The following is a 72089-nucleotide window of genomic DNA, read 5'->3' on the forward strand; positions in this document are numbered from 1 at the left end:
AGATGTTGTCGGTGGAACAATCTTCGTTTGTTCCTGCACCGACATGGTTCTTTGCAACGTCGGGGTTCCAGAATCCGTTCCTACATACTGAGTGAATGGTAAGAATGTTAGCTGTTCGAAGAGGTGTATGAGGAGAAGTACTAGAAAAACCCCAATGTATCATGATAAGTGTCACAATATGGTTGGTAAAGGAGCTGCCTTTTTCCTGGCACGTGCGATCGTATTCCAAAGAAATTTAATAATGCAAAAATCATTGCAGTTACTCTGCAAGACCCAAAGTAAATGGAGGAGGGGTTTGGTTATTTCGGAAGTCTTAGACGTGCCTAGGACATTATGAGCTACCCATTGGATCACAGATAATTGGTTCTTTTGTAAAGATCGCTGATAAACAATACGGTTTTTCCGGTTGTATTCGCCGTGAAGGATAGTTGCAAACATCAGATGCCGGATATTATCGAAAGGTGAATCCTGAAGGTGTACTCCTTGGTTTGTAATAGGAATTTGAAGTACCTCAAAGATGATTTTCATAGTCAATTCATGTTCGCATCCGTTAGCACGGACAAAGAATTGTCCGTTTTGGAAATAACCGCTTTTGTAAAATAACAAGACCAATTCTCTTGAATAAAATGCTTGCTTATGGTGTAAAAGAGGGTACCATCCTCGACGTAATATTTCAGTGTCAAAAAAATGATGAAAAAGACCATTTTGGAAATTTTCCATAAAATTTTGCTCAGGCACGAAACTTCGAGTGAGGGCCATTAAAGATGGAGTGGTGAAAAAAAGATTATTTTGGAAAAAGGGAAGTTAAATTTTTGAGGTGTCTATCCTTGTTATAAATAGGCACCCATCCGAAAATGTAAAAAATACGTTTCAAGGTGTCACAAGGTAGTTAGACCACGTGTATCTTCTAAGATATGTACAAAAGTGGATGCAGTGTGGATGAGAAGAATGGGGCATGTGACAAGGAGTGCCCCCTTTTTTTTTTTTTTTAAACGTAAGTAAAAGGACAAGGAAATTGTAGATATACGATTACAATAAGATGTAAGAACGTACAACGGTATGGAAACACAACATAATGATACGATGACTTAAATACAAACCTAAATATTAGATAGAACTATATGCCACATTAACAATATGACTATAATAAAACAACCGAGCATGAAGACTTGAGTAGCATATTCAATCTGCTGCTGCTCAAACTTTTCTAGTGCATCCATGAATTTTGAGCTTGGAGTGATCTAAAAACGTTTTTTAGAATAAGAAGTGTAGAGAGAAGAATATGAAATGAGTGAATATGGAGGAAGAGTTGAACTTATTTATAGAAAGAAAATTGCCGTTTTCTGACCGTTTTTTAGATGTGGTTCATGACCGTTTTCTGACCATTTTTTAGATGTGGTTCATGACCGTTTTCTGACCGTTTTTGATGCGTTTTCATTATCGGTTTCTGAACGTTTTATAAAACGTTAGTTTACGTTAAAATTTGTTGTTTAAGTATGACATTTAAAATATATATTTATATATATGTATATAATTTATTATTACCAATATATGTTCCTATCTATATACTATAATATTAGATATAGCTAATATATCAAGATAGAAATATTTATGAACCATCTACTATTAAGTTGGAAAATGCAAACACGTAAATAAAGTATCTGATATAAATATTATACAAGACCGGAAAAAAAAAATAAAAAAAATCTAGCTACTGATGATCCTCAGGTGCTGTAGCAGAATCCTCGGGGGCTGCAGAAGAAGAACCAGGAGTCCTGCGACGTCGTGCAGTACGAGCTCCCGTGGAGGCTAACTACTCCTAGATATCACCAAGAGTATCCATCACCTGAGCCTGAAATTGATGCTGGCTCGCCATGAACATTCGCTGGAACTAGTTCTGGCGAGTAATCATATTGTCCTGAAATGCAGTCATGGAAGCTCTCATTTCCTGTTGGAATTAAGCCCATCTTTGTCATGTCATCAACTCGTGGCGAGTGGTCATATCTGTCCTTAACTCGCCCAAGGTACGTCTCATCGATACCTGGCGAGTGTACATGTCTCTCAGACCACTGTTCACAGCACGTAAGGCCTCTATGGGTTGGGTGATCTTACTCATGGCAGTCTCATCAAAGTAGGGTGGGTGAGAGGATCCTACGCTAGCGTGCTCGGCAGCCCTAGGTGTTGTGGGTTCCCAAGGGTCCTGTATGCATTTCTTGAAGACAAGCATATTCTCATATTGTGGTATAGGGAGTAGTGGGGTGGCGGACAGAAAACCCAGATTAATCATAACTTGCGTTACTAGAACGGCAAGAGGGGCTGACCTAAGAGTAGCATGTGTGATAATATCAAAAAGAAAGGTAACGATGCAGAAGTTACCCTTCCGCTTCTGGAGGATCCAGAGAAGGTGGAGGAAGGTCTTGTTGATGTCCGAAGGCTTCGAGGTGCCAATGACGTTCGATCCCAAATGCCCATTGAGTCCGCAGCCGGTGGTTCCGTCGCGGCCGATACGCGTATTTCCCGTCGATGTTGTACTCTCCCTCGATTAGCGTGTCGAGCATTAGGTCGTAAGTCCGTGGGTACACGGACTGCTGCTGAGTCAGTACGTGGTCGACCAGAGGAATGCCCGTGATCGCGGATAGCAACACAGGTGTGACTTCGTGGCACACACCCTCGACGGTGACCCAAAAATGGTCGCCATTAAAGCTCCCATTGTCGTAGAATTTCATCACAAAATCCTTGGAATAAAGCCCTCCATTGGCATATAACAAACTCTCCCATCCTCTAGAGTGAATTTCGTGATCAAAGAATGGAGCAAACATCCCGTTTTCAAACAAATTTCCAAAAAATATTTCAACACAAATCCGCCTGTTTCCGGCCATTACTGGTCTTAGAGAGAGGATGGCTATTGATTACTGATGAGGGGAAGAAATGGGATGTTCTGGCAGAAGGAAAACTTGGTCAGAGATGTGAGGGCCTCACGCGAGACCTGGTTTTAGTGTGGGCCTATCTCGTGCGAGACTAATTCAAGAGGGGGCAAGATCCATTTTTTTAAGAAGAAGAATGGTGTGTTTGTGACGCGTGTTTTCCGGTTTTTTGTGTTTAAATGGACCGAGAAATCAGTATTTTGGTTGGGCCAAAATTTTTCCCGAAGCCCAAATCAAGCCTAAAGCCTGATTTAAACCTAAAAAATCTAAATGCTTACCCACGACTCGTTTGGACTCCGAATTGGACGAATAAGATACCGAAACGATTGGCACGAAAAATGCTATCTAATTGTATGAGTCATTCTTGAAGGTCACAAGTTTTTTTTTTTTTTTTTTTTTTTTTTAAGAAGGAGAGTGTTTTATTTATAAACAAAGGTTTTATTTATATACAAAGGAGATATATGTGAAAACACCGGATGTCGGGAGAGTCACCATCTTAAATCATAGACAAATCATGTCATGTCGGCTCTGGAGGCGAACCCAATCCAGCCCGGACCGTGGCTTCACCTCTATGTATTATGGGGTTAGAGGCGGGGCGGTATCATCTGGACCGTCTTGCGCTTCGGTCTAATAAAATTTCCCTTATTACATACGGCTATCCTCAAACTGCCCCAAGGGAACTCAAAGTAACCAATTCTAGGGTTGGTCTGGTGGAATCCATTGCCCGTTTATGTTCCAAGTATGTGACATCCGAGGTTGGACATGAATCCCATGTGCAAAACTTAATGCAAAGGGAAAAGACAACAATATAAACATATCTACAAGGTGAGTCTTTTAACATCAGATCCTCAAGACGAGTCGAGTCTTTTAACGTCAGATTCTCAAGACGAATCCCAACTTTTAACATGGGAGAAAATCGGTGGCGGCGCGAAGATTATCTTATCTTGCACGGTGGTGTCGGACAAAAGTATACCTTAAAGCGGCTAGTATCGGATAGGAAGTCGGGGCCTAGACGAAAGGTGTTTGGCAATGCATACACCAGCCTATCCTTCGCGCACGTCGTTTACGAGCAAAAGAACTACGACCATTCCCTATTCGTGATGAGTGAGACTTACACCAAATGATTAGCTGAAGTTGGTGAGGTAGAGAGTAGAAAAGGGAAGAGAAGGAAGGAGGTGAAATTTTAGGTACCCATCGTTTACCAAAAAACACGTTTGCTCGTGTGTTGCGAAAGACATTTATACTCGGTTCTGAAAAAGAGTTTTAGTGGACTAAGGTTCGGCGATTGCAACCACACACTTCAAAAGAACTTTAGAGATCATAAGATAGAAGATGGCCCGGCTACCAAAATGGCGTACCCTCTATAGAAACAAGATTGAGCACGCCAAACGAAATATCTAGTCGGTATATTTGGATTACGAAGAAGAGTCCGCTCAACATCCGGTGGCGTAATTAGTGGTAATGTTTTAGGCGTTGTCCATTGACTTGAAATTCACTTTTATCTTTTGGATTAAGCAAAGAAATTGCCCCATAATGTTTCACAAATTTACCAATGAAAGGACCGGACCATCGTGTTTTCAATTTACCGGGAAAGATGTGTAATCGAAGTTGTCTGATAAAACTTTTTGGCCAATTTTGAAATCCTTAAGCAAAATGTGCTTGCCGTGCACTCTTTTCATATTAGCTTTGTAGGATTTGAGATTATAAGCATCACTCGAATCTCCTCCAACTCATTTAATTGCGGTTTTAAACTTCCGCTTCGATGATATTGTAATTAAGGCTTTTGATGGCCCAAAGGGCCACGATGCTCAAGTTCAACCGGGCGGATGACAAGGTTTTCCAAAAACAATGCGGTAAGGAGACATCCCTATATGTGTCTTAAATGCTTTCGGTATGCCCACAAGGCATCCGATAAAGCGGAGAGACCGATCCTTTCTTGATGGGTTGACAGTTTTCTCGAATAGACTTTATCTCTCTCGTTGGAGACTTCCACTTGGCCACTCGTTTGTGGGTGGTATGGAGTAACAACCTTGTGAGTAACTCTATATTTCTTCATTAAAAACCAAAAATTTTGTTACAAAAATGTGTACCCCAATCATCGATGATAGCTTTGGGAACACCAAAACGAGAGAAAATGTTTTCTTTACAAATTTCCGCGACAGTCTTATGGTCATTTGAGCGACATCGCGAGTGCCTCAATCCATTTGGACACATAGTCTACAAATACTAAAATGTATAGAAAACCTTGAGAAATAGGGAAGGGTCCCATAAAATCAATGCCCCAAACATCAAAAAATTTCCACAATCAAGATAGGATTTAGGGGCATCATATTTCGTTTGGTAATTCAACCTAGGTGTCGACAACGAATGCAATGCAAGCTATGCAATGTTAAGTGTGCATCGGGAAAAAGGGTAGGCCAGTAAAACCACACTATAACACCTTGGCGCAGTTTTCTTTCCACTGAAATGACCTCCATAAGATTGTTCATGGCAAAAGGATAATACGTCGGTGTGTTCCCGGTCGAAATGCAAATGACCGAATGAGTTGGTCGAACAATACTTAAAGAGGTAGGGTTCATCCTTAAATAATATTTTACTGATGGATAAGAACTTTTTATGATCGGGGCGTGACCAAAAGGAGGGACTTCCTCAAGAACTAGGTAGTTAACGATATCCGCTTACCATGGAAATGAGAAAATAGAGTACAAGTATTCGTTTTGGAAGGAATCACCCGATAGCTTCCGGAATCACTATCAATGTCGCCAACCAAACTTGATAAATGGTCGGCTACAACATTTTCGGTTCCTTTCTTGTCTTTGATTTCGGGGTGAATTCTTGTAAGAGAAGGATCCAGGAACAATCGTTGTTTTAAGTCCTTTTCGCGAGTAAAAGTACCGAATTGCGGCATGGTCAGTATATACAATGGTCGATGTTCCAACTAGGTAGGGGCGAAACTTATCCAAAGCATAGACAACAGCTAGGAACTCTTTCTCCGTTGTGGTATAATTACGTTGAGCATCGTTAAGAGTTTTACTAGCATAGTAAATGACAATGGGTTTGTCGTCACGTCGTTGGACTAGCACGGCACCAATAGCAAAGTCGCTAGCGTCACACATCAGTTCGAATGGTTGAGACCAATCAGGGGGTTGAATGATAGGAACGGTAGTCAGAGTGGTTTTTTGAGTATCAAAAGCTTGTTTGCAATTGAAATTGAAGTCGAATCTTGCATCCTTAAAGCGAGAGATTGGTTAAAGGTCGAGCAACTTTAGAAAAATCTGAATGAATCTCTGTAAAACCCAGTGGCCTAAAAGGCACGGATATCCGCATTAACCGCGTGGAAAGGTAGCGAAGAAATTTTAACAATTTTAGCTTTATCAACCTCTATCCCGTCTTTTGAAACAATATGACCTAGAACAAGTCCTTTGGTAACCATGAAATGACACTTCTCCCAATTGAGTACCAGATTTTTCTCTTCGCAACGCCAATTAATACTTTAGAAAGGTTGGATAAGCGATCGTCAAAGGAATTTCCGTAAATGGAAAAGTCGTCCATGAAGATTTCCATATAACGCGTTCCACCATATCACTAAAAATGTGAAGCATCCGGTTGGAAAGTGTCCGGGGCATTACAAAGGCCAAAAGGCATTAGATGCGTATGCAAAGGTTCCAAAGGGACACGTGAAAGTTGTCTTTTCTTGATCGGCGGGATCGATGACAATTTGGAAGTATCCGGAATAGCCATCCAGAAAACAGTAGTAAGCATGACCGGCTAAATGTTCTAGCATCTAGTCAATGAATGGGAGAGGGAAGTGATCTTTACGAGTTCTGGCATTAAGTTTGCGATAGTCAATGCAAATTCTCCATTTCAAAGGAATGCGAGTGGAGATGCACTCACCATTTTCATTTTGCACAACTTGAATGCCGGACTTTTTGGGAACAACGTGGACAGGACTAACCCAGTCACTATCAGAGATAGGGTATATGATACCCGCATCAAGTAAACGTAAAACTTCTTCTCTCACTACTTCCTTCATGGCGGGATTAAGGCGGCGTTGTGGTTCTCGCGATATCTTTGTGCCGTCATCAAGATGTATGCGATGCGTGCATATGCTAGGGTCTATTCCCTTGATATCATCTAAGGACCATCCGATAGCGGAGCGGTGTTCACGAATGGCATGAATCAAACGTGCCTCTTCGTCGGTAGTCAAGTGAGCAGAAATTATTATAGGGTGACTACCATTGAGATCGAGATGCACGTATTTCAACTCAGAGGGTAGAGGTTTTAAATCCGGAGTTGGAGGATTGGGGATCAAGGATTCGTGAGGGATCATCTCTTCAATGGAAAAGAGCGAATCGGTTCTTTCTCGAATCGGTTTTGCAACGGCATTAGGGTCAATAGTAGTGAATGCGACTCTAATAATGCATGGACATCCTTTATGTAATGAGTCATCGTCAAACTCGGATTATCAAAAGAAAGAAATTGGTGTATCTCGTGCGGGGAAAAGAGTTTGTGAAATAATCATGTTCCGGACTATCAACCAGCTAATCTTGCCCTCCATTATAGGATCGGAAAACTGTTTCATTAATTTGAACACGCGTTGAGTTCGAATAAAAGGTTTTACGAAGAGACAATGTCATTGAACCGTCCCGACAATTTATGAGGAGCGCGTTAGCGATTGCAAGAAAAGGGCGTCCCAAGATGATAGGAATGGAGTCACGAGGCCACCTCGGTATCTAAAATGACAAAATCCACCGGGTAGTAAAAATTGGACCTTTACTATAACGTTCTCTACTGTGCCTTTTGGGTACTTGATGAAGCGATCCACGAGTTGCAGAGTCATATTGGTAGGTTTTAATTCATGAAGACCTAACTGCTTAAATAAGTAGTAGGGAAGTAGGTTAACACTAGCACCTAGGTCTAAAAGTCGCAGATGGCGGCATACTTGTACTTGTGGGCGTGCATGGTACAGGTTAATTCGACACCGGTCCTTGTACTTTACCACACCATTAGTAGTGGTAATCGAGGGAAACTGCTCAATGAGGAACGCTTGTTGAGGTACATTCGTACGTCGTTTGGTGGTGCACATGTCCTTCAAAAATTTGGCATGCTTGGGCAAATGCTTTAGCGCATCTAGGAAAGGTAAGTTTATGGTCAAATTTTTGAAGGTTTCACGGATCTCATCAAAATGTTCATCATGTTTGTTCTTTACCAAACGGGCAGGGAACGGAGCTTTTGGGCGGAATCGCGTATAAGGATCAGTGGTATCCTTTCCTAGGGACGTAGGTGTAGATTTTGAAGGTACAACTTCGTTCGTTATAGGTTGCGAGGTAGGAGTTGGAAGGACGTCAGTCGTGACTTCCGTCGATTCCTCGTCTGGCATACGTATATTATTGTCGATGGTTCAGCCAGAATGAAGAGTGGTAATGACATTTACCTCACCCTGGCTTGGATTACTAGGTCCTGGTGCATTGTTGAGTTCAAAGGCAGTGTTTGTAGGCTTAGGGTTTGGAACTGCTTGGCCAGGGAACACGCCCTTTTGACTTTTATCCTGAGCTAACAGCTGAAGAGACTGTTGGATAGAAGCTAGGATTTGATTCTGTTGATTCATGTATGTCAGGAAAGTTTCAGCCGTTTTATCGGCTGTGGATTGTACCAAAGGAGTAGCAGGAACTAGTTCACGGTTATTATTCACGGGTTGATTTTGGTAGCCATATCCTTGATTAGCGGGAACAAGGTTGCGGTTGTTTTGGTACCCTATATTTGCGTTGTTGGGAAAATTACTTTGCCCTTGCTGGAATTGTGGAGGATTTCCTTGACGATAGGAATTGTAGTTCAATGGTCGTGCAGAATGTTGTTGCCACCGAGGAGCTTGTTGTTGGGCGGGGGTGCCCAAGCTAAATTCGGATGTTGTCGCCAAGGTGCATTAGGGATGTTGAAAGCACAAGCCTCTTCGAAGGTTAGGGGAGGACACTCGTATACCAAAGGACAATAAGAATCGGCGTGCTCAGGACTTAAGCAAAGAGGGCATGGGGAAGCGTTGGCAGCCATGACCTGTTTGGGTTTTTGTTCATTTATTTGTACCGAAAGAGCATCGACCTTTTTGTTTAAGGACTCGATTAGAGTTTTAAATTCCAGATCGGGTTTGACTTCGATCATAGACGTAACTTTGGTAGGAGTGTCTTTAGAAGATCTAGAAGAATTAGTGTTTCCCCAATGGGTGCTTCGTGAAGCCTGTTTCTCAAGAAAAGTGTATGCTTCAGTAGCGCCCTTGTCCATAAAACAACCGCCGTTCATGATATCTAATGTTTCCTTTTGATGGTCAGAGAGATCATTAAAGAATGAACGGACTAATACAACGGTGTCGAGTTGATGATGGGGACATTCGAGAAGTAGATTAGTAAATTTGCTCCACGCTTCTGAAAAGGATTCCTGGGGGTGCTGGCAAAAGAATTGAATCTTTTGAAGCATTTCTGTAGTTTTCTTCTGAGTATAAAACTTTATCATGAATGCTTGAACAAGTTTGGCCCATGTGTCAATGGATTGCCGCGCTTGTCCGGCGAGCCAAACTGAAGTTTTATCAGCTAAGGTGAAGGGAAACAACCTAAGCAAGACTTGTTCGTTGGTAACAGTCGGATGGCGGAAAGTGGTGACTACTTGTTGCATCCGACGAAGATGATTAATACGGTTTTTCATGGTCTAACCCATGGTAAATAGGTAACAAACCGAAAATGTTTGGCGGAATCTGAAAATCACCTACAATCGCGATCGAGTTTAATGCGAGAAGCGTCCTTCCCCAGTAAAGGCAAGATAGAAATCCGAAAGGGGTTTTCTCGATTGTGAGATTTTCCTCACCATAATTAAAGGAGATAATGGCAACGGAGATGTTTGACGAGGTTGATTTACTGGAGGAGGACTATGTCTAGGAGATAACATAAACAGTTGTTTCTTGTATTTTCGACGATGATAAGTAAGTTCTAATTCCTTATGTTTACCGGACCGTAGTCTCATACAAATATAAATTTTAATTTAAGGCTCATAAGGAACGAACAATGACTGGAGGTTTTAGAATTTAGGAAGGAAGGAGTTGAAGCACGTCTTCCTGAGTTGTTGCTAACTCGAGCAGGGAAGCTAGGATAACGTGTGAATATTCCAACAGCCAGGTCACCTGAGAGAATTAAGGGAGGTTGTTCGTGCTAGCACGTTCCTTAATTAGGCAACCTCAATTTTTTCAAGTTTCCTAGGCACTGATGGAATAGGATGGTGATTTATGATGGTGTATTATGCGGGGTGTTATTAAGATGATTTAGATGAAATTTTTAATTACTATGATTTTTATTTTTTTTTTTTTTTTTTTTTTTATATTTTTTATTTGTTTACGTAATTAATGTATTATGGAGACGTCATTACGAAATATGCAATTAAAACGATAGATGCCAAAATAGAAACTAACTAACATATACTAGTTTACACAGAAAGTCTACCCATGCAAATCTATATTACCTATACGTGCAACTATATGTAAGTTATACGTGAGCTAGGGGAATGTCGAGAACGAACTCATGCAATTGAATACCGTGTACATGAATTGATGTAACATACACATACAAAAATATTCTAAGTAGATGGTTTGACGCTACGCATATATCAAAATATATTTAAATCATATTGTGTTAACGTGAATATGTAATGACGAACCACCTTTACATGCAAGGAGTCCTCATGCCAACATACAAATATCACGAGGTAAAAAACAGGTTATAGCAAATAATATCCTCGACAAAGTTTGAGGAGTTTAAGAGTTTGAAACACGCGTCCCCGCGATTCCTCGTATAGCGATCGACTAACTCCCCGAAGCTACGCTTACTAGAAAAACAGACCGAGAGAGCCCAAAAGAGTACTGAAAAGGAAAGTGGCATGTACCTGAAAACTGGAGTGTTGATACTCCAGGTTAGTCTCGCGTGCTACTAATTCAGTCTCGTCCGAGACTCTTTTGTCTGTTCAGTACTTCAAATTCCTACGGAGTACTTAGACTGTGCTAATGAAAATAAACAAAACTTGGTTCACAGATATTTGTTAGTAGAAAAAGTTAAGGTAAACTGTTCCGTAACTCGTTAGTATTGTAACAGAAATGAAAATTAAAAAGATGAGGAGGTAGGGGAGGGGGTTTTTATGGATGTATTCCAGTTATTACGTTAAGTCCAGAGTCCTTCGGCGTGCAGCGGCGCCATTTGATAAAACACAAACATTTATACACGTTTTGGTTTTCAGTTACTTATTTTCTAAAGTCCGAGGTCCACAGTCCAAAGTCCGAAGTCCAAAGTCCAACGTCCATATAGTCGTACGTTTTAGTCAAGTTACCTTACTCACGTGGGTTTGGTAGGATAGGTCGAGTAAGGGATCATCCAAACCTTAGGACTCGGATAGGTTCACAACTGGAATTACAACTTTTAGTGAGTAGGATTTTTAGGTTTCTTTTTAGTTGGTTTTAATTAAATTAACAGTAATGCAAATAATGTAAATTACTACGGCGATTATATGTAGGTAAATAAAAATAGAGAAACAGGGAGAAAGTTAGTCATACTCATGCGAGAATCGTTTTTCAACAGTTTATATTACCACATCACTACATCTCTAATTCGTCTCGTTTTCAGAGACGACGTCGAGTATTGATCCCTAGTGGATGCCCACATCTCTAGGTCGCATTTCACTAACATAAGGAGTTTCAATAATATCTCATCTCTGGTATATTATTTCAGCTCCTGGCTCGATTTCACATCACCGGGCCGAATTAGAGATTTGTCGACACCGAGAGAATCGCTAGCGAAGCGTCTGGAGCATCAGCTGTCCAACTTTGTACAGTCTCAGTCATTTTGGGACCGGATATCAAATCTAAGCTTAACTCCTAAGTAGTGACTCTAGAATATTAAAGAGTCAATCCGGATTTTTACACGAGCAGCATAACCCTCCCCCTGAGAGGGGGGGGGGGATTAGCTCATGGTCATAGAAGGAATAATAAAACTTGCCGTATACATTAAGTAAATAAATGCAGGACAGGAATTAAACAAGAAAAGAAATGACTGTTATTAAGGGTAAAATAACTTACAGTATTTAAGCTGCTCGAATGGAAATGACAGAATGTAAGTACTGAAGAAATAAACTAACTAGGCGGAAGCTAAAACATTAATATGCTGAAGGGGTAATAATGAAGGCGACTCCCTCATATATATAGGCTGGAGACTGAAGGCTATCCGTGAATGTTTTAATTTAGATTTGGCTTTATGCTAATTGAATGGTTCGAAACAAAGTTTTGTTTTAACCGCTTTTTATTTTTGTCTTTTTGCTTTTTAAGTTTCGGCCTTTGTAGCTCATTTCAATTCAAACCACCGGTTTGAATTGGTGCGATGTCTTCTCTCTTGCCGTGGTACCAAATTGAAACCATCCTTTGCCACCTGCCTATCTTGACTCGTCATGCCTTCTAGGCCCGCAGAGGGGCCCACTTAGTCCGATTGGGCTGCGCCCGATTTTGGCGTTTTACAACTTTTGTCCTTCTTGCGAGTTAAATTAGCCTCGTCGCTATGGCGAACTTCACTAGCCAACGTCGGCATCTAGATTTATCCGATTTGAGCTTCGGAAGTGTTACGCTTCTTTATATGTGGACGGATTACGCTTTTGGTTTTGTTCTTTTTTGGAAACTTCGCTCTAGTCGGGGCTCTGTTGGGCTTCACGGGATTGAGTGGAAAACTTCAAATATTCCCCAGATTCGTGCTTGGCGACTTCACTAGCCAACGTCGGCATCTAGATTTATCCGATTTGAGCCCGAAGTTTGTCGCTTTATATGTGGACCCGCTTACGACCGGTTTTTTCTTTTGGAAACTTCGGCTTTAGTCAGGCTTTGTTGGGCTTCACGGGGGTCGAGTGGGAAACTTCAAATATTCCCGTATTCCCGTACTTCGATTCATGTTTTATCACTATATTTATTTTAATTGCGGAAACCTGCAAAAGTACGAAAATATAATTATTACATGATTATTAAATACATAATCGACCAAAATGCTATGTCTCTCGGGGTTTAATATTATAGTTTTGGGTGCTTATCAGTATGGGTTTTGCATCCTTAAATTTTTGTTAAATGAGATTAAGGCAGTTGGTAAATTGCCCGCAGCCTTCCCTACATTGATTATGAAGGTTATGTTGTATTGGGGATGTGTTCCGAAAATTGGTAGGGTTAAGTTGAAGTTGCATGAAAATGCACGTATTTATCGGGAGTGTATTCAAAGGGATTGGCATTTGCCTGAGGTTAGGGGTGCTGAGATGGTATCGAATGAGGAAGATGTGGAAGACACTCATGTTTTGATGCAGACGCTTTGGAAAGGGCTACTACGGATATAGCCCGTGTCTCATTACTTCATCGTGGCCTGCAAACTCTCCATAACGAGTATGAGACGATTAGTACAGGCCAACGTTCTCTGAGTGACCTCTGTGAGGCTATTTAGACTAGGCAAGGTACTATTGTCCGTAGCCACGCAAACTTCCAGGCTAACATGGAGACTCTCGTCCAGAGTAATAATGCGCATTGGGAAGCCATGGATGTCTTTATGGAGCAATAACGCACATTTCAAGTAGAAGTTCTATGACGCCTGCCACCTCATGAGGGTTCTTCTTCTGTAGACTCTAGAAGGCATGAGCGTCGTAGACGTAGGACGGATGGTTCTGGCCCATCCTCATCTCGTGGCTAGTTCGTTGGTTGTAATATGTTTAGGAAATTTCCCTATTTTTAGTAGAATTTGATTCCCAGTTGTTTAGTTAAGTAGTTAATATTGGATTATTTATTTGGTTGTTATTTGAATTTCAAGTTAGTTTAAATTTTGTCCGAGCATGCTATCTATTTTTCATGAATCCCACCTTCTCGACTTGTTTAGGGGTGGTATTATTTGTTTAGCATTGTATTTTATCCTATCCACCTGTATTTGGAATCTAATATTGCAAGGTTTGGAGAATATGGTTTGTGTGAGCATGTTGCTAATATGGTGTAGCTAGAATTAGCTACTCTTGGTTTGTGCAACCTCAAGGATTAGAAATTTGGATGATTGCTATTTTTAATTCCAGCTTAAAAGCTATAGGTTTGATTTTGGAGCCTGTTTCTATTTTGGCTTTAGAAGCCTTTCCTTAATCCATCTTTTTCCATATCAATTAGGGAACCTTAAGGACCTTAGATTAAGAAACTTGGGTTATATAAATACATGGGATGCTCTAAACTTCACACAGCACCTCTCAAATTCATCTCTCACTTCATACCAACAAATAACACTTGGAGCGTGCACGCCCTCTCTGTTGCCTTATAACAGAGCGCGCCCACGCCCACGCCCAAGGACTTTGAACGCAGAGTTAGAGTTGAGCGCGCACGTGCCCTTCCATAGGCGATTCTGAGCGCGCCTGCGCCCTTACCTCAACAAGACCTCCAATTTTTAAATTTTCTAGGGTTTTCCGCACTCACTTCAAGGAGTTTAGTAGTGTATTTGGTTGCTTGCTATAAAATCTCCTCAAATCATACCAGAGCAGTCCTTTGAAGAATTGCTCGAGAGCGACACCTATGGATACTGGTTCCGCAACTTGATTGTGCAGGCAGGATGGCAACTTCTAATGATAAGTGTTGATGAAACTTATTATCCTGCACTTACTGCTTATTTCTATGATCATTGTAAGTTCTTTTATCGACCGGATGGGGAACAAGTGTTCTCTGTCACCATTGATGATGTAACAATGGACTTAACCAGGTTTTTGTTGGCCTTTGCTATTGGACTATCTATGCCTGCTAAAATCCAAAACTCATGGGGCTATATGGCTGATAATATATATATCTACAACTATGAGTATTTGCATGAGACCTATGGGGCGGGGATTTTTCGTGTAAAGGACCAAGGACAAGATAATGTAGCCCTTGGTAGCCTGTCCCTTAACGTAGGCACTATCATGTTCTTTATCATGTTGAATATCTTAGGGGAATGGCGGTTTTCTTCTGCAAATAACTCTGCTGGTGACATTTTCTTTGCTTTAGCTTAGGGATGTATGCTATATGACATTCCCCAGACCTTAGTGTCCAGTTTAGCACGAGCCCATAGTAAGCATAAGTACCTTCTTATGCCTGTCTTGGTTTGCCACATCATGGTATGTTTCTTTCCTGATTTCGCATTCCGCTACACGAATTGGGTTGGGGTTGACATTGTGCAACCCACAAATTGCATTGTGCGTTCTTTTCGTGCTATGACTTGGCCGGGGTGGAGGCTACAACCTCATTGAGTTGCCCCTTACACCCCATCAGACCGAGTAATGCTTAACAATATGGCGTGAGGCATGGCAAATTATTATGGCTTGGCAGGATGCAAAGGAACCTCACTTCTTTATAGAAGAGGAGGACAACACTTAAATGCTGGATATGAGATAAGTTTTACTTTTTGTTAGTGTCTGCTTATGTCCCAAGCAATTTAATTTTTGTTATCCCCATAATGGGTAGAACTCATATAGAGTTCCGTCTGTTTTTATTTATCTATATTAGTATGTTCTAAATTTGTTTTGCAGGTGTTCTAAAATTTTCACGCATTTCCATGGTATTTTCTATCCTTTTTATTTTTGTACTTTGAGGACAAAGCATGTTTTTGTTTGGGGGTGGCATAGAAACACGCACGAATTTAAGTTAATATATTGCACTTGTTTTCTAATAAAAATAATAATAATAAATATATATATATATATATATATATATATATATATATATATATATATATATATATATATATGCACTTGTTTTCTAATAAAAAATAATAATAATAAATATTTATACTAATAATTTAAGTTAATATATATACTAATAAAAATAATAATAATAAATATTTATACTAATAACTTAAAAATAATTTAAGTTAATATATATATATATATATATATATATATATATATATATATATATATATATATATATGCACTTGTTTTCTAATAAAAATAATAATAATAAATATTTATACTATGCACTTAGGAATATTGGTATTGTTTTTTCTTTTGTGATGATAGTAGTCTAGAAGTTTCACATTAGTTCTTAAATTAGAATAGTTTTTAGAAATTTAGGTTAATATGTAGGTAACAGTCATTGCATCTTTCCATAAAGATATTGCATAAGCATCTATGTTTGTATTGGCAGTAAGTTTCTGAAATCTAGGCTAGAGTACTTATTCTACAAATCCTGTGAGAATATAGCCTAAAAGCCTTATGAGTGAAATATTTGAGTAATGACACAAGGGAGAAGTAAATTCCGAATAGAGAAATCACACGTCCACTTGCTTGATCACTATACTATATCCTAAGCGAGAATTTATGCCCTTTTTGGGTCGATATAGCCAGAAATTCAAACCTATATGAAAATTATTTTCCGCTAGTCGCCCCTCTGAGCTTTTCTTTAGCCTTTTTCATTAACCACAAATCCTTTACCCTTTTACAAAAACAAAATATAAATAAATCAGCCTACCCATTTTTGAATGAGTCTGAGAATAGAGATGAAATAAATAAAAGAACAGAGAAAGAGCTGTGGAAAATCAAGAATTTGTTAGTTGCTTTAAATAAGAAAAGAAAACAAAGTTTCCATCCAAAGAAAAGAAAAATAAATAAATAAATAAAATAAAAAAATTATAACTCCAAAAAATAGAATTAAATGAGTCAAAAGCCAAAAGAAAAAAAAAAGGTTAATGATGGAAACAAAGTATAGAAGCAAAGTAAGAACAAGGTTTTCTCTAGTTACATATTTTGAAGATCCTACTATCTCAGACTTGTCCTTTTGAATATCAATTTCCTTCATTCTTAAATCATCACCTAATCCCTGCAACACCTAATAAAGACCTCTAGCTCAATTAGGAATAAGTTAGTGTGATAGTAAGTGGCAGATATGTTTGATCGACTTCGGCTTTCTTATACGTCATTGAGACTGTAAGGTAAAGTGTGCCCACTGCACACTGGAGTGAGCGAAACTTGAGTGTAAAAATTAGAGTGTTTTTGTCTTGACATATTTATGAGGACCTACTTAAGGACGCTATTCCAAAGTTTCAGAAACGGACCTGTTATTGCATTTCATAGCATAGTTCATTATATATATGTTTATCCGTAGATGATTGATTATTATGCACGTATTAGCTTAGATTTCGAATTGATTATTCTATATTCATTGCTAATGAGATGTATAGATATCTGAGAATAAATAAGGAAACAGTAATTTTATTTCTTAGTCATTGTAGTATATATGAAGTTTGTGAGTACCTTCTCTGGAAAACTCTCATGAGGCTATAACTCGTCAACTAGGAAATTCCTAGTGGTTTAAGGCCTTATTGCATATCGTCAATGCAATCACACTCGGTGAAATGAGATTAGTTAGAACTCTATTTTTGGTCACTTATTTTAATTTCTCATATTTGCTTGAGGACAAGCAAAATGTTGTTTGGGTGTGGTTTTATAAGAGCCCAAAACTGTAGTTTTAACCCCTTAATAATATTACATTTAGACTAATTATGTTTATAATAAATAAGAGTTAGTACTGGTTTACGTGCTTTTGTGTATTTCAGGTATTGGAGTAAAATATGTGAAGAAATATGTCACTTTTGCAAGAGAAAGGAGCAAAGGTTGGTTGCTAAGAAGTTCTATAATTAAAGCCCAATTTTTAAGAGAAAAAACATTTTTAAATCCCAGTCAAAGCTGAAAAGTCAAAGTCAACGCGGGCAGAAATAGAGCATAAAAATCAACAAAACTTCCGCGGCCGTATCTTTGGACTCAGACCTCGGAATTGGGCCTACTATATATCAAAACGACCGGCTAGGAAAGAGATTTCTAATGCTTTAGGCCTTGATCTAATCAGAAGAGTAAAAGTGGATGAAAAGGCTATTGCAGTAATTTCCAGCAGAGATTTAGTGGATGAAAAGGCTGTTGCAGTAAAAGTGGATGAAAAGGCTGTTAAGTAATTAGGTTTTGGGTTTGATTTAGTGGCCCAAAACATAGCTCCAAAGCCCATGCATGAAATTGTAAACCTAGCCCTCTCCTATATAAAGAGGACTAAGCAAAACTCTAACCCTCTCTCATATAACTTAGAAAATAACCCATTAGATAATAAATTAGTTTTTTTCTTTAGTTTTAAAACCCTAGTTATTGTTTTATTAGCTTAGCCACCATTAATTCAAGTCAAGTTATCTTTAATAAAGTAGTTCTTCATTATGTCTTATTCTTATTCTTTTAATTATGATAGTCTAATGAATCTTAGCTAAACATCTATTAGAAGGGTTTGATTAAAGCCCTGATGAAGACTTGATGTGTTAGTATAGAATAGTTGTAGTAAGATATTCCACTCTAGAAGGCAGTTAATTCACCATGAGAATGGGTTTCAATTGCCTCACATGCTAATTATTAGTTGGTAGAGATGCCATGAATAATTAGGGATAAAAAGACCTAACCTTTATGTGAAAACATAAAGATTAGGGTTGCAACCAAATCTACACTAGCATATTAAGAATTAATCAAGGTGGAATCAAATCCCCCTAATCTTTTCTTCTCATTCACATCTTCTCATTAAATTCCCATAGTATAATTTCGCATATCTTAATTAGTTATTTTCACCATACTAGTATAATGAAACCATTGCTCTCATTGATATTGTAGAATTGTTTAAATTAGGGAAATTGTTATGTTTAAGCAACTAGGAGTGGAACAAATTCTGACTAGTAGAACATTGATAACAACAAGTGGTAATCCATGTTTTACTTCTGCCGAGTTTAATTAGTTAGGTAGGAGTAAAAGCATGTTTTTATAATTATCAGTAGAGAGAAAGAGAGAGAATGGGGGTTACGCGCCACAAAGAAGGGCAATTATTATTTTTTAACTGTAACTTGAGGAGTGTTGTAGCTAAGTAAGGCACGTGATGTTTGCCACATCAGGTTGTTCAAGAGAGCTTGTTCAAAAGAGTTTGTTCATATAGAATTTTCATATTTTCTTCGCTCATCAAGCTTTGCATATGTGACCATTTTCGAATCATATTTGTAAAGCTTTTCACCATGTCTTTACTATAAAGATTATTATGCTCTTTTAACTCTGGTTGGTGATCAGATCGTTTGAACAGCAGATGATGGTTTTGGATTTGACTTTTTTTAGAGTGGGATAAAGAGGAGTGGGGAGACGATCGAAGGATGGTGATGGATGGGACTTCATGTTTGCAGCAAAAGGATTATTGCTTTTGGAACGATTTTGGTTGACATGATACTGAATATCCATTGATACTGCAAAGAGTATTTTTTGCTATCTGATGAAAATACTAAAGACGAAACTATGAAGAGAAAATGATTTTGTGAAAAAAGGGAGATTGATGTGGAACATTTTTATTTAGGGTTTTATTTTGCTGACGGGATTATGAGCTCTTCTTGCTCTTTGTCGTGTTCCTTTTTCTTGGATTTTGAGCTAACACAATACCCATCAATGTATGTTGAAGTTTCATTTTCATTTTTACACACACACACACACACACACACACACACACACACACACACACACATATATATATATATATATATATATATATATATATATATATATATATATTTCTTTATTTTTTGTTGTTGTTGTTGTTGTTTTTTTTTTCCCAAATTTAAATGGGCTTTAAATAAATAAACATGTCCATGTTTTAACAATTTTAGTGTTGTTTATTCTATTTTTGCACACTAAATTAACTTTTTTTTTTTTTTTACAGGATTCTATTTTATTGCTTCTACCCAATTATAAATTACTTGGTTTCAGTAAGTCCTCCTTGCATTGCAAATGGATTGATAGATTGGGGAACGTTTGTAGAGGGAATGGTGAATGGGCAATGAAGGTTTGTAGGCAGCACACAAGAAACACCAATTATTCCTAATCAATGACCCCATATCATCAAAATTTACACATCAATTATTCAAATCAACAGTCAAATATCAAATGTGAAAACCAACCACTCTTCCCATCATTGCAACAAGGTCGTAGATCTTTATCTTATTAGCTATATGCAACACCTGAACTTTTGGAAAGAGAGTGAACAACAACATTTTTCGTAATGATGTTGTATGTTTTTTTTCCCTAAGTAGTTGATATTGAGATTCCACAAAACAATTATTCACCATTTATAATTAAAACAATTTGGTGAAAGTACTACTTTCAAAGATAAAGATAGGACATCTAAATGTATAATAATATTTATAGGTTTTATAATATTTCAACAGGGACTAATTTTTCATAGTGTACTTGTTGGATTAAAACTTTTCCCCAAATCTTTGTAGTTCTTCACTGCATTGTTTTTTTTTGTTTTTGATTTTTTTTTTAGATGTAGTTGATTTTATGAGTTTTCTTTAATATATATATAGGGACTGGCTACCTTGACAGCTCCAATTGATAGCTAATCTTGACAACCCACCACATACACTAGATTATAGTCCATCTAACATCCAGATCTTGATCTCATTTAACAAAGGAATTAGGGAGGGTAACTTAGTCATTTGACTTTCTATTCTAAACAAAACTCACGAACAAACCACCCAACTCCTCTTCCCCTTCCACCCAACAAAACCGATCTCTCCTAACAAATCCCAGCTCTTCTCCTTCCACCCAACAAATCCCATCTCTCCCAACAAATCCCAACTGAGAGCTTGATGAACTCTCTCTCCATCTATATAAAATCTTTGACCGCTCTCCTCACCTAAAGAAAACAATTCAAGTTTGAAGCATTTTACCTTTTTGGTGAGTTATTTCTATTTTATTTTAGTGTATCAAATGTTAGGAAGAAACCCACCCACCCACCTTTCACGTTTTTCATTTTTTTCTAGTGTTTGTGTGTGGTTAGTTTAATAGGCGCACGCCCACATTTAATTACGGTCTAATTTTTTTAAGAGTTAAAATTGGAAATTTAATATGGGAGTCGCTTGATATTTATTTCATTATGGTTCTGCATTTATTCCGTTTGATATTTTCCTTGCTTTTTGAATTTTCTAGAAATGGAAGGGAATGTTGGCGCTGTTGACGGGTCTTCTTCTCGTTGTACTGATTCCCAAAGTAAAGATGTCTAGATATTAGTTGCTCTGCACTTAGGTATGAAGTTTAATAGTGTTGATGAAGCAAAGACTTACTATAGAGAGTTTGGTAAAAAAGAGGGATTTGAGATTCGTGTTCGAACTACCTATAAAAAACAAACTGGTGTGGAAGTGCCTTCTAGTTGTCTATTGGTTTGCTCACGTGAGGGGGTGGTCCATAACAAGAAAGAAGAAAGTGAAGGTGTTGCTTTGAGAAATACTTCGACTGTTAGGTGTGGTTGCCAAACTAGAATGCGAGTTACAAAAAGAAAACTTTAAAATATATATGATGTGAGCTTCGCAGCAAACAACTATAGCCATAGTTTCGTCTCTCCATCAAAGAGGCAATATATGAAAGGTAACAAAAATATGCCTGAAGCTGCGAAGTGTTTGACAGAGGTTTTTCATGACAACGGTATACCTGTAGGGAAAGTGGCAGACATTTTCCATAGGGATGCGATTGGGTTTAGGAGAAAGCATTGTTGGAACCACCATTATGGTTTGACGAGAAAAATGCCTAAAGACAATGATGCTACTGCCGTACTTCACTATTTTAGGCAAAAGAGTGTTGAAAATCCTCAGTTCTACTATGTCATTCAATTAGATACAAAAGGGGTTGCAGTAAATTTCTTTTGGGTTGATGGAAGGTCCCGTGTCCAATATGAGTACTTTGGGGATGTCGTATCTTTTGATACAACATATAGAACTAATGTTTATAGTATGCCTTTTGCCCCTTTTATTGGAGTCAACCACCACATGCAGTTTATTTAGTTTGGTTGTGCCCTGCTACTTGATGAGACAGAAGAGACATTTGTGTGGTTATTTCAGACATGGCTTGCAGCTATGGGTGGTCGTCCACCAACTTCAATGCTTACTGACCAAGATTTAGCAATGACTGTAGCAATTAGAAGAGTTTTTCCTGCTACTCGACATCGATTTTGTCTTTGGCACATTATGCAAAAAATTTCAGAAAAGTTATCCTTTGTCTACCATAAGCTCGATACATTGTGTTCAGAGCTTACATATATTATTTGGAAGTCATATAGGATTGCTGATTTTGAAAGAAGGTGGTATGCACTACTATTGAAATATGACTTGACTGAAAATACTTGGTTGACAGAAATATATAAAAACCGTACGTCTTGGGTTTCGGCTTATCACAATGACATATTTTTTTTGCTGGTATGCATACGACTGGGCAAAGTGAATCAATGAATTCTCATTATGATCAATTCGTTAGTTCGATGACTACACTTATGAAATTTGTCCATGGTAACGAGAGGTCTTTGGAATTGATAGCCAGGAATGAAAGGGAATCTGATTACCGCACCGAACATACTTTTCGCATTGTGGCTAAGGATGCTTTCCTCCTCAAGCATGCAGGTAAAGTTTATACCATTAGTGCTTTCAATAAATTCAAGAAACATTTAGAAAAGGCTAAGATGAAATATAGAATTGTTGGAGAAGAGATAGACATACATGGAACTGGAATTTATACGGTGAAGACAAGGGACATCAAGCAAACTTCGAGTTGGAAAGTGACTTTTAATAGAGGAACCTTGGAGGGTGACTTTGAATGTAAGAATTTTCAGTTTGAAGGATTATTTGTGCTCACATTTTAAAGCTTTTTCAGCATTATGACTTCAAAGAGATTCCAGATCATTTTATTTTGAAATGGTGGACGCAAAAGGCAAACACATATAGAGCGGTGTTTGATGGTGGACTAGTGGTCGGTCATGAAGACCATGATCCTTTAAGAGTTGCCCATTGTCTCAAGGTTTCTACTCAATTAGCTTATGATGCATCAATTAGTGTTGAAACATATGCATATTTTATTCAGAAGATGAGTGAAATGTCTATTGGAGTTTTGGAGCTCAAGGAAATTATCAGCAAAACAGATACAATGAATAATGAAGCACCTCCAGTTGAAGAGTCTATAGTTGATACCTCATAGGTAATTTATTTAGTTTGTTGTTTATCTTTGCAATGATAAAAATCTTATTTGATTTTAACTCTTAAATCTTCATTTTAGCTCTTGGTTTTAAATCCCAACATTTCTCAAACGAAGGGGAAGAAGAAGAAGAAGAAAGCAGAGAGAATGAAAGGCCCCAGGGAGGAAGCCTTAGAGAATTCAGGAAGAATGTGTAAAAGTTGTAATAAGATTGCTAAGCACGACTCCAAAAATTGTCCAGAAAAATTAAAAAATAAGAGTGTGGAATGACATATATGATTGTCGAGTGTGGAAGGACCGTTGGGTTCTTACATTCTTGTTTGTTTGGGTTTTTATTTTTATTTTTTTGAATTGTCTGAATTTTAAATTGACTATCCAGTTTTTTGGGAGCTTACAGTGTGGAAGGACCGTCATTTTAAACATGCCTCCACGAACACGAGGAGGATCAAGGACCCAAACCCAAAAAAGAAAATGTAATGAAGTGCCACCAATTTCCATTGTTGACGAACCCGATGAAGAAATCACAAAATTAACAACTAAGTGGACTATGAACATTGAATGTTCATCTCTTGTTGGACTATGAACATTCACTGTTCATACTCCTAATGGACTATGAACAATGAATGTTCATACTCTTGCTAGACTATGAACATTCAGTGTTCATAGTTGATGCAGTACAGTTTGCCAATGCATATGTCAATGAACTGGAAAAGCGGACAACAAAGTCGGAAAGACATGGACGTGACCATATTTGATTGGAAACGTCAAAATAAGCATAACCCACTGCTTTGCCATGGGCACCACCCTCTCGGGCCCTAAATCCATCGTTTAGGCCTTCAAAATCACTTTTTTGCTGTTTTAGAAAAATTTTGTTTTTGCTATATCTTTTTATAGGAGAGTCCGTTTTCGATTTGGTCAGTTAGGATAGTTCTATTTTGATTAGTAGTTTCTTAATATGTGGTTATCCCAAAACTTTCCATTTTTGAAAATTTTCGAGTTTTGTGGTAATTAGGGTATTTCACCTATATAAAGGCTGGTAGTCTGTATTAGAGTTTTCAGTTTTGGTTTTGAGTTAATCATATTATGAGTTACCACAATTGGACTATGGACAGTGATATTAAGAGTTAATCATTTTGAGTTAATCATATTATGAGCTATAAACATTCTTTGTTCATAGTTCGGTAGTTATGAACACTGATTGTTCATAGTCTATATTGTACGTACTATGAACAATCCAATTGTTGTATGAACAAAGAACATTCATAGCTCATGACTATGAACATTGATTGTTCATAGTACGTACAATATGGACTATGAACACTCACTGTTCATAGTCCAATTGTGATATGAACAAAAAATGTTCATAGCTCATGACTATGGTATGAACAAAGAAGGGTTAATTTCCCCCTTGTTTTGCAGTGAGAGGAGTGATTTTTCCCGATAATAATATCATCTTTATTTTTGTTTTGGTCAACAGTTGAGATTAGATCATCTAATTTATTTTAGATCGACGGTCGAGATTAGATCTAACCATTTTGGTAGTCTTCCACACGTGCACAGCTTATACATTGTCGTATATAAACTTTCTCTGTTATATAGTATTGTGCACAACTTATACAGTGAGGTATTAACATTGATTGTTCATACCCCAAATAGGTATGAACAATGAATGTTCATATGAACAATGAGTGTTCATAGCTCATATTGGGGTATGAACAGTGATTGTTCATACCCCAAATAAGAGAGGGTACAATGGTCATTTGACTTTCTATTCACAAAACAAAATTTAGATCCACCAAAAAACCACGACCCCATTCTTCTTCCTCTTAACAAAAGCCATCTCTGCACAAAACTTCATAGTTGGGTATTGATTTGTGTATAATTCTTCAATTTGGAGATGGGTTTAATTTACCTTGGAGTTATCCTCATAAATATGAAGTGGGTGATCCGGTTATCTGTTGAAGTGAATTCTTTGACTTCCATTGAATCATTGATAAAGAAATACCTTATATAGTTATGACAACCTTTTTTTATGTAAACCATTGGAAGGAATTAAGAATATTGTTGAGTTGAGAATCTTGGTGAGCTTTGGATGGGTGATTAGATTGAGAAATCACTTTATATATTCAAAATATACACGGATGTGACAGAGCTTTTTCAAATTACTGGTTCGTATAAAAAATCAACCGAATCCTTCTTAGAATAAACTGTCCATATTATACAACTTTTGTCTAGAAAAGGTCTGGTGGTCTCAAGTATGTTCGCACAAGTGAGCTCCTCAAATGTACGAGATTCTAAAAACAATAAAACCTTAAACTATCCAAATTTATTTCTTGGCGGATAAGATGGGCATCACATGTTTTCATCTTTTGCTTCTATTGTTGAGCATTGATGTTTTTGTATCTCTTTGATTCTATTGTTGAGCAGGAGGTAATCAATTTTCAAATGAGTTCTTCAAACTTGATTGAGTTGGGTTTCAAGGATTCAACTTTAATTATATTTTCCTTTTGATTCTTAAGATTTGATTGTGGGTTTCTCTAAAAACTTGGTGGTGGGTGTCCCTGTAGTGAGGAGAGGGAAATAGGATGAGGAAGAAGAAAGAGGCGTCAGTTTTTACCCAATTTTCTAATCTAATTTGTGAAAGAAAAATAAAATGACTATTGTACCCTCTCATATTTGCTTTGTGAAATTAGCACAAGATCTGGACGTTGGATCAAGTATAATCGAATGGACGTGATGAGCTGTTAAGATGGGTTGTCATTTTAAGCTGTCAAGGTAGCTAGCCATATATATACAGTAATTCTCTAAAAAGTAGTACTTAAGTTAACTTAAAATAAGTACGTACGTAAAATTTCACTTACAAAATGAATTCAAATCTAATTTTTTGTGGTTATGAAGCACTCACCATAATGATTATCTTTCCAAAATTTCAGCTCATTTGGAAACCTCTAACATAGATAAAAATTGTTGTTAACTTTAAAAAGAAATCTAATGGTCCAGAAATGTTGAATTTTTGTAATTATTTTTTGCCAATGTTAGAGGTTTCTAAATAAGCTGAAATTTTGTAGAGATGATCTTAATATTGAGTATATCATATTCACAAAAAAATAGGTTTAAATTCATTTTGTAGGTAAAGTTTTACTTACATACTTATTTTAAAGTTAACTTAAGTATCTACTTTTAAGAAAATGACTGTATGTATATATATATACATACATTTCTTTACAATATTCAAAAATAAAAATATTATAAAGAAATATATACAAATGTACAACACAAATAGTTATATATATATTATGGGCTTTGAGGGTGCGACTACAAACACATGACCCATCACAACCAAAGTTTACAAAGTTGCTCATGATTGGTTGTGGTTGGTGAGGTGTCAACAAAAAGAGAAGAACAACTCATGAGAAATTAAACCCAAATCCCTCTCGAGATATTTCTCTCTCACTTCGATATCTTCTCCAATAAGAAGCTAGCCATATGTGACATGTTATACTAACACAGAAAATTGACACATTATATTTATCCGACACAGTGACATGGCAGATGATACATGTCTTGTATCATCGTGCTACACATCAGGTATCATCGTGATACATATCATGTATAATTGTGTAAGAGGATGATATATGTCATATATCATTAGCTATATCACTGTGTCGGATGAATGTGTCAATTTCCTGTGTCTCAGTGTAGAATTATTGATATGTGACAACATAGATCTAAGTCATTAGAATCAATTGGCTGTACTTACAGAAAAAAAAATATATATATAACCATCACATCGGAATTTCCTAAGCTAACCATCACATTGGAATCATGAGATGGTTTTCAAGAATCTCAGGCAAAATCTTGGCTCTGGTAACAATCTCGAGGACTCACTGGGCTCTAAAAACAGGCCCAAACTTGCTTCTGAGTCGGACTCACCTTATTAACTAATTAACTATGCATCTTGGTGTACGAAAATCTCATGCTAACATACTGACTTATCCACTGGAACGTTGAAACCAGCTTCCGTGTACAGTGAGCTTGTTCACCAAGAATGGATATATGTTCCATTCAATCCACTTCTACATATCTAAGGTAAAACATTCTATGTGAGTATAACTTTTCTAGTTTCTGAAATATTGTGCAAGTGTAGTAGTGCTCATTTTAGTTTACTTGCTTATTACGTACTGTTGCTTTTTCTATGAACCAGTTGTGTGAACAGGCATCCATGTGGAAGCCAGGTTTGGTTTGGGAATAAGAATAAAATTAGTGTTTCACTTGTAAAGAGTAGAGTATCGAGGAGGAGGCTAGTGGTTCTAGAGTTCTTGGGATTCAATTCTATGTTATTGCATGTTGGTGTTGCTCTTGGTGCTCCCAAACCTATGATTGAGACGAAGGAGCCTCAAATTATTCGGTACGAGTATTATTCTTTGTGATTTTATTAGCTGTTTGAATTGGAACTCTGAATTGGATTAAGGGTATGTATGTATATGTATAATGCTTGCTCATTCTGATAACCTTGTATGGATAATGTTGTTTTTGAATTTGAAGCACTCAGGACTTTGAAGCTGCCTAGCGGGGTGCGAATTGAAGGTGAAAAAACTTAATATTCATTTATTTTCCTGTTTCTTAGAAATTGTTGTGGAAAAGATTTTGTGTGGCAAGGGGTTAAGAATAATTGGAAAACATGCAATACAGTTTTCAAATTTTGTCATTGTGCTTTTGTGCATATAGGATGCAAGCATAGCCACATAGCCGTCGTTTCCACCATTGTACTAGGGCTCTATTAGAGAAAGATAGAAAAGCCACTCAGACCACTTGATGCATCTCACAGTACAGTTTCACGCATCAGAGGGCAAAACTATGATACAGTTGCTATCTATATCTTAAGAGAGGCAGTACTTCCTTTTGGTGGTTGAGTACAAAAACTTGATTTTATTACCTTCTTCAATATTTTTAGTGAGAGACAGTAATTTCTTTAATATTTTTCCTCTTTAGATTTCTCAAATGCCCTTGACCCTTTCTTTACTTTGTACTTGCTGGTCCTTCTCAATACTTAATTGTACTAAACAGAATCAGCATTATGCAATTCTGTTTCAAGATACATTTCATTGCTTCAGTAGGAAACTTGGCCTAATTGCTAGTGAAAGACCTTGGGTGGTATGTGCAGCTGTGTATGTCCTTTGAACAACTCTAATATTACACTTTATTGCTTTCGAATCAGAAATTGTTCAGGGGGAAGGACCAGAAGCTCAAGAAGGAAATTTTGTTGAAGTTAATTATGTTTGTCGACGTTATAATGGATATTTTGTTCATAGGTACTGTACTTTCGACTTACTTTTACTTTTGGTAGTGTAAAGAGCTGTGTCAACTTCAGATTATCATACATATTGATTGCATATAAACATGGTGTAGAGGCTTAGACTAAATTAAATGCTAATGGTATTACTTGAATGTAGCACTGTGGATCAATTCAGTGGAGAAAGCACACCAGTGGTACTTCCTTTGTTTGACAAGCAGGTGAGTCTTTTGTTCATAATAATTGTTTTCAACTATCTGCGTTTGCAGACTTCATAAGAAGTTATTCTTTTCCAACTATATATAAGAACTAGATGAAAAATAACTTAATATGAACATGAATTGCTCAGGAGCTTAGTTTTTTTTTTTGCGGTCATTAAAGCCTCCAATAACCTGAGTTAGAATGCCAATTACAAACTTAATTTTTGAAGGCATATATATCTTTAAATCTTTTTCATGACTCCTTTTTAGTTAGTTTGATCAAGCGGTACTGCACTAATAGTGTTAAATGGTGCTCCTTAATTCTAACAGATCATACAAGGCCTGAAGGAAGTATTGATTGGCATGAGGGTTGGAGGTAAGCCCTATTAATACGGCACCCATAACTTTTCTGGCAGATTATATAAAATGCTTGCAAAACTGAGTTTACCTTCTTCAGTGGAGTGTATTTCCAAACTAATTACCCATTGCAATTTTTGCCCACCTTTCTGATGTATCACATTATCTTGAAACTTTAGAGTAATGTGCAATCAATTTTACGGCCATAGACTCCCCATAGTCTATGATTCCTTCTTCAATGTCATACTGGATAAGGTCCACGTATGATCCTTGATATCTTTAATTTTCTCCTATTTCTTGATTTCTAGCTTCCTTATACTTTTTATTTATCATGGAGGAAACATCTGATGCGACATTCGAGTATATAATGACTGAAAAACAAAATATGGGAATAACAGAATCTACGACAATCAATTTATCCAATTTATCTGAATAATCTGTAATCTATAAAAAACAGTATAACATAACATTTAAAGTTTCTGAGCAAAATTTTCAGTGAAAATACTTAGATACGGAAACTTTTCTTATCCCACTACTCTGTCTGATGTTTACCTCTGATTTGAAACTATTTTGGTGGAGAAGTATTTACAAAATTAAAGCTTTCAAAACAAAAGCTATTCTGTAAGAGGGTGTTTTATTTTGCAGATAGGCTATTCTTCTTCTTCTTCTTCTTCAGATAGGCTACTGAATTACCTCATCTTTGGTGTTCTATTTTGCAGGAAAGCGGAGAGCATTGATACCTCCTTCGGTTGGATATGTCAGTGAAAATTTGCAACCTATTCCGGAAGAGGTTATGCTCCTTCCTTGTTCTTTTAATACTATCTTTGTTGTTATTGTGCATCACTGTATATATAGTGTACAAATAACCTTGTTTCTTATAAGATTCTTTTCTATGGGTGGTTTATTACAGTTTGGCCCTCGTCGAAGCCTTATGTCTCATGTAAACGAGTCATTGATATTTGAGGTACAACTCCTGAAGGTATCATGCGCGTGCATATCCTCCGCTCTGGCAGTGATGGCTTCCAAGGTTGGCCTGTGTGTGTTCTGGATTTAAGAAAGAAACTGAGAAGAATTGTTAGATGAACAAGAGTTTTAGGCAATTATTTTCTTGTTGAAATTGTAACTTCGCTTCCAATGTATGAAGTTTCACTTTTCAATCCTATTCTCCACTACGATGAAAGAAGCATAATTAGACTTTGTACATGAATCATGATGCAATAAAACTTGCATTACTTCATAAACGTCTGTCAACAAATGACAATTCATGCTTTCGTACTACGAGCTTCATGACAGGGTTAAGTGGATATACAATTTGAGTAGTATGCAATACGCCCGCGATAAAAAAAATGTTTTTGATCACTTGTGCACAAGTAAATCTGATTAATGATTTATGTACAGTATAATGTGATAGAAATCATAGAAGCATAAACCTGCCTTGGAATTTGAATCAGTGAATACATCAAATGAAGATAAACTCTGGTTTGTACCAATCATAAGAATTTAAATTAATATATCCAACCACAGGCAGGTGAACTCAAAAAGGGGGGCCTGAATAATTTTTACAATCCATTATTTTTGTGACAGCACCTCCACCATTATCACCACAAGCGATTATTCGTGCCAGTCCCGCCAGTGTCTGCACCACCACCATTATCATCAGAAGTGCCAGAACTACTTGTGCTAGCACCATTTGTGAAGGCACCCCCATCACCTTCAGAGCCGCCACAAGCAATCGTACTAGCTCCATTGGTAAAGCCACCACCACCATGACCTCCGCGACTATCACCACTCTTGCCAACCCCCTTCTTGTCTGCACTAGCCGGTTTCTCTCTTAAACGGATATTAATAGCAAAACACAGAGTTTCAAAGCGATTTCTAAACGACCAAATCTCTATCGTTTTTTCACCGTTTACCAATTCTAGTTTGTTTTCTTGAACAAAAGCATACCACCTTTTGATCAGGACATACCTACGAATGTCCTCCCAATATCTACAATTCTGTTTCCATACTCTACCCCTAGGATCCAAAACGTGCACTTCGAATGCTTCATTTTTTTCTGTTTCCTCTTTTCTCATAATTTCAACAACTTCATTTGGCATGTATAGACGGTTCTGTTGCTTAAGTGTATCACTCAGAGTAATATCTTTCGTGTTTACCCACTCAAGATCTTTTCCTTGCATCTTAGCAATAAAATACCTCATACGTTCTGGAATCTCTGGCTCTGCTGCTCTTTCCTTCTTACTCACTCTTTTCTTTTTTTCTCCTTTCTTCGCTTTATCCGTCATTGTCTTTCTTGCTTTGGCTGCCTTCTTCTGTTTCTTGTTGTTCAAGTAATTGGGTTCCACCCTTTCTTGATAATAGTATTCATCTAGCTTTCTTTTAGCTTTATCAATCTTCTTCTCCACTTCAGGTAGCAGTATTCCACCACCTTCCGCTAGTGGTGAGTCTATATCCTCTTGTGGTGGCATTAATGGTTCATTATCTTCTCCCTCTTTTCCCCTCTTAACACGCTCCAGATAACTTTCTATTGCCTTCTTCGCAAGATCTCTCAACGAATTAAAAAGTACTTCTCGTCTCATATTGAAAGCACAAGTAATTAATGGAAACATGGTATCGACGTTCTTTATTTATAAACATGCATGAAGCGTGGTTTACATTTTGGAATTCTAATTCGAGTGTATTACTATTTCCTAATTCTGTTTTGGAGCGCTGTTCTACTTCAATTACAATTACGAGTTACTAAAACAGTGAAACATGTAACAGTCTCAGAGCATGTGGTCAGACCACAGGCCCACACACAAAATTTGGTCCCGCACTTCAATTTCGTCTCTACCATACGTCTATACCGACTTATCCATAGTTTTAGTCTGCTTCCTTTCTAACTATTCTGCACTTCTGCCACTCATCAGTAAGAATGGAAGTATGTTCCGTCCAATGCACAAATAAATTCAAATTCACGTCCAAATATATAAGGTAAGACATTACGTACACCTCCCTATCCTGCCACATTCGTGAAAATGTAGTATATATGCATGTCCGTTCAGATAAAGTTACTAACGTACTGTAGCTTATGTATGAAACTAGTTGTATGAACAAGCAACCATATGGAAACCAGGTTTGGTTCAAAAAGAAGATGACCAGCAATTTGGATTCATTGAGAATGAGTAGAGTGTCGAGGAGGATAGTTATAAAGTTCATGGGATTAAGTTCTGTTTTATTGCGTGTTGGAGTTTCTCTTGGTGCTCCTAGTCCCATGGTTGAGAAGAAGGAGCCTCCAGTTCTTCGGTATGAAAATTCTAGTAGTTTTTGTGCTTTTATTAGCTGTTGGCCGGGATATGGAACTCTGAATTAGATTAAGAAAAAACATTGTATGTATGTTTATAATGCTTGCTCATTTTGTTAAGCTTGTATGAACAATGTCGTTTTGGAATTTGAAGCACTCAGGACTTTGAAGCTGCCCAGCGGAGTGCTAATTGAAGGTGAAATGTGCATCTTTTTCGTAATATTATTGTCGAAAAGATTTTTTCTGCAAGGGGTTAAAGATAACTGCAAAACCACAATACAGTTTCAATTTGCTTTCATTGTGCATATAGAATGGCAGGCATCCATACCAACTACTGGTGCTCCTTTAGAGAAAAAAAAAAAAACTTTTACACACACACCCTAATATAATTAATGTACAAAGACCCCTTGATACACCTCGACCATCAGAGAAGGGGAAAATTCCGATATAGTTAGTTGCTGCATCTATCTCAAGAGAGAAACTGCAATTTCTTTCTTAGTGGTCAGAGTATCTGGATTTTTTTTCCTCTTTAGATTTTTTCAAACTCCCTTGCCCCTTCTTACTTTGTACTTGTTGAGTTGGTGGTCTATGTCAATATGGAATTGCATGAAACAAAATCAGCTATAACGCAACTCCAATTCTACGTACATTGTGTTGCTTCAGAAAAGCTCGCTGTAAATGCTAGTGATGGACCTTGGATGTGTAGTATGGACAACCAGGGCGTCCCAGAGTTTTCAATGGCCATGTGCAAACGGCGAAATGTGGCCTTCTTCCAGTCTTCCATCAACACAAATTAGATCATCGAAATATTTCCCTTATCACATTTTTGGCTGCAAAATCATCAATGAAACTTTCAAAGTTAATTTTATTTAAAAATTCATTTTCAATAGATATTAACGCTAGCCCATTTAGACTTTCTTGTAACATAGTCAATCTAAAGTATGATTTCAATAATTTTAATTTAAAAAAACTTCTTTCTGCATACGCGACAGTAATGGAAACAATCAACAAAATTCTATAAGTTATGAATGCATTAGGAAAACAATCATGTCGTTTCAAGAAATCAAGTTAGGTGAATAATATTATACTAGATTACTTTGGAATTAAATTGAGTTATTGAAATAATATTTAAGAAAAGAAAAAATTGATTTTAATCTCTAACTTACTTGAAAAATAATCAAAATTTAGGTGAATAAGTAATTGATATTGATCGAAGTGAAAATTAATACGGATCCACAATTGTAAAGAAAGAAATTATTGAGAATGAAAGGATACTAGATGGTTATAAGGTGAATGAGGGGTTTTTTTTTTTTACTAATTATTTTTGTATTTGAGTAATTGAGGACAACTCAAGCAATTAATTGGAGTGATTTTCTAAAAGAAAACGTTATTAATTAGAAAGAGAGAGATCTAGTCATTGAGAAGATCTCCTCATCTATTATATCTATTGTTATTTTCTTTTTTTTATTAACATAATTAATGAGGAAAGAGAATATGAGAGAATCGACTGTTTACTGTGAAATTTTTGGTTTTTTGGGTTTTTCATCGGTTTGGACTTTTGATTTGCGAAATAAGCTTTTTCCACTAAAACTATTTTTTTGGGCCTTATATATTGGGGGCCCTGTGCGGTCGCCCACATGGCACCTGCTCAGGGCCGGGCCTGTGGACAACTCTAAGATTACACTTCATTACTTTTCATGTCAGAAATTGTTCAAGGAGAAGGACCAGAAGCTCAAGATGGAGGTCTGGTGGAAGTTAATTATGTTTGCAGACGTTCTAATGGATATTTTATTCATAGGTACAGTACTCTTGATTTATTTTGTCAATCTTTAGTTTAGAAGGAGCTATCTCAAATTCATATATCACGAGATTTTGATTGCATTAAGAAACAAGGTATAGAGGCTTATACTATACTATATGCTTATGTTTATACTTAAATGTAGCACCGTGGATCAATTCAGCGGTGAAAGCACACCAGTGAAACTTCCCCTGGCTGACAACCAGGTGTGTCTTTTGTCCATAATTATTTCTTCTGAACTTTGATATGATTTTCCTCAGAATTGATAAGAGAGTTACTCTTTTTCAGTTCTATATGAAAACTAGCCATGCAGCCCAACCTGTGGTCGGGCCTGCTATTCTTAAACCCATTATGTGTAGGCTTGTTAATTTTTAGGCTTTTAATTTTGGTTGATGTGCTTAAGCCCATTTGTATAATATATATATAGTTCCTAGCGTTAGATTTTGCCAAAACAGTAACATTATAAAGTTACAAATATAATTAATTGAAGATTATAAGTTCAATTTTTTTTCAAATTAATCGCAAACGTGTTAACATAACAATGGAAAAAAACGAATGTTATTGAAGAACAATTTTAAGAGTAAGAAAGTTCTCACATGTTATTTAACAATGTTAGCAAACCATTGTATTATTGAAGATTATAAGTTCAATTTCTTTCAAATTAATCGCAAACGTGTTAACATAACAATGGAAAAAAACGAATGTTATTGAAGAACAATTTTAAGAGTAAGAAAGTTCTCACATGTTATTTAACAATGTTAGCAAACCATTGTATTCAAAGTTTCTCAGTAAACATAAATTACATGAGTTATAACTTTTAAGACTTGGACATCACTAAGAACTTAACATGGTCTTATATCGATCAATGGTCTTTTATTTTCCTATTATTTATTCATAGCTAGCCAAAGAACCTCACCTAATGATTGTGTTATGCAATCCCAACCATGAAACAAAATATAAGGTAAGGGCCGTGATGCTTGCAACTTGGTGAAAGATGAGATATTTGTTGTTGAAGAGTAGTTGCAAACTTCTAACTTGCCTTGAAAAGAACATAATAAAGTTAAAAGAAGACTAAAAAGCTTGAAGAAGTAAAGAGAAGATGATCATTGAAAACACAAAAATGAACTGCCATTGCCATTGAACATATCAGTAGATAAGTAGATACACAAAAATATCAATAGACACAAAAATACGACAAAATTCCGTACGTTCAACTTTATATATCTCTTTCACATTTCACATAGAGAGCAATACATTTACATAACTAAATGATCTCATTAGTAGTCCTAAACTCTCACATACTCCAAAAACTCGTTCAAGTGTACATTTTTTTTTTTTCTTTTTCATACAAAAAAACTATCTGCATAGTCTAATCACTCTCTATAGTATACCACATAATATAATTGTTTTCTACGGTGATCTTTCATTGTTTGGTACTTGTACGACCATAAATAATTGCAATTAGTTGTGCACCATAAACATATCTGTTGTGCACCTTGAAAGTGGCCATGTGATTAACCACTGATCTTTGCATCCCTAGAGTTTGTTCTACTATTCGTCCTGCAATGCCAAAAGAAGGTCAATATACCACACCAATTCAAAAGTCTATACAAAAAATCTAAGCTATGTGCTAATATATAACAAACATGCATATTGTGTACATGTCGGTTTTGTATCTATCTGTGCCAAATTATGTTGTTACCAATATGTCTAGCCTAAACCTTGAATGGAATATCTAATATATTGCCAAATGCAAATAAATATATTTAGTGGTAGTTCTAACTGTATATATAATATAGATCACAACCATAATATTTGTTAAGCAAGGTACGTTGGACTCACTTTGCTTGTCGTTGGCTCGTAATGGTCTTGTTTCAAATGACCGTACAACTTTTCTAGAGCCTCCAAGCGAGTGCCTTTGGTTCTTCAATTTTTTAAGTTTCTATAGCTGCTGAAATTATTGATGAAAACAATATTATAAATTTTAAATGCAAGAGTAAACAAATTATCACATTTGTCACCGTTATATATACTGACCGACATCCCGAGCATAGGTAACAAAGTGCCTGATCAAAACTAATAGAACCATTCTATGAGACAGCTTCTCAAACAGTTAAACTCACAATTAAAACTATATGATCACATAAAGAACATAGCCATTAATACGACTAAAGAATAAGAAAAAAAAAATCAAACTTTCATAGAAAGCAAAAATCTATATTATTAATTATTAGGAGGGACAACCAAAAGCTACCGCAATGTCTAAGAGCTCCAGAAATTGCTAAGCATTCAACTGTTCATTACTGACTTGCAAACATCTTATATAATAAATTTAAGTCAGATAATATAATACTATTTTGATGAGAAATAGAAGTTATTTTAGCGGAAATTAGACCTATATTTCCACCAATGTGACACACCACAAAGTTAGCTTTCTCTTTAGGTGTGGGAAAGTTAATCAGTATGGAACGAAAAAGTAATCACTAACTACTTTAGAACCATGAACCATGAAACACATAATAAAACAATTGCATAGAATCAAAGGAAATAAATATTATAGATAAACTAAATTAAACCCGATAACTAAAAGAACTACCATGTGAATTGCATTTTTCTGAGAAATTAAAAACACAAATGAAAAATCAATAAAGGGCCAGAATCCAATATCAGACAAAGACGCAGAAAGAAAACATAGTTGAACTATGCGTGCAATCTATCAAGTTGAACTTTATAGTAAAAATATAAAACATAGTATGTACAACATATCGATGATTCATTGAACTCATATAAATGCGCCGACAACAAATTGATGATGGTATGCATCAATGAAGAAAAAATAAGCTATTTTGTAATGAAGATAAATAAGACTAATATACTCATCTCTCAACAAACCTCAAGAAGCTTCATGTGTACCCTAGAAATCTCTACACGCTCCATTCATTATTATTATTGAATTCTCCTAGAATACAAAAGCAGAACATGCATGCTCATAGTGAGCCATGTCAGCAAATTTTTTAAAATAGTCTCTACTTGAAAAATAATTATTTGTCTTCTTACCAAAATAACCCTAAATTTGGTGTCCTCTCTAATTTAGTATAAGTTAAAATTGTCTTTTTCATGTGTGTTGGAAAAAAATAAAATAAAACTACGTCAGTTATTTCAATTCTACGACATGGCCTATTTTAGTAATTATGAAATAAAATAAGAACCCAACCATCATCGCCTTCTTCTTATTGACAGAAACAAAACCCTGTTCGTGAAAGACCCCACTTCAATCTACTTAACAAAACAACGGTATTAAATCCTACGTCTTTTTTTTTCCCATCGCTATGGCTTGATAGGCAACGACTACTTATTGAGTAGTGTAGCATAAATAGACAAAATAAAAATGACAATACATTGTCATTCCATACACAGACTACTGATATGCCCACGATGGACGGTAAAGCATGTCTCAGTTTTACAACAGTCGTGAAAAATCACAAAATTTGAAGCACTAAGAGAAGTTTCTCCCAAGAACCGTCGGAATATCTCAATATCCTATCAAGCTTCACACATGAATTTTCTTTCCAGGCTGAATCTCATCGTCATATTCCCCATCATCATCATGGCTCTCCCCCTTCTTCCTTGCAAGAATCTTGTTAATCTTGTGTAGCTCATTGGTGAGTTTTTTATGCTTGTTTTGTTTACGTGCCTTACGACCATCCTGCATCTTCACACCAAATTGGAATGCCGCCTTTGGCATTGCTTCCTTATGTTCATTGTATGTAGCCCATTCCTCTTCAGTCTCAAAATCCCACCTATGAAGACGACCCTTTGCCTCAAAAAAGAATCCAATAGCCTTATAAGTATCTATATATATCTCCAAATTTGGTTTGAAGTTATCCCCTAATGATTTCTCAAATTAGAATCACATATTACATTGCACGTGATCATCTTGTTTCTCGGTCGAAAAAAAATCTTTCATGTACCAGCCTTGCATTTAATGTGTGTGTATATATATATTACATTTCATAATGGTGTAATGTCATTCATTGTTCATTGTTCACAAACTTCAGAATTGAAGAAATTACTATCTATTAATTCAAAAAGTATCAAGCATGTTCTTACAAATAAGAAAACGACTTACTCTGCCACCCATATCCATTTTTGACAAGTCATCCTCATCGTCACTATCCACGACTTCACCGTTATATTCCGGGTATCTAGGATAGCATTCGGAGTAGCTCTCAGATATAAAACCAGGATCCTTCTCCCGGGCATCCTTTTCCCTAAGTTGCTGAAGCCTTTCATCATCACGTTTGAAAACCGACCCAAACCCCCTCGATCCTTTTTTGCGTGGATCTTGTGGGAAGTTAGTGCCAGCTTGCACATCATAAGCTTGCAAATTTTGTTGGAGATATTGTTCAGGATTGGCAAACTGCCCGGCATTAGGGTAGTCAAAGCTGGAATTGGATGATGGATCGGTGGTGTTTATTAACTTAGTTTTGTGATTGTTTTTTGGGTTTTGTATTTCTAATGGTGAATAGGAAAATCATGAGTGTGTTTACTTTTTCAATTTAAACACAATTGAAAAGACCAAAAAGTTCTTTTATAAATTACTATTCACACCAATAATAAGGTTAACTTGGTAATCAACCAACTAATTATTTGTTAAGTGAGGACTTTTTTGAAAATTTTGCTGATGTGGCTCAGTATGAGCATCCTGAGAGAATGGATATTAATGTATGTAGGATTGGATGGAAAAAAAAATGTACATGATCTTGAAAGGTTAATGAATCACATACTATTATTAGTGATAATTATAATCAAGGACTCCATTTACCTGAGCCAAAATGCAAAGTTCAAGCTCAAGTCTGGAAGTCATATATTTCTGTTTTTCAAGACTCCCCGTTATTTGGTTTGATCAAGCGATACTTCATTAATAAATGTGTATGGTGCTTCTAGCAGATCATACAGGGCCTGAAGGAAGTATTGATTGGTATGAAGGTTGGAGGTAAGCCCTATAAATGCAGGACTCATAAGTTTCCTAGTACATCTAAATTATATATGATGTTTGCAAAACTAATTAGTTTACCTTCTTGGGTGGAGTATATTTCCAAACTGATTACCAATTGCAGTTGTTGCCCACCATTCTGATGTAATACATGAATTTTACAGTCATAGGATGATTGAAAAGTGAGTGAAACTGCTTGCTAGTAGTATGAATAGGAGACATTGTTACAATTCAAACAAGGAGATAATTCCCTATGATTCCTTGTTCAGTGTCATACTGGGAAAACTCACACTTGATTCATGGTATCTTTGATTTTCTTCTATTTATCGATTTCTCCCTTTATTCAACATGGATAGAAGATACAAGTAAATGTGACTAAACAACAAAAAAAATTGGGAATGACTGCACCGACAACTATCTAATTATCCAACTTTCTGTATTGTCTATTACAGTATTACCTATAAATTAAACGATCAACATATCGTAACTTGTTATAGTTTCTGAACAGAAGTTTCAATGAAGATACTTTGATACGCAAACTTTGCTCTTTCTGACATTTACCTTTTGATTTGAAACTACTTTCGTGGCAAAGTATTCACATATTTAAAGTAACAGCACGTACAGAAGCTGTATTCGAAGAAAATGTGTATTTTCCACATCTACAATCTCTTGTAGACCGATTAGTTCTTCTTCAAGTAGGCTACTTAATTACCTCATCTCTAGTTTTTTGTTTTGCAGGGAAGCGAAGAGCACTTATACCTCCATCGGTAGGATATGTGAGTGAAAGTTTGCAACCTATTCCTGAGGAGGTTATGATCTTTCCATGTGCTTTAACTTAACTTTGATATTTTTCTGGTAGTTAGTTAGTATCCCTTTATGTTCTACACAAAAATCTTATTTCCTGTAAGATTCTTGTCTGTTGGTGGTTGATTGCAGTTTGGCCATCGTCGGAGAATTCTATCTCATCAAAACGAGTCATTGATATTTGAGGTACAAGTCCTGAAGGTATCATCATGAGCATGTTATTTGCTTTGGCTGTAATTATTACCTTGCAAGGTTGGACAGTGTGCTTCTGGATTCGAGAAAGAAATTGAGAAGACTGTTGTTAACAGAACAAGATCTTTACACAATTATCTCCTTGTTGGAATTGTAACAATGTCTCCTATTTATACTAACGGCAAGCAGTTTCACTTTTCAATCATCTTCTGATGTAGATTTTACTGGCTGAAGTTTTAGTTTAATTGAATCTACACTTTAATTGAAACACAATTAAAAGACGGCCTAAAAATCACTTTTTTATTGAATCTCTCAATCACAAATCACATACATAACTACAAACCCGTTATTTAAAGTAAACCTAGAAAGCACAACTTCATGCTCTACATCATCTTCTCTACAACTTTTGTAAGAGACATAATAAGACTTTAAGTTGTAAGAGACATAATAAGACTTTGTGGACGGTTCGTGACAGTAAAAGGCGTTGCATTATTTCATATAATTAAGCATCTCAGCCCGAATTACGCACTGCATAGAGTAACTAGCTTAGTGTGACCAAAGTCACACAGTTAGACCAGACAAAAACACGTGAGTTTGAGCCAAAAGCCTTAAATATGAGCATAAGGGTGAAGCTTTTCCCGAGAGTATAGAGATGTATACTTCCAGCCTTGTCAATACTTAACACTAGTCACTGCGTACTACTTGTAATAGGAAATGTGTAGATGAAGGACCTAATCAGATCCTATATGTCATCCTATTGATGCTGTAATAAGGTCAATTAATTGGTTAATTATCAAAAAAAAATATTAAGGTCAATTGTTCTTGAGAAAAAAAGACGATTAGATGATATGGGAACACAATGGGGTCTAAAAAAATTTTGATTGGGCTATTTTAGTGGCACTGGATCAACGTATATTTAGAGATCCTGATCCGAGTCAAATACAGATTGAAAGATAACCAAATTGTTCTAACCTATTGAAGCATTGCTTGGTCCTGATGACCCAAGAGGCCAAGAATAGGAATTTTCAAGAGAAAGTTCTCCCAAGAACTAGGAAAAATAACATAAATTTTCAGGAGAAGAATAGGACTCAACAAAATTATAATAGAAATAATGTACTTTTTTAGAACTATTTCAGTTGACACTTGATACGTTTTATTAACTAATTTAGACTTTTGAACAACATATATAGACTTCAGACTTTGAACAATACAGTGCATTTCTAGCGAAAAAACAGAACAACATAGTGCATGATAAGTAAGAGAGTCTGGCTCCAAAATCGAAGGAGCTAATTAAGTGTATTCATTCTAATTAGCCACTCTTCACTTGTCCGACAAGCTTATATAAACCTGTTATATGATATGCCCCCCTCGTCCAACACCATTCTTCTTCACGTACATAATCGATCATGGCAATGGCTATTACCTTCTCCAAATCTCATACATGCTTCTTCAACCTCACCGTCTTAATTATATTCCTATCATTCCAAATTTGTGCAGCCTGAATTATTAAAGACGGGGCATATTCCTACAAGAAGTCTGAGAAAGTGATACACCATGTTGCTTCAAGTTTTTTTTGGGAATGTCATACATCACCCTCTGGCAGGGGCAGACCCAGCATTTCAACTCTCTCCGAGCTAAACAATGATAACCAGAGTCTCAAAAAAAATAAAATAATAGATACATTCCAAAGAAACAAATGAAACACCAGAATTCACAAGTAGCCAAATATATATACTAATTCATCAAAATATCTAATCAAGTTCGACTACAAATCTATTTAAAAAGCAAAACTACTTAAACAGTATTTTGCGTGTCTTGCGGGCATCAAAATCATCTATTACCAAATCCAGATCAATATCATTAGCAAAATCTCTTTCAATGTAGATGACCATTGAATCTGCAAGAAACTCATCCTCCATCTTGTTTTGAAGCTGTGTTTTGATAAGTTTCATGGCTGAGAATGCCTTTTCTGTAGTTGATGTAGATATGGAAAGAGTAAGTACAAGACGAACCAATCTATCAATCAAGTGGTAGGACTTCGAGTTTCTAGTTTCAACTAATCTTTTACACAGCTCAGACATCGTGGACATATTATGGAAAACCGAATTACGACAAACATCAATCTCATAGTTCTGCAGCTGAGTTCTCAATATAAGTAACTCTTGATCACTGAAATCTCGAAAGTAAAATCTCTCAGCAAGACGACAAATATCATCAATCCTAAATGATCTGAAAGCATCTTTAGGAGTCAAAGCAAAGCTAAGAGTAAAAAGCTCTATTATTTCCTTGGTGAATCTACTTTTCAACTCCATTAACTGAAAATCTATGACACTGTTATATATATCAACGTGATACCAATGCTCAAACGTTATGCAATCATGTTGCTGACAAGAACGACACGTGCCCATCGTATAATGTGCATCCATATCAGGCATATCAATATTATTCTTCTTGCAAAACAAGTCAACTTCACAAAAAAAAGTGCTCCAACCATCGTCTCTCAGGTTTTGAAGGAGTACTTTTGTGGTAGAGACTAGATGCATAGCGTTAATAATGTATTGAGATTGATCTTGCAGAGCTTTGCAAAGTATGTCAGTGATTCCCATAGTCTTATGTAGCAAATGTAACATGAAAACAAACTCAAACGATCTAAGTGCAATAAGAGCACCCTTAGCTTCCCCCAGTTAGAATTAGTTGATCTGTTTTTTGTGTTGTTCTCAAGAACACGAGAAAATGCACTAAATGAAACTATCAAACTCTTTACAGATCGAAAATGGGAGCTCCAACGAGTAGACCCAGCTCTCTGCAATGTCGTAATCTGATTCCCCCCCTTCTTGTCTCTAGTTCACCATAATCAATCAATTTTTAAATTTCTTCGACTTGAACAACTAGTAACTCAGCTTGGCGCTTAGGAGAAGCCTTAAAATAATTGACAATTGTGCCCAACTTTGAAAAAAACAACCCAATATCTGATACATCTCTAGCAGTTGCAACCAATATTAATTGTAAACGATGAGCGAAACAATGCACGTAATATGCACTAGAGCACTCCATAAGAAATAAAGCTTGCAATCCATTCCAAGCACCCCGCATTTTGCTAGCACCATCATACCCTTAACCCCTCATTGTAGGAACCGTTATGGTTTCATGTAATGATTTACTACAAACCGCGAAAATCCATGCGCAGCGAAATAAAGGGTGTTCATGATTTTGTTTAGAAACCATACCTTTGATCAGCTGTGATAACTTTGAGAATCCAAGCTCTACGAATCAGCAACCTCTTGATCTTCTGTTGTATTCCTATCTTTGGAATGGACGTTGTGTGGGCAACGATCTACCAATCCTTTCTTTCTCTCTTTCCTTGCCTCTCTTTTTCAATCAATGAATGATCAATTTCGGCCAAGAGAAAATGGTTTCTTTATATAGGATACAACAGGGACCATGAGGAGAAATTAGGGTTAGGTCACCTGACGGGTTTGGGCTTCCCATGCTCGCCCATAACACACGGCCCAAGTCCGTCAACAAATGACTTATTCCACTAAAGGCCATTGTTGCACTACCGCCCTAATCCCAAATTACGTGTATTACGTTTATGGGCTCCATATTATATGCTCCTTGATCTCCCCGTGTTTAAGATATCTAATGCCCGTTGATTAAGTCAAGTTACTAACAACTACATTAATCAACTTCTTATGTCCTTGAGTAGTACCACTCAACCTCATTGTCATGTCGGATCAAATCCACCTACAGGGTTTACATGACAATCCTTGTGAGCTCCTCAAGGGGACATCATCAACCCGACTGCTTGCGGGTCACGAATTCCTTCTATAATTAACAGCACACCTTACATACAATGTAATTACCTAATCCATCGAGTTTGTTGATTCACAAATGAATCTCACTCATTGATGATTTAAAGCAATGTACAATGCACGTAAGTGCCCGTTATTATATCCGGATTAAGAGGACAAACATCCATAATAACAGAGGTGTTTGTTATCTTATATAGTCAGTATAAAGATAAACAACCTCACTTGGCCCTGTTCAATACACACAAAGTGTATTAGTGTAATCATGTAGTCAAGATAGACTAATACCAGATTATATTACAACCGTACCAATGGTTTGTCCAAATCCATTTAGGTTGTGAGCGTTTACTTATACTTTAAAAGGTACTGATGATATGATCTTCTGTGTGTCACCACACACCATATCATCTACAACATAAAGTATTAGACGCATGCATATACCTAATAACATATATAATATGCATAACATTTGTCCATATGATTCTCATTCAAAATATAAAGAATTAGAGTTATTACAAAAATAATGCTTTTAGTATATAACCCTATCACTCATATCATCAACAAATAGATTGTTCCGAACAAGAATATCACATATTTCATTCTTGAGGGTTTGTGAACAAGTGTCATCAACGTAGACAACGTCTAAAAACCGTTCACGTACAAAACCATCATAGTCGACAAATCTTAATACAAGAGCCATTTGTTCTTTATTTGAAACATCTTGTGATTCATCAACAAGAATACAAAACTTAGCATCTCCAACTTTCTTGCGAATCTTACCCCTCAGATGATCACTAATAATATTCAAAAGCTCTTTTTAAATATTCGGAGAAGTATATATGGCTTTTTCTGAAGTATTATCTAAAACACGATCAATATTAGAATCCAATTCAGTTAAGAACTCAATAAATTCAAGAAAGTTTCCACGGTTACTTGACTTGATTCATTCATCATGTCCTCTAAGTGCACAACCTTGCAATACAAGCCATCGGAGAGTCCGTAAAATAGTTTTCAACATAAACCTATTCGTCACTACCTCCTGTTTGTATTGGGCATTTAAAAGATTACCAATGTGCCGAGATGAATTCACTAGATCCTCACAAGCAGCTACAGCAGACATATGAGCGGAACAAGGGCCTCCAACATGTTGTAAAAATGCACATTTAACTCCACAATGAACTCTCTTCCAACTTCGAAATCCATTAACAACAAAATTAGAACGTCTAGAACTAAAGACAAAGTAAGGAAAACAGAAAACACTATCTTTTTCTTCAGAATATTCTAGCCAAGGAAAATCGTCAAACCAATGACTATTAAAATACCGGTTTTGTTTTCCATCAATGGTGGGCGGATATTCGTCGAGTCTAGAATGAAGTGGCCCCAATGTGACATAAGCTTGTCGGATCTCGTCACGCTGATTAATAGGATATTCACTTATTTGACGGTGTAACCCCGGGTCACGTACTAAAGAACTAGTAACACCGGTTTGACTAGATTCAATCCCTTGAGAGTTGGGACAAACTTGTTCAATAGGTTCAATCCCTTGAGAGTTGGGATGAACTTGTTTAATGGGTTCAACTCTTTGGAACTTTGAATGACCTTGATCATCCTTTTTAATAGTACTAGCAACATTGGATGTGTCGGGCGTTTCTTTTGGTTTAAAAAAAGAATCTATCTTTCGCACTCCCTTCGACATTGAACATCTAAAATAAAAAATAAAAAATCACACATTTATCTATAACTGTTTGATGAGAAGCCTAAATGAGAACTACATGGTTTCAATACACTTGCACAAAAAGATCCTACCCAGTACCCATGGGAGAGGCAGAAATAGTTTTACAATTCATGAAATATCTTATTCACCCAATTCTAATTCAAACAACCATAACAAGATTATACTATAAGTCTATAATCGGACCAACTCATGCAACTGAAAACTATCAAAAACAACAATTAAACCAATGTAACAAATGAACAACAAATATAATTACCTACCAGTGAGCCAATCTCGACAGCAAAATCACCACGAATAGTTCCAGGAGCATACTCAGAAAGGTTAGTTGCTCGTTGCTCCAATAATCTTTCGACCAGTAAGATAAATGTAAGAGTAACAACAACATTCAAAATTCCAACGATATATATTGTAATAATAATAATAATAAGCGGAACATACCTTCGAAGTTTGAACGAGTCAATGTGTAAAAGCTTGAGCCTTATAATCAATATATTAGAATCATAGATCTGAATAACATAATAGAAGAATCAAGATTCAAGAGATTGAAGAAAGAGAAAGAGCGGGGGTTCGTACTTCATAGTCGTAGAGAAAGAATTACATTCATTTTAGTTTTGTTCTTTGGGCTAATGGGCTTTTAAGTTAAGAGGCAATCAGCAATGCATAATATTTTTTTTTTATGAAACGGACCCTGGGTGAAGCCTGGTGCAGCCCTCTCTTGGGTCCGCCCCTGCCCTATGGTCCAAGCCCTGGGGAGGATATCCACACTCCATCAAGTTTTCTTTCAAAATATCACACGCCACCTTTTGGTCATAGCCGTGGGGAGGATATCCATACTCTGACTAATTTTCTTTCAAAAGGTGTTTTGACAACCGGAGGTCCAAGTCATGGGGGCAAAGGCCATGATACACCACCTTATGGTCCTAGCTTTGGGGAGGATATCCATACTCCGTCTAGTTTTCTTTCAAAAGGTGTGTAGAGAAAAAGGAGTTTTTTTTCTCTCTTTGGTGAACAGGTTGTTAGGCACGCCCGCGCTCTAAGTATGCCTAGACAAGGGCGCGTCCATGCTCCTCTTTTTGGCGAACAAACAGGTTGTTAGGTGTGTGTGCGCTCGACTTTGCCTGGCCAAAGGCGCGCTGCCCCCCACCGTATTTCAGCAGGACTTCGACTATTTTCGGAAACAGTATAAATATAAGTTTTTTCTATAAAAACTTAACCTAACTGATAAGAGCCCAAAACTGTAGTTTTAACCCCTTAACAATTGTACTTTTAGACCAATTATGTGAATAATAAGTAAGAGTTAATACTGATTACGTGTTTTTATGCATTTCAGGCTTCAAAGTCCATTATGTGCAGAAATGTGCCACTTTAGCGAGATAAAGGAGCAAAGGTCGGTTGCTAAGGAGTTCTGTGATTAAAGGCCAATTTCCAAGAAGACAAAGCCTCTGTAAAGCCCGGTCAAAAGATGAAAAGTCAAAGTCCACGCAGGCAGAAATAGTGCACAAAGTCAATAAAACTTCCGAAGACCATATCTTTGGACTCAGACCTCGGAATTGGGCCTACCTTACGTCAAAACGACCGGCTCGGAAAGAGCTTTCCAATGGTCCAAGCCTTGGCCCAATCAGAGGAGCAAAAGTGGACAAAAAGTCTGTCGAAGTCAACTGCAGCTGAAGAGGCCTTTTTGGACTGAAAGAATTGGGTTTTGGGCCCGATTTTCCGGCCCAAAACATGGCTCCAAGCCCATGCACGATTTTTGGATCTGGAAGTATAAAAACAAAAGCTTGACTCTTTGTTAATGGCAGTTAGGTTAGGAAGCTTATGTTAATGGAGTTTAGGGTTAGAAAAAGTTAGATCTAGATTAATTTTTAGATCTAGAATTAAATCTTCATTTTAATTAGTTTTCATTTCCCTTGTTTTAATTTAAAGTATTAAAATATTGTTATTGCTTCTTTAGATAAAGAAAGTAGTTTATTATTGATCAAATTCGATTTTGTCATTTATCTATTGCTTAGATCTAATTTCATTTCTTGGTTGTTAGTCATTTCGTAGTTATTGATGTTAGATTTTAATTATTATTTGTTAAATTTCATAAAGTTAGAATCTTTAGATTTAGTTGTCTTAAATTTATAATTAGTTTTAGTTTAAACACCAAACACATCACTCTCACTGTTCCTTGTGTTTGAATAATTGAATTCTATTTAAGTCTTGAGGGTTTAAGAGTGGAACGAAATCCTTACTCGTTGTATTGCATGAATATGTTTTGAGAGTAAGAAGAATTGATTTAAACGTAAGAACGGTAGGATTACGAACTAGTGTTGTTAACATTAATATTAGTGTTTTACTGTTTTTGCGGGTTATCAAATGGCGCCGCTGCCATCTTAATCTCGTTCAAGACAAGAATTCAATTGCTTGAATCCAAGGGGCAATCCCCCATTCTCTACCCACCCACCCTTTTAATTTTTCATTCTTGTTTCTTGAATTTTCAACCGTTCAATTTGTTTTACAGGCATAGGGCTGGGATTCACAGAGAAAAACACTGCGGTGAAGGTATTTCTAAATTTTCGAAAATTCTGAAAATTTTCATACATATTATTTAATGTGTTGTTGATTTACTGGAATATTTTCAGATTTTTCAAAGTTGTTTTACCTTGTGAAAAAATACGATCTTTACAGTGCTGCATTTCAGTTTTCACACCGTATGTTCTTGAAAAACAGACGAGTAAGGTTACTTAGGGAGTTCTAAAAATTCTATAATTTTTACAGGAGTATCTATCCTAACTAAGGAGTTTGTAGTAAAAATTTGATGAGTTTTTGATTTGTTTTGACCTCCTAAATAGTAGAGTGTTTCCAGTGTGTTTCTGCAGTGTTGCAAACACTTAATATCTGAAACACCAGCCAATAAGGAGAGGTTGTAGAACTCCAATTGCTCTAAATTTTTTACAGGAACAAGTAGGATCTGTCAGGAGTCTCCAGTAAAAAGTTGGCAATTTTTGGATTTTTTTTGATGGGTTAACCATTCGGTTGTTTGTATTGTGTCCGAAAACCGTTTCGCAAACTTTGAAGGGCTGTAGAGGGACTTTCACAGCTCCGATTGATCTGAAATTTTACAGGCTACTTGATAGGCGTCTTAGAAAATTACTGTAAAACTTTCAGATTTTTTGGAGTACGATAAAAGGCCTAAAACTTGAAAACCCTGGAGCGCGACCCGCGCCAAAACCGACGGACCATCGACAAAACACCGGACATTCGACAAAACGCGCCCAACCACTCGCTCGCGCCCCTCAAGGGAAAAATTCAGTGTGAACAGCCCAATTTTCACAGAAAAATGCAAATTTTTATTCCTTAAAGTTATTTAGTGTTTCTAACTTGTTAAATACAATGAAATCGCGATACAAGACGCTATTCAAACGCGTAGCAAGGAGGCATTCAGTACTCCTTCTTCCACTCCTCTCGCCTCTTACGTCCGAGGAGGAGTTTTAATTCTAGTATAATCAGGCTTGTTTTTCATAGAAATAAATATAACACGCCTATCTAGAATTTCACACACTACACCTGCATAAATGGCTAAAAGAACAAGAGACTCCTCTCTCTCGATTTTTATAAAGCCCTAAACGATGGCCCTAAGTCGTGCATCGTTCTTACTTGCGACCTAGTGGGGATTTTCGAATCCCCTAATATATTTAATTTGTTACCGGTTTTTCATGGTTTAGACCACGAGAAGCCTTACCAGCACATGCGTAGGATAGACCAAGTTCTCACTACATTCCATCATCCTAGCGTAAGTCCAGATCAAGTTAAACTTAGGGTGTTTCCTTTCACCCTAGCCGACAAGGTGGCGTCTTGGTTAACTGCCCAAACGCCAAACTCTGTGGACTCATGGGCTCAACTTGTTCAATTGTTCATGGAACAATTTTACCCACCACTAAAGACAGATGAAATGCTTCAAAAGATTCATTTCTTCCGCCAGAATCCTCATGAATCCTTTTTGAGGCACGGAATCGTTTCAATCGATCTTCTCATTGAATGCCCGCATCATAATCTTGCGAAAAGACACGCTTGTTCGTTCTTTTTCTTCAAGGGGCTTTCACATTATCATAAGGAGGTTCTAGATATCATGTCTGGGGGTAGTTTTCTTAGTAAAGGAGCCTTGGAGGCTTATACATTCTTAGAAGATCAATCTAAGAGGAACAACAATTGGGGAGGTAACGATTCCTCCCGCTCCTCTCCTTCTTCTCTTGAGGTTAAACATGATCCCGAGCTTAAAACTCTTATCGATGCCCTCACTAAAAAGTAGATGCCATCTTCGGTTCAACAACAACCCACTCCAGTCATGAACATTAACTCTACTCGTTGTAATGTCTCATTTGTAGTCTTGAGCATTCCGACTTCTATTGTCCTCTTGTCTATGCACAAACACCACCACAACCATCACACTTCAACCAGTTAACTCAACATCAAGGACAAGGGAACTTAGGTGACCCGGAATAGAGGTTTAGTACCCATAACCCGAACTATCAACATCAAGACATGAACGCCAACAAGCTTTAATTCCAATACAACCATCTACGGACAAAGTAGTAGTGACCTTGTTGGAGAAACAAAATCAAATTATGCAACAAAACTCCAACTTGATGAAAGATCGGCATGATCAAAACTCTAATATGATGAAACAAATGATGCAAATGATGCGATCTTTGTGCCAAAAGGTTATTGACATGTCTTCTAACCAAAATAATAACCAAACCGGCGTGTTTCCAAGTCAAGCGATTACCTAATCCTAAGTCAACAAACACCGCCTTTGAAATAAAAGATTTTCTGTGGTAATGGTAATATAAACCAAGGGGACCTACAGTGATCACTACCGCTTCGCTCGTATGCGAGTAGTTGATAACCAAGTGACTATGCCTAAAGATTACCCGCAAACTAAAAATGATACCATACCAAATACTATAATAGAAACGAAGACCCTACAACCTGTGTAGAAGTACCAGTTAAACCACAACCAAAAGAGAAAACATTACAAGACCCAATAATAGAAAGTGAAGACCCTACACCTGTAGAGGTTCCAAGATGGACACCTAGTTGGAAAACGGCTAGAGATAAAGCAAAGACTAATAAAACTTTTATCCCTTCCGCTAAAAATAGCGATAAAGCACCATATCTCCAAAGACTAGTTGTGTTTAAAAAGGACGAGAATTTTGATGAGATTAGGGAAGTGTTTAAAAATTTGACTATAAACCTACCTTTTCTAGAAGCTATAAAAAGTCTACCTGGACACGCTAAGTTTCTAAAAGAGTTGTGCACCAAGAAGAGGAAAACCAACATACCCCACGAAGCATTCTTAACTGAACAATATCCCTCTTTATCTGAACATAACGGAATTGTTAAGTACAAGGACCACAGTCGATCCCCTCATCAGATAATGCACCTTAGGTGATACCTTCATAACAACTGCTTTATTAGACCTGGGGGCGAGTGTTAACTTACTCCCTTTTTATTTATATAAACAACTGGGTCTAACAATACTTCAACCAACCAAAATGACTTTGCAGTTAGCCGATCGTTCTATTAAGTATCCCAAGGGTGTAGTTGAAAATATTCTTGTTAAAGTTCAGGATTTTTACTATCCTGCCGACTTTGTTATTCTCGACACAGAAGTTGCTCATGATTCCATTCCCATCATCTTAGGAAGCGCCCTTTCTTGGCAACCGCCAATGCCCAAATCAATTGTCGGGATGGCTCAATGACTCTTTCTTTTGGAAATCTTTATGTAGAAGTTAACATGTTTAGACAAAAACAGGAACAACTAGGTTTGCCTATAGAAGGAGAAGTGAAGTCCATTGAGAGTTTTGTACCTCACATTAGTCGCGGTGACACTTTAGTCCCCACACTAGTAGATACCCTCTTATGGAAGAAGACAAGGATCATAATTTCTACTCCCTAGACGTAGATAACATCGAGGAAGATTTCCTTCGACTCCTTGAGTTCTCTCCTATTGACATCCATTCATCTCTTGGCGCCATGACGGAAGAAGAATTTTTAAGCCCTCTATCCCATGATTCTTCTTACCCACCTATTGAGGAATGTCTTGCATATCTCAAAGCCTCGGATGATATAGACCTAAGAACACTAGTTGAACACCATTCACCCACCTCACATCCTCATGTCACTCATTCACCTTCCATCAAGAATGTTCCTCGCCCTCTACCTTTTCAAAGAACCATTGAGTTTGTACTTGACCTTGGCGTTTCTCCTAGGCTTCATAACTATCTAAAACCAACCGGGTGAAGAAGTAACACCCAAGGATAAGCCACACCTGACACTTTTTCATTTTTTTTTCCATTTTTCCCATTTTTTCCTTCTCACACTTATCCACATTCCAAGTATTTTCCAAAACCATTCATTTACTCACGATCATTCATTTGGACACCTTCTTATTCAACTAAGTTGCGTCGTAGAAAGTTTTGGAGCTTGATTCTGTTTGGTGGTGCATTCCATGTTAACTATTTATGGAAAGAACCACAATTGTTTAGATTATTGATATATAGGAAACTGCATGTAAATACATATATATCACTTTAAGTCTAGGGAATCTGACTTTAAAAGACCCACGTTTTAAAACAAATTTTTACAAACCTGTTTTCAAAAATTTGTTTGGGGGTGGGGTGTTTAGTTTTTCCATGCTTGATCACTAAACTTCCTATTCTTATCCCCACCTCGCTCCCTTTAAGAGTAGCTAGATTTCTCTTTGTTTGTTGTTTTGATGTTGTCTTTTATTATTTTTAGTAGATAGGATGTTATGTTGTTAAATTCCGTAGTTAACTTTGAATTTGTTAGTTAAATGTTGTTTGAATTTCAATTTTAATATAATGTTGTTCTTTTCAAATTGTGCATGGATTTTATTGTTAATCCCACCTTCCCGAATTGTTTGGGGGTGGTATTATTTATTCTATCATGATTTGTAGAAGATCCTCCATTTTAGAGTTTGTTTTGGAGTGAAGGTTGAGAATATTGTCATAATTGGCATACCTATGATTAGATGTGGTGGTATGATGAAATCTAAGAGAGTTTAGAAGTTACTAGTCTAAATCCAAAGGTAAAAGATATTAGGGTTGTTATAGAATCAAGAATATGAGTTGTTTCCGTTTTGGGTTCGAAATTTTATTGTTTCGAAATTGCCTTAAAGCTTTTGGCAACTTACCGATTCGTTTTAACAATTCAAAACCTATAAAACTTCATTCATTCTACACTCACAACCCACACTACACCTAACTTCCATTTCTCACCTTTCACTCCCACGTTTCCCACGTTTAAATTCGTGCATTTTTCACGAATCAACACCTCGGAACGCTAGCGCTTCTGCGGAGGGCCAAGGCGCTACTACACTTTTGTCGAAATTTTGTTCGAGCGCCCCTAAGGTCAGCGCGACTTCGGCCAAACACTGGAATTCCAATACCGCAGAGCGCGACTTCGCGCCTAGTTGAAGCTTTCGGCGCCGCGACTTCGTCGACCCGAAAAATTCCAGTTTTCAGCGGGTTGTTCCGGTTCATTCGCGCAGCTGTTCTAGAGCGTAGTTCGAGATGACATCTCCTATAATAATACCGAACAGTCTTTCAAAGATTTGTTTCAAAGCACTACTTATGGTGCTTGGTTTCGCAGGAGGTGATCACACACGTGAGGCTTGGGAACCGCTTATGGTTCTTGCTAGCATTTGTTCTTGGACTTGCCATGCCCATTGAAATACAAGACCCATGGTGCTATTGGGTAGATAATATGTATGTCTACACTTATGAGTTTTGCATGAGTCGTATGGGGCAGGCCTTTTCCGATCGAGGACCAAGGGGAATATAACGCCGCTTGGTAGCCCTCCCATGAACATAGGAACTGTTATGTTTTGGATCATGCTAAACATTTTAGGGAATGACATTTTTCTTACGTGAATGATGCCACTTGCGCGGCGTCTTCCTTGCTTTAGCCACGGGGCGTATGTGCCATGACCTTCCCTTAACTTTGATGTCTAGTTTAGCACGAGTCCATAGCATGAGGCATAAGTATCTTCTTATGCCTATATTAGTTTGCCGTATTATACTATGTTTCTTCCCTATTTTTTGTGCCCGTTTCACCTGACCGGTTAAGGTCGACATTGTGAGATCCACCAATTCTATTATTCGATCTTTCCGCGGTAATGACTTGGCAAGGGTGGAGGATACAACCTCATCAGGTTGGACCTTACACCCCATCCGACCAAGTGGCTTAAACGGGTTAGGATCCGTAGATGATAAATGGCGGCAAGCTTGGCAAATTATAATGGCATGGCAGGGATCGCGAAGGAACCTCACTTCTTTATAGAAGAGGAGGATGACGAAGTAAACGCTGGAGTGGAGGTAAGTTTTAGTTTCAGATCGCATCGCTTATGTCCCAAGCAATTTAATTCATAAACCCCATAATGGGTGGAACTCTTATAGAGTTAAGTCGGTTTTTTTATTTCCTATATTAGTATATTCTAACCTTGTTTTGCAGATGTTCCAGAATTTCACGCATTTCCATGGTATTTTTCTACCCTCTTTATTTAAATGCTTTGAGGACAAAGCATTCTTCTTGTTTGGGGGCATAAAATCACGTGTAATTAAGGCATCTGTTAGGATATAGATATGTATAATATGCATTTGTTTTCAAGTTAAAAATTTCAAAAATATAAATAAATAAGTTTATGCTATACACTTAGGAATATTGGTGTTGTTTTCTTTCTATGCTCTTAACAATCTAGAAGTCTCAATGAGCTTTTGCATCGTAATAATTGTTAGAAACTTAGGTTAATATGTAGGTAATAATCTTTGCATCTATCTATAAATATATTACATGAGTATCTATGATTGTTAGTAGTAAGTTTAAAATCTAGGCTAGAGTACTTATTCTACAAATCCTGTGAGAATATAGCCTAAAAGCCTTATATGAAATGCCGAAATATTTGAGAAATGACACAAGGGAGAAGTAAAATCCGGATAGAGAAATCACACGTCCACTTGCTTGATCACTATGCCATATCCTAAGCGAGAATTTAGGCCCTCTTTGGATCGATATAGCCAAAAATTCAAACCTATGAATTATTTTCCTAGTAGTCGCCCCTCGAGCCTTTCTTTAGCCTTCCATAAACCACAATTCCTTTACCCCTGTTACAAAAACAAAACAAAATAAAAAATTCAACTTACCCAATCTAGAATAAGTCCGAGAATAGAATGAGTGAAGAAAGAAGAAGAAAAACCTGTGTAAACAAAAAATTAGTTAGTTGCTTGAGAAAAAAAAAGAAGTTTCCATCCAAAGAAAAGAAAAGAAAAAGAAAAATAGAAATAAATAAAAACTCCAAAAATAGAATAAAAGGGAGTCAAAAGCCAAAGAAAAGAAAAAAAAAAAATATGGCTAATGATGGAAACAAAGTATAGAAAAAAAGAAAATAACAAGGTTTTCTCTAAGTTATATAATATGAAGACTCTATTATCTCAGACTTGTCCTTTTGTATATCCATTTCCTTCCTTCTTAAACCATCTCCTAATCCCCTATGACACCTAATAAAGACCTCTAGCTCAATTAGGAATAGGTTAGTGTGATAGTAAGTGGCAGTTGTGTTTGATCGACTTCGGCTTCCTTGTTGTCATTGAGATTGTAAGGTAAAGTGTGCCCACTGCACATTGGAGCAGCGAACTTGAGCGGAAAAATCAGAGTGATTTTTGTCTTGACTTTTATGTGAGGACCTACTTAAGGACGCTATTCCGAGTTTTCAGAAACGAACCTGCTAGGCATTTCATAGTATTACTCATAGTATATATATTTGTATCATAGATGATTGATTATTAGGCATATATTAGCTTAGGTTTTTGACTTGGTTATTCTTATTCAATTGCTAGTGAGATGTATAGATAGTTGAGACATGAATGAGGAAACAATAGTTTTATTTCTTAGTCGTTGTAGTATAGATGAAGTTTGTGAGTACCTTCACTTAAAAACTCTCACGAGGCTATAACTCGTCCACTAGGGAATTCCTAGTGGTTTAAGGCCTTGTTGCATATGGTCAATGTAATCGCACTCAGCGAAACGAGAGTAGTTAGAACTCCATTTTTGGTCACTTATTCTAATTTCTCATATTTGCTTGAGGACAAGTAAAATGCTATTTGGGGTGGTTTGATAAGAGCCCAAAACTGTAGTTTTAACCCCTTAACAATTGTACTTTTTAGACCAATTATGTGAATAATAAGTAAGAGTTAATACTGATTATGTGTTTTTATGCATTTCAGGCTTCAAAGTCCATTATGTGCAGAAATGTGCCACTTTAGCGAGATAAAGGAGCAAAGGTCGGTTGCTAAGGAGTTCTGTGATTAAAGGCCAATTTCCAAGAAGACAAAGCCTCTGTAAAGCCCGGTCAAAAGATGAAAAGTCAAAGTCCACGCAGGCAGAAATAGTGCACAAAGTCAACAAAACTTCCGAAGACCATATCTTTGGACTCAGACCTCGGAATTGGGCCTACCTTACGTCAAAACGACCGGCTCGGAAAGAGCTTTCCAATGGTCTAAGCCTTGGCCCAATCAGAGGAGCAAAAGTGGACAAAAAGTCTATCGAAGTCAACTGCAGCTGAAAAGGCCTTTTTGGACTGAAAGAATTGGGTTTTGGGCTCGATTTTCCGGCCCAAAACATGGCTCCAAGCCCATGCACGATTTTTGGATCTGGAAGTATAAAAACAAAAGCTTGACTCTTTGTTAATGGCAGTTAGGTTAGGAAGCTTATGTTAATGGAGTTTAGGGTTAGAAAAAGTTAGATCTAGATTAATTTTTAGATCTAGAATTAAATCTTCATTTTAATTAGTTTTCATTTCCCTTGTTTTAATTTAAAGTATTAAAATATTGTTATTGCTTCTTTAGATAAAGAAAGTAGTTTATTATTGATCAAATTCGATTTTGTCATTTATCTATTGCTTAGATCTAATTTCATTTCTTGGTTGTTAGTCATTTCGTAGTTATTGATGTTAGATTTTAATTATTATTTGTTAAATTTCATAAAGTTAGAATCTTTAGATTTAGTTGTCTTAAATTTATAATTAGTTTTAGTTTAAACACCAAACACATCACTCTCACTGTTCCTTGTGTTTGAATAATTGAATTCTATTTAAGTCTTGAGGGGTTTAAGAGTGGAACGAAATCCTTACTCGTTGTATTGCATGAATATGTTTTGAGAGTAAGAAGAATTGATTTAAACGTAAGAACGGTAGGATTACGAACTAGTGTTCTTGTAGCATTAATATTTAGGATTCTATTATTTTTACGGTTATCACTAACCAAAACCAAGAAAGAGAGAGATTGTGAGAGAGAAATTCTTAGTGAGTTGAGTGTTCATTCTTTGTGAGTGAATTAAGAGCTCTTGTAATCTGTTGCTCTGGACATTTAGTAAAGCTTGGAACTCGTAGTGTGGACGTAGGCAAATTGCCGAACCATGATATATCCTTGTCTTGTGGTGTGTTTTCTTTTACATTAATTATTTTATTTTATATGCTTGTTTAATTGACATTGAGAAGTGTTGGGATAGTACTTGGAGGGTGTTGAAGTCTTGGCTAGAGAGAAAGATCAATCATTGTGTAGGGTTAATATATTTGTAGTGGATAACGTTGTTTCCGCATTGATTTATCCACAACAATTGGTCTCGGAGCCAGGTTTACAACCTAGGATTTTGAGTTTTGGTGAAGAACCATAGTGCTCAAAATTTGCGTAGACAAGGTGTTCGATAAAATTCTCAAGTGAAAAATATTTTTTGGGTTATTGTGTGTGACTTGAAAAATGGCTCTTAAGATGTCAAATGCAATGTTTGAAGTATAGAAGTTTAATGGGAAGAATAACTTTGGGATTTGGCAAGTCCAAGTAAAAGACATCCTCATCCAACAAGGTTTGCACAAGGCTTTAAAGGGGATTAAATCTAAGGCGGCGAGTATGAGTGAGGATGATTAGAAAGAGTTTGATCTAAAGGCTTGTTCATCAATCCGGTTGTGTCTTGCTAATGAGGTCATGTATAATGTGCTGGGAGAAAATACCGCTGCCAGTATTTGGCTTAAGCTAGAATCTATGTATATGACCAAGAGCATGACGAACAAGATGTACCTTAAGAAATGTCTTTATCGGTACATGATGGTGGATGGTTCAACGATGCAAGAGCACGTTAGTGAGTTCCATCAACGCCTAGCGGATGATTTGATGTTGACATGAAGATGAATGATGAGGATCAAGTGGCATGTTTAATATTCTCTTTGCCAGAAAGTTACTAGCATCTAATGACTACATTTATGAACATAAAAGATGTTGATCTTGACGAAGTTCAGAGTGTACTTCTTTCTTATGAGTTAATGAAGAAGACACGAGTAGAGAATAACATTGATGCAGGACAAGGGCTAGTGGCAAAAGGAAGGTCGTATGAAAAGGCTTCTATAAGCAATGAGAAGTCTAGGTCCAAGTCAAAAAAGCCTTTGACACATTATGCATGTAATTGTTCTCACCCGAAGAAAGATAACAAGTACAATGGTAAGAAGAAAGGTAAGGCTAAACTTGAGGCAAGTTTTGCTTCAGGCTCTGAAGGGAACGATGTGAGTCTCTGTGTGTCCACACAAGACTATATGGACGAAAAGTGGATTCTTGATTCTGGATGTTCCTACTATATGTGCCCGAATAGAAAGTGGTTTACTTCTTATGATAGCATTGATGGTGGTTCCATTTTGATGGGTAATGACGTTGTTTGTAAGATGGTAGGAATTGGAACTATACGGGTCAAGATGATGATGGTGTAGTGAGGACTTTAACCGATGTGAGGCATGTTCCTAAGCTAAAGAAAAACCTTATTTCTCTTGGTACCTTGGATTCCAAAGGCCACAAGTTTGTGGGAGAAGGTGGAGTCCTAAAGATTGTTAATGGCTCTTTAGTTGTTATGATGGGTCAAAGACATGGAACCTTGTATACTTTGATGGGTAGTATGGTGATAGGCGATGTAGCAGTGGTTGCATGTAGTGATGATTATGAGTGCACTAAGATGTGGCATATGCGTTTACGGCATATGAGTGAAAAGGGTTTGTCTGAATTGTGCAAGCGAGGGTTCTTGAAGGACTTGAAGAAGCCAAGTATGGGGTTCTGTGAGCATTGCATCTATGGGAAGCAGTGTAGAGTCAAGTTCAGCTCAAGCAAGCACACGACAACAGACATTCTTGATTATGTGCATACGGATGTTTGGGGACCCTCCAGAGTGGCTTCAAAATGAGATAACCGTTATTATGTCTCATTCATTGATGATCATACTCGCTATGTGTGGGTGTATATGATGAAAATGAAAGATGAAGTGTTTGAAATATTTAAGAAGTGGAAGGCAAGGGTTGAAAATCACACAGATAGGAAGGTGAAGACTCTACGATCTGACAATGGTACTGAGTATACCTATAGGCCTTTCCAAGAGTTTTGTGCACAATAGGAAATTGCCAAACACTGGACAGTCAGGGGTACGCCTCAGTAGAATGGAATGGCAGAGAGGATGAATAGATACTTGCTTGAAAGAGCAAGATGTTTGTTGTCTAATGCCAGTCTAGGCAAAGAGTATTGGGCAGATGCAATGTCCATGGCGTGTTACCTGTACAATAGGTCACCAGTTCCAGCTATAGATTGCAAGACGCCTTATAAGGTATAGTCAGGTAACCCAGCTGATTATAGTATTTTGTGAGTGTTTGGATCGACTGCTTACTACCATGTGAGGGAAAGCAAGCTAGATCCTAGAGCTACGAATGCCATATTCTTAGGCTTTACAAATGGGGTAAAGGGATACAAATTGTGGTGTCTAGAAGACCACAAGTTCCTAGTCAGTAGAGATGTTACCTTTGATGAGACTTCTGTGTTATCTTTCAGTAAGCCGGAAAAATTTGGGCAGAATGGTGAGTCTATAGAAGTTCAAGTTACTGAGATTGAGTTGTCTGATATAGTAGATGACTGATTGGTTCATGATGAGGTACCAGATCATGGAACCACGTAACAACATGAAAAAGAGCATGAGCATCCGCAACTTGTAGTGGCTGACCTTAGGCTAAAGAGACAGTTAAAGAAGTGCACAAGTATGGGCACGATAAACTGGTGAAACACTATGGTCAGGTGGATTTAGTGACATATGCACTGAATATTGAAGATGATGAGCCAAATAGTTTCAAGGAAGCTATTAGATATGCTCATTATAGAGATTGGTTGGTTGCTATGCAAGAGGAGATGGAATCTCTTGATAAAAATCACACATGTGACCTAGTTTTATTGCCAAAGGGCAAAAGGACTATCGGCAGTAAATGAGTGTTTAGAAAGAAAGAGGTCCTTCCTAAGTCTGACGGTACTGGGTACAAGGCAAGAGTGGTAGCAAAGGGTTTCTCACAGAAGGAAGGAGTCGACTACAATGAGGTATTTTTCCCGGTAGTCAAACATACTTCCATTCGTGTGTTATTGAATTTAGTTGCTCACTTCGACTTGGAGTTAGAGTAACTTGATGTTAAAACTTCTTTCTTGCATGGGGACTTAAAGGAAGAGATATATATGAGACAACCTGAGGGTTTTGTTATTGCTAAAAAGGAAGATCACATGTTCAAATTGAATCAGTCATTGTATGGTTTAAAGCAATCGCCAAGGCAATGGTACAAGCGCTTTGACACGTTCATGATGCAACATGAGTACACTCGAAGTAAGTATGACTGTTGTGTTTACTTTTGTAGGCTTCGTGGTAATGACTTCATATATCTTCTGCTTTATATAGATGACATGCTTATTGCTTCCAAAAGCATGGTGGAGATAGACAAGTTGAAATCTTAACTTAGCTCTGAGTTTGAGATAAAAGACTTAGGTGGAGCCAAGAAGATATTGAGCTTGGAGATTGACAGAGATAGGAAGAAGCAACAGATAGTTGTATCTCAGAAGAAATACCTTCATAAAGTAATTTCTCGTTTTGGTATTGAGAATGCAAAGTTGGATTCTACTCCTTTGGTTAGGCATTTTAGGCTTTCAGCTAAGTTCACTCCTAGTTTAATGGAGGAACAAAAACATATAGCTAATGTTCCTTATGCAAGTGCAGTGGGCAGTTTGATGTATGTTATGGTGTGCACACGCCCAGACATTACACAGGCAGTTAGTGTTGTAAGCAGGTATATGGCAAATCCAGGGAAGCAGCATTGGGAAGCAGTGAAATGGGTACTGATGTACTTGAAGGGTGCCTTGGATGTGGGATTAGTTTATGGTGGAGGCACTTGTTATGTCAGTGGGTATGTGGATTCAGATTATGCGGGTGATCTAGATAAACGATGATCGACTACTGGTTATATGTTTATGATACATGGTGCACTGGTTAGTTGGAGGTCTATGCTACAAGCTACAGTTGCTCTATCTACTACTGAGGCAGAGTATATGGCAGTGGCAGAGGCAGTGAAAAAGGCATTATGGCTTCGAGGTTTTCTAGATGATAAGGGTATTGAGCATAACAATGTTGCCTTGTATTGTGATAGTCAAAGTGCTATTCATTTGGTGAAGAACCAGGTTCATCATGCTCAGACTAAGCATATTGATGTCCGTTATCACTTTGTACGAGATGTTATTGAGGATGGTGATGTAGCACTTGAGAAAGTGGATACCCATGACAATCCTGCTGATATGCTGACAAAGGTTGTCACTGGAGTTAAGTTCCAACACTGTTTGGACTTGCTCCCAATCCTACATGTTTGAAAGAGCCCTTTGTGGGCATTTCCCTTTGGGGCAGTTGACGACGAGTTTTGGGACTAGTACTTCTTGATGGATGTGTTCGACTCAGTTTTATGTGTTAAAACCTCACCGAGGTGGAGAATGTAGAGAAAAAAGGAGTTTTTTTTTCTCTCTTTGGAAAACAGGTTGTTAGGCGCGCCTGCGCTCTGAGTATGCCTGGACAAGGGCGCGCCCGCGCTCATCTCTTTGGTGAATGAACAAGTTGTTAGGCGCACACACGCTTGACTTTGCCTGGCCAAGGGCACGCCTGCACCCCACCGTGTTTCACCAGAACTTTGACTATTTTTGGAAATAGTATAAATATAAGTTTTTTCTGTAAAAACTTAACCTAACCAAAACTAAGAAAGAGAGAGATTGTAAGAGAGAAATTCTTAGTAAGTTGAGTGTTTATTCTTTGTGAGTAAATTGAGAGCTCTTGTAATTTGTTACTCTGGACATCTAGTAAAGCTTGGAACTCGCAGTATGGACGTAGGCAAATTGCCGAACCACGATATATCCTTTGTTTTGTGGTGTGTTCTCTTTTATATTAATTGTTACTTTATATGCTTGCTTAATTGACTTTGAGAAGTGTTGGGATAGTACTTGGATGGTGTTGAAGTCTTGTCTAGAGAGAAGGATCAATCCTTGTGTAGGGTTAATCTATTTGTAGTGGATAACGTTGTTTCCGCATTGATTTATCCACAACAAGGTGATTTGACAACCGGAGGTCCAAGTCATGGGGGGAAAGGCCATGATACGCCACCTTCCGGTCCTAGCTCTGGGGAGGGTACCCATAGTAAGTTTAGTTTTCTTTCAAAAGGTGGTTTGATAGCTGGAGGTCCAACTCATGAGGGGAAAGGCCATGATACACCACCTTACGGTCCTAGCCCTGGGGAGGATATCCACACTACGTTTGGTAGTGTTCTTTCAAAAGGTGATTTGACAGCTGGAGGTCCAAGTCATGAGGGGAAAGGCCATGATACTCCACCTTACGGTCCTAGCCCTGGGGAGGATATCCATACCCTATCTAGTTTTCTTTCAAAAGGTGATTTGACAGTCGAAGGTCCAAGTCAAGGGGGGAAAGGCCATGATATGCCACCTTCCGGTCCTAACCCTGGGGAGGATATCCATACCGTCTAGTTTTCTTTCAAAAGGTGATTTGGAGACACATATGGATCGATAAAGATAGAGGGTTTTTGTTACTTGAGGAGTGTTGTAGGTAAGTAAGGCATGTGATGTTTCCCAGGTTGTTCAAGAGAGCTTGTTCAAAAGAGTTTGTTCATATAGAATTTTTCGTATTTTCTTCACTCATCAAGCTTTCCATATGTGACTAGTATTGAATTATATTTAACTTGTATGTGTTTTGTACTTCTTTGTTAAATCCGAGCCTATTGTAGAACCACTATGCCCTTAAGACAGATTTTTCCCTTCACGGTGCTTGAAGGTTGATGTATAGGAAACTGTCTCCCAAGATAGAACGAATTTCCTTCTATAGAAAGCTAGCACTTCAATTCTATAGAATCAGTGAACACAACATAATATTTGACTAAGAACAGAGGGAGAAGAGAAAGATTAGAAAATGTGTGATCTGGTGTGTTTTTCTTTCCAAATTCATCCACTATTTATAGGTGAGAAGGACCTTTTCGAAATAGCCTAGTGACTCTTTGATAAAGTTTGACATCTCTTTGAAAAGTCACATGTTTTGAAAGGACACACCATTTCGGCATAAAGCACTATTTTGAACCAATTCCTATTTCAAAAGGTCGCACTTTTTCGGCATAAAACATTGTTTCGAACTAGTGCCTATTTCGAAAGGTCGCACCATTTTGGCATAATGTACTATTTCGAACCAGTGCACCCTTTCGATAAGGCTTTTCTCTCTTTACGTACTGTTTCAAGTGAAACCCATTTCATCTCTAGTAGGGGTAACTTGGGAGACAAATTACTCATTCATATCTCAATGGATTTGTGCAAATCCATTTTTCTAACAATCCCCCACATGAATGAAGATTTGGCTTTTACACTCATAAACAATGGATTTCTATTCTTTTACAAATGAAAAGATACCGCACATCAGGTCAAATAGCATGGGAGGACTTAAACTTGCCTTAGTGAAAGACGATCAGATTTAATTGGATGATCAGTAGACTTCAATTAATGTCCTTGAACTGTCAGCCGTTTGTATAAACCTAGACAATCATTTTCACGTAGTACCTTCTCGAATATTGTTAGTTCTCACGTTTGTGTTCATTTTGGCCTTGAACACTTCTTGGTTTCAGATAGTGCTTCTGAGACATTTACCTTTAAAATTCTCATAGAAGCGGCCCCACTTCGCACTAACATAGGTGATTTATATAAAGAGTACCCTGCAATACTCCACTTGTATAACATAGTTTTCCAAGATATAGTAAATCATTAAAAGCTTGACTTATCTTGGGTCTTACGGCAAATATGCACTGTCTTATATAGGAATGGGTTAGAGTATAGTATTACTCTCCATTGCTAACTGAGTTATAGACATAATTCAGTTGGTCCTTTGAACCTAGATCTTGGGATCTCTAGTCAACTAGGTTGGTTTTTCCATTATGAGGACTCTTAGTTCTCAAAGTTAAGACTTTAAACCCCTTCCCCTTGATAATCTTTCCACTTGCTCTCTTGTTAAACCTTTTGTAAGCGGATCCGTAATGTTATCTTTTGACCTTACATAGTCGATTGAGATAACTCCATTTGAGATCAATTGTCTAACGGTGTTATCTCTACGACGGATGTGTCAAGACTTCCCATTATACATACTACTCTGTGCTCTACCAATAGTAGATTGGCTATCACAGTGTATACACACTATTGGCACAGGTTTAGCCCAGTTTGGAATATCTTCTAAGAAATTTTGAAGCCACTCTGCTTCTTCTCCAGCCTTGTCCAATGCTATGAATTTTGATTCTATAGTGGACCTCGCTATTCACGTTTGTTTTGAGGATTTCCAAGAAACAGCTACACCTCCAAGTGTAAAGACATATCCACTTGTGGACTTTGAGTCTTTAGTGCCAGATATCCAATTAGCATCGCAGTACCCTTCTGGAACGGCTGGATATCTTGTATAGTGCAGTCCAAAATTCTGAGTATATTTTAAGTATCTTAAAACTCTTAGTATGACAATCCAATGATCTTTGCTAGGATTACTCATATATCGACTTAGCTTGCTCACAGAGTATGCTATGTCAGGCCTTGTACAGTTCATGACATACATTAAACTGCCAAGTATACGAGAGTACTCTAGTTGAGATATGCTCTCTCCAGTATTTTTGGCTAAATGAAGATTTACGTCAACTAGTGACCTTTTTGGTGTGATGTTATATTTCTTGAACTATTCAAGAATCGTCTCAATATAATAAGATTATGATATAACAAGTCCATCATCCGTCCTAGAGATCTTAATTCCTAGGATAACATCAGTGGCACCTAAATCTTTCATGTCAAACTTACTAGACAAAATTTGTTTGGTAGATTTTATGACATCCATATTACTACCCAAAATTAGCATATCGTCTACATAGAGACAAACAATGACACATCCCTTTTAAGTGCTTTTGACATAGACACACTTATCACACTCATTTATTTTGAAACCGTTTGACAACATTGCATTGTCAAATTTCTCATGCCATTGCTTAGGTGCTTGCTTTAATCCATATAAGGATTTAACAAGCTTGCAAACTTTTTTTTCTTGTCCAGGAGCAATAAACCTTTCGGGTTGTTCCATGTATATTTTTTCATCTAACTCACCATTCAAGAATGTCGACTTTGCATCCACTTGATGTATCTCAAGTCCATGTATTGAAGCTATTGCTATTAGCATCCTTATGGAAGTTATTCTTGTAACTGGAGAGTAAGTGTCAAAGTAATCCAATCATTCCTTTTGTCTAAAGCCTTTGACCACAAGTCTAGCTTTATACTTGTCGATTGCTCCATTAGTTTTAAATTTCATTGTGAATATCCACTTATATCCCAATGTCTTGGAACCTGGTGGTAAATCCACCAATTCCCATGTATGATTTTGCATTATGGATTCAATCTCGCTATTTATTGCTTCTTTCCAATAAGTAGTTTCTGGAGATGACATTGCCTCTTTGAATGTTTGAAGATTATTTTCCAACAAGTATGTTAGAAAATCAGGTCCAAAAGATGTTGGCGTCCTTGACCTTTTGCTACGTCTAGGTTCCTCCTCAATTTTGCTTTGTGTAGGATGGTTATACTAGCTGTAGCATCTAAAGTTCTCTTTGTTGAACTTGGCTCTATACACATATTATACAGAAACGTATTTTCAAAGAATGAAGCATTCCTTGACTCAATAATCGTATTAGCATGTATATCCTGAATCACTGATATATGAACCAGAAAACGAAATGCACTACTATTGTTTGCATATCCAATGAATACACAATTAATAGTCTTGGGTGATATCTTTACCTTCTTAGGTTTTGGGACTTCCACTTTTGCAAGATATCCCCACACTTTCAAGAATTCATAGGAAGTCTGATGACCTTTCCACAATTCGTATGGTGTTTTAATTGTCTTCTTGTTAGGAATCTTGTCGAGTATGTAATTGGCGGGAAGCAAGGCTTCCCCCCACAAATTCTGGGGTAAACCAGAACTTAACAACATAGCATTCATCATCTCTTTTAGAGTTCGGTTTTTGTGCTTTGCAATACCATTTGATTGAGGTGAATAAGGAGTTGTAGTTTGATGAATGATTCCATGTTCAGAACGAAAACCTTCAAAAGGTGATTCATATTCACTCCCTCTATCACTCCTTATAGCCTTAATTTTTTTTCTTGTTGATTTTCAACTTCATTTTTATAGTGTTTGAACACTTCAATTGCCTCATCTTTACTTCTCAACAAGTAAACATAACTATATCTAGTGATATCATCAATAAAAGTAGTGAAATACTTTTTACCACCTCTAGTTTGCACGTACTTAAGATCACATATATCTGTATGTATTAAGTCTAGAGGTTTAGTACTTCTTTCAATGGAATGAAAGGATGACCTGGTCAACTTGGATTCAACACAAGTTTCACATTTATGGTGTGGGTCTATTTTTATCTTTGGTATATAGTCCAAATTAATTAATCTACGTAAAGTGTCATAATTAACATGTCCTAATCTACCATGCCTTACATGTGAAGACTCAATCAAGTAAACAGAAGATTCAACTTTATTGGCACTCTTTGGCACAATAGTAAAACAAGACATCCTAAAGAGCCCATCACTTAGATAGCCCTTGCCCACAAATACATCATTCTTTGTCAGTATAAATTTATCAGAAACAAAGACTAACTTAAAGCCATTCTTGCTCAGCAGCGACCTAGAAACTAAGTTCTTGCAAATATCAGGCACATGGAGTACATCATTCAGAGTTAGTTCCTTCCCAGAAGTCAACCTCATCACCACCTTTCCTTTGCCTTGAACCTTGGATGTAGAACAATTTCCCATAAAAAGTTGTTCTTCCTTTTCCACATCATGATAAGTGGTGAACATCGACTTGCTGGAGCATATGTGGCGAGTAGCACCAGTATCCACCCACCATTCCCTTTCATTTCCAATCAAGAGACATTCAGAAACCACAACAAATATGTTAATGTCATTAACATTGTCAGAGAGCTTCTCCATTATCACATTTGCTTCAGTCTTTTGCTTCTTGGACTTTTTTGGCTTGCGACATTCACTAGACTTATGTCCAGCCTTGCCAAAGTTGTAGCACTTGCCTTTGAACTTGTTAGGCACACTCCTTTCGCCTTGATTAGAGTCATCTTGGCGCTTCCTCTTTCCCTTAGAACTTGAGCCTTCCACAACATTGGCCTTTGCCACCATGGGATCCTTGTCCTTCTTATCAGATAGACGGTTATCTTCCTCTATCCTTAGATGGACAATTAGTTGTTCAAGATTTATCTCCTTCCGTTTATGCTTGAGATAGTTCTTAAAATCCTTCTAAGATGGTGGTAACTTCTCCACCATAGCAGCTACTTGGAATGATTCACTCATACTCATTCTTTCAGCAATAACATCATTTAGGATTACTTGAAGTTCTTGAACTTGGCTTATGATAGTCTTAGAATCTGTCATTTTGAAATCAAGAAATCTTCCAACTATGAATTTCTTCATGCCAGCATCTTCACTCTTGTATTTCTTGTCCAAAGAATCCCAAAGTTCCTTAGCTGTGTTGAACATACAATACACATTGTATAATAAGTCATCCAACCCGCTATGGACATAATTTCTACACAAGAAATTAGCATGAAGCCAAGCATCCTTAGCCAAAACCTTCTCCTTGTTGGTTTCATCAGGGCATACATAAGGAGCCTTATGCCATAGAAACATTGTCAAGTTAAGGGTGGTTAGATAGAAGAGCATCTTCTGTTGCCAATGCTTGAAATCAGTTCCATTGAACTTTTCAGACTTCTCCCCATGAGGAACAGAATGGGGAACAACAGTAGTAACTGGTGGTGTTGTCATTTCTGAAATAGAAATACACCTTGTTAATCCTTAAAACCAAAAAAGAAAACAGAAACAAATTATGTTTGGTAAAGAAGAAGAAGAAAGAAATCTGTCTTAAGTTGTTAGGAATATACAACTTAAATGTAATTACTCTTTACCAATCACCAAACAGTACAAACTTTTTGTCTTGTAAGTGTCTTGTACTTATTTGTTAAATCCAAACCTAGTGTAGAACCACTATGTCCTTAAAATAGATTTTCCCCCTCACAGTGCTTGAAGGTTGATGGGAAACTGTCTCCCAAGATAGAGCGGATTTTCTTCTATAGAAATCTAATACTTCAATTCTATAGAATCAGCGAACACAACATAGTATTTAACTAAGAACAGAGGGAGAAGAGAAATATCAGAAAATGTGTGATCTGGTGTGTCTTTCTCTCCAAATTCATCCACTATTTATAGGTGAGAAGTGCCTTTTCGAAACAACACAGTGACTTTTTGAAAAAGTTAGGCACCTCTTTGAAAAATTACATGTTTCGAAAGGACACACCATTTTGGCATAAAGCACTATTTCGAACCAGTGCCTATTTCGAAAGGTCGCACCTTTTCGCCATAAAACACTATTTTGAACCAGTGCCTATTACGAAAGGTTGCACGTTTTTGGCATAATGCACTATTTCAAACCAGTGCACCCTTTCGAAGAGGTTTTTCTCTCTTTACGTACTGTTTCAAGTGAAACCGATTTCATCTCCAGTGGGGTAACTTGGGAGACAAATTACTCATTCATATCTCAATGGATTTGTGCAAATCCATTTTTCTAACAGTTCCATGCAATCAAAATTCCCCCTGATAATTGAGTCAAGATAAAAGCACAATCAAACATAAAAGCACAACGTTTTCCATGGAAAATGAGTCAAGATGATTGCTGAGGAAGTTCTATGTTTAAAGCTCAAGAATCATGGAGAAAAGCCTTTTTTCAAGCCCAATCAAAGCTGGGAAGTCAAAGTTAATCCGGATAGAAAGAGGAGAGGAAAGTCAGCAGAACTTCAACAGGTCGTATATTTGGACTCGGGCCTCGGAGTTGGGCCTACGTTATGTCAAAACGACCAGCTCAAAATAATATTTTCAATGGACCCAGTCTTACTCCAATCAGAACTGGAAAAGTAGACAAAAAGGGTACATAAGCAATTTCCAACAGCTGAGACCTCCTTAAACTTGACCTAATGGACTTCGGGCTCACTTTAGAGGCCCAAAGTCCCTCTTTTTAGCCCATGTATGAAAATATAACCCTAACCCTCTCCTATATAAAGAGAGTTAATGCTAAACACTTTCTCTCCTCTTCTGGCAAACCCTTAATTTAATTAGGCTTACTTTTCTTTTAGTTTATAATTAGGTTTAGCAATTGTAGCCACCATTAGAACCAATTAAAATAAAAGCTTGTTTCATTCTCAATTCAATTTCTATAGTATTATGTCTTTATTTTACTATTTTGATATTGTTTATCTAATAAATCATAGCTAAACCTCCATTAGATGAGGTTTATGAAGCCATGTGAGGATGAGTAGCTAGTAGTTTGTATTGTGTTGCATAAAAGAACGTCAAGTTCTTCGTTATGAGCAACTAGAGATAGAGATCATAACAGAGAACTAGAGTATAAAGCCACCACCAAAGGGATTTGTGGTGGAGCTACACTCTCATGTTAGTGAAATCTCGATTCGAGAGGACTTAGTCTTCACTAGGGATCAATACAAGCGATTCGATACTAACTAATAGTCAATCAAATTGCGTGGCGGATTAAACCCCTTCTATTACCTTTATTCATCATTTAAATTCACTATTTTTACTTCATATCTACTGTTTTGACTCTCATTAGTGAAACATATTTGCAATCTAGATTCGTATCCAAGTAGTGTACAACTAGAGTTTGGCGAACACGACTACTCTCCTCTTTATCACATGATTTTGATGAATTTTATCTACTGTTTTCCTATATATCTAATGTTCCTCTCTTCTCATCACTATTTTGATAGTAAAAGAGTATTTAATTCTTATCAATGGTGCCGCTTGCCATCTCGTTCGTTTACATTAAGCGTATTTAGATTACAAAACACTGTTTTCACTATTCACAAAACACACACTAAGACACTGTTCGTACTTTTTTTCGAATTTTTATGCTACTGTTCGAGAGCATATGAGTTGCTCAGCCAACTCCCTGCCCTCCCGTGACCTGACCCGGCCCTAAAAAATTGAAACCCTAGTTTTAACTTACGAGCGCGCGAGTGCCCTAAAATTGCCTTAATTAACTGAGCGCGACCCGCACCCAATATAACTAAATTCTAAGCGCGCATGCGCCCTAAGTTAAATACAGTAACTCAATTTTTTAATATTATTTCCAAAATTATCTCAAGAGTACAGTACAGTACTTGTATTCTAAAAATTACAAAATTTTAAAAAATTATTTTTCTTCATTCTAAACGGTGTCTAGCAAACTGAAAGAATTTGGGGTTCTCTAATTAAGGAACGTGTATGCACGGACAACTTCCCTCAAATTCCTAAGTGACCTAGCCGTTGGTTTGATAGAAAAATACCAAAAAAAATTAATTAATTAATCGTAGTTAAATTAGTAAACCTACCCACTACCAAGCCCGTTTCACAAGCCTGACATCAAGGCCAACACCAAGCCCATAGTAAAAAGCCTTTTCCTCACTCTTAAAAAATTTAAAACTAATAAGGTTAATCTTTTACAGGACTTCACAATCCAACCATGTACCCGGACTAGTACTCGTATAATTGTTCAAGTAATGTAGGCGTGCTTCAAGGCTGTTGAAGACGTTATTTATATGCGTAGCAAGGACGCTCCAGGTAACACCTCTTTACATTCTCGAATTACTGTCAAAGGATTCTATTTCTAGTAATAATCAGGCTATTTTTGCATGTTCATTAAGAATTGCATATTAGACTTAAAGCTTGCATGAGATTAAGATCTGGTACGCATAAACCTGCCATATTAGTTTATCATAGACGTAGAAATAATCACCTATCTAGAAATTCACCAATCACCACACACACACCACCTACACCCACCAACACTACATTTATAGCAATGGGTGAAGAAATAGAAGAGAGACCCCTCTCTGATTTTTATAAGGCTTTAAATGATGGACTTGAGTCTTGCATAATTCTTGCAGATACTACGGGAGATTTTAGAATCCCCCCCCAATATATTTAATCTGCTACCTATTTTCCATGGCTTAGACCATGAGAAACCTTATCAACACTTACATAGAATACAACAAGTTCTTACTACATTTCATCATCCTAACATAAGACCTAAACAAATAAAGCTTAGGGTGTTTCCTTTCACCATAACCGACAAAGCGGCTGCATGGCTAACAGCACAAAAGCCGAACTTTGTCGACACATGAGAAAAACTAGTAGAATTATTTATGGAACAATTTTACCCACCACAGAAGATTGATGAGATGCTACAAAATATTCACTTCTTTCGCCAAAAGCCTCAAGAATCCTTTTCTGAGGCTTGGAATCGTTTCACTGATCTTTCAGTCGAATGCCCACATCATAATCTGGGTAAAGACACACTAGTTCGTGCCTTCTTCAAAGGCCTATCCCAACATCATAAAGAGACTTTAGATATCATGAATGGAGGTAATTTCCTAGATAAAGGAGCCACAGATGCTTATAAATTTCTAGATAATCAATCAAAGAAAAGTAACAACTGGGGAGGTAATGATTACTCCCGCTCCATTCCTTCTTCTACAGCTAAGGCAACCAATATGTTTGAGATTAAACAAGATCCTAAACTTAAAACTTTAATTGAATCCCTCACTCATAAGGTAGATGCCCTTTCTATTAAAAAACAAGAAGAGAAACCAACTCTCGTCATGAATATAAACTCTTTTCGCTGTAATTTCTGTTATAGTCTTGATCATTCCGATCATTATTGTCCTCTTGCTTATGAACAACCACAATCACAGGCAGAAGATGTTTGTGCTTTTAATTATATACCTAACGTACCTTGGAGACAAAATCCTAATTTTAGTTGGTATAATAATCACCAACAAGCAGCACCTCCAAGTTTTAATAATCGAAATGTTAGGTCCACCAACAACTACAATCAATATCAACCAAGGCAAGGACAAGTGCAAAGTAATTATAATAATAATAATAATAATAGAAGTTTAGTCCCTATTAATAACAACTATCAAAATCCACCTATAAATAATCAACGTGAACTAGTTCCTGTTACACAACCCATGTCAACTCAACCTTCCTAAACTGATAGATTCGATGCATACATGCAAGCTCAACAACAGATATTACTATCCATCCAACAGTTAGCCCAATAAAAA

At 37.0% G+C, this 72089-nt stretch overlaps 3 protein-coding genes and 1 long non-coding RNA gene across 7 annotated transcripts; 2 read left to right on the forward strand and 2 right to left on the reverse strand.

Moving 5' to 3' along the window:
• The first annotated feature begins 26918 nt into the window (after positions 1-26918).
• LOC147503697 (peptidyl-prolyl cis-trans isomerase FKBP16-1, chloroplastic-like) lies at positions 26919-30079 on the forward strand. The gene is made up of 8 exons (XM_086556934.1): positions 26919-27077; positions 27193-27396; positions 27541-27575; positions 28207-28300; positions 28442-28502; positions 28812-28857; positions 29558-29628; positions 29749-30079. The coding sequence occupies exons 1-8, from the start codon at positions 27037-27039 to the stop codon at positions 29890-29892; spliced, it is 696 nt and encodes a 231-aa protein (XP_086413060.1). The 5' UTR covers positions 26919-27036; the 3' UTR covers positions 29893-30079.
• Positions 30080-31666: 1587 nt separating this feature from the next.
• Positions 31667-40113, forward strand: LOC147503698 (peptidyl-prolyl cis-trans isomerase FKBP16-1, chloroplastic-like). Of its 4 annotated transcripts, none has more exons than XM_086556936.1 (8): positions 31667-31811; positions 31923-32123; positions 32283-32317; positions 33826-33919; positions 34065-34125; positions 38867-38915; positions 39639-39724; positions 39852-40113. In XM_086556936.1, exons 1-8 carry the CDS (start codon positions 31753-31755, stop codon positions 39930-39932), a joined length of 666 nt encoding a protein of 221 aa, XP_086413062.1. In that variant the 5' UTR covers positions 31667-31752; the 3' UTR covers positions 39933-40113. The 4 variants fall into 4 exon arrangements, with proteins under 4 accessions (XP_086413062.1, XP_086413064.1, XP_086413063.1 ...); XM_086556938.1 differs by having other exon boundaries at positions 39654-39724; XM_086556937.1 differs by having other exon boundaries at positions 38870-38915.
• LOC147503699 (uncharacterized) lies at positions 35100-38856 on the reverse strand. Its single transcript, XR_015192796.1, has 2 exons — positions 38049-38856; positions 35100-37739 (listed from the first exon to the last, which is right to left on the reverse strand). It is a non-coding gene; the product is annotated as an uncharacterized LOC147503699 (long non-coding RNA).
• Positions 40114-41701: 1588 nt separating the features above from the next.
• LOC147503700 (uncharacterized) lies at positions 41702-42223 on the reverse strand. Its single transcript, XM_086604932.1, has one exon. The coding sequence runs from the start codon at positions 42221-42223 to the stop codon at positions 41702-41704; it is 522 nt and encodes a 173-aa protein (XP_086461058.1).
• Positions 42224-72089: the final 29866 nt, after the last annotated feature.

This window comes from Coptis chinensis, chromosome 4 (assembly GCF_015680905.1).
Source record: "Coptis chinensis isolate HL-2020 chromosome 4, ASM1568090v1, whole genome shotgun sequence".
NCBI classification, from domain to species: Eukaryota; Viridiplantae; Streptophyta; class Magnoliopsida; order Ranunculales; family Ranunculaceae; genus Coptis; species Coptis chinensis.

Coding starts and splice junctions, on each gene's coding strand:
- LOC147503697 (XM_086556934.1), top strand. CDS start 27,037: ATGGATATATGTTCCATTCAATCCACTTCTACATATCTAAG. Junction 27,078..27,192: donor TCCACTTCTACATATCTAAG/GTAAAACATTCT, acceptor TCTATGAACCAG/TTGTGTGAACAGGCATCCAT. Junction 29,629..29,748: donor TGCAACCTATTCCGGAAGAG/GTTATGCTCCTT, acceptor GGTTTATTACAG/TTTGGCCCTCGTCGAAGCCT.
- LOC147503698 (XM_086556936.1), top strand. CDS start 31,753: ATGGAAGTATGTTCCGTCCAATGCACAAATAAATTCAAATTCACGTCC. Junction 34,126..38,866: donor TTCCCCTGGCTGACAACCAG/GTGTGTCTTTTG, acceptor TGGTGCTTCTAG/CAGATCATACAGGGCCTGAA. Junction 39,725..39,851: donor TGCAACCTATTCCTGAGGAG/GTTATGATCTTT, acceptor GGTTGATTGCAG/TTTGGCCATCGTCGGAGAAT.
- LOC147503700 (XM_086604932.1), bottom strand. CDS start 42,223: ATGGAGTTGAAAAGTAGATTCACCAAGGAAATAATAGAGCTTTTTACT.